This window comes from Perca fluviatilis, chromosome 16 (assembly GCF_010015445.1).
Source record: "Perca fluviatilis chromosome 16, GENO_Pfluv_1.0, whole genome shotgun sequence".
Lineage (NCBI taxonomy): Eukaryota > Metazoa > Chordata > Actinopteri > Perciformes > Percidae > Perca > Perca fluviatilis.
In genome coordinates this window covers 35051325-35118214 of record NC_053127.1, presented here as the reverse complement: position 1 = coordinate 35118214, position 66890 = coordinate 35051325, and the positions used below count along the sequence as shown (strand labels likewise).

Sequence of the window (66890 nt, the reverse complement as noted above, 5' to 3'; positions counted from 1 at the left end):
GTTGCTATGACGACCAGCCACGCTGAGGCGGTACTAAAATCTGCAATGGAAAACGGACGCACAGCGCGTCGAGGCCATACTGTCTATGGTCGAGGCGAGTAGAGTCGAGGCGAGTCGAGTAGGTACCATGTAATGGAAAAACGCGCTTCTCTCTGATGCTCCGAAAACAGACGTTAGAGGGAACTGAAACATTGCCGCACAGGATGATAGTCAACACTAGACTCGACAGCAGGTAACGTTAGCCTACCGTTAGCTAGCAGCTGGAGTAAACACAGTTACAATGCTGACAGCTAAACGGTGTAAAAGTGTGTATGTATTTCACTGGAGAGGATTTAACACCAGACTGTAGCTGCCGTTGTCTGAAAAACACAGACTCAGCCTGAAATAAGTTATTGTTATAAGGGACTGTTCGTTATTTATTTATGGGGCCACCGGAGAAGTTTTGGGACCTTTAGTCAAAATAGACATGACCCTCCCCTCGCCAGTAATAATTAGGGCCCGAGCGCCGACAGCGGCGAAGGCCCTATTGAAACTGAAGGAATTATTGTTTCTTTCTTTCTTTCTTTTTTTCTTTTCCCGTCAAATGAATTGCCTTTTTTAGGGGCGTAGACTCACGAAACTTGGTACACATATGTAACATGTCAAGATGTACAAAAAAATTCATTAGAGGCATCCCCTAAACCCAACAGGAAGTCCGCCATTTTGATTTCAAAGTTCGAAATTAGTGTGATTTTGGCCATTTCCACGTGTCGTACTTTAACGAACTCCTCCTAGAGATTTCATCCGATCAACTTCAAACTCGGTCTGTGCCATCTTAAGATGTGAAAGATGAAAAGTTGTTAAAAGAAAAACTTTTCGTCATAGGGCGTGGCCGTGACGGGGCAGCCATTTTGTGCGTTTCGCCGCCGAAACAGGAAGTGGGTGTAACTCGAGTGTACGTTGTCCGATTACCTCGAAACTTTTCACGATTCATAAGAGTCCAACCCTGAGGACAAAACATGGCCGATATTTACTTAAAGTCATAGCGCCCCCTAGTAGCAACAGGAAGTAGGCCTAAAAGTCAAGGTGCTATACTTTAACGAACTCCTCCTAGAGATTTCATCCGATGGACTTCAAACTTGGTCTGTACCATCCCAACACCTTAGCGATGAAAAGTTATTAAAAGAAAAACTTTTCTTCAGACGGTGTGGGCGTGGCGATGCGGCCATTTTGAGTGTTTAGCAATGAACAAAGACGTTGTTGTAACTTGAGTGTACGTTGTCGTATCTGCCCGAAATTTCTCACAATTGACAAGGGTCCAGGCCTGAGGACACCTACAGGCCAAAATTGACTTTTGGTCATAGCGCCCCCCGCTGGCAACAGGAAATGCGCCTTATATGACAAACGTCATCCGATTTACATGAAACTCAGAATGTGTGGTCTACATGTGATATTGAGCCGCCCCCTATAATATGGCCACGCCCACTTACTCAGGCACCGCCCCCTTTCATAACATTTGAACCGTTTAAGGTAGAGTCTTGTGTGAGGTGTCATTGAACTCAGCAGAGAATTAATTCTTCATTGGTGATGGTTTGACCCGCCCCCTAAGCTTTAGCCACGCCCCCTTTCATAACTAATGACCCATTTGATGTAGACCTTTGTGTGCGGTATCATTGAACTCAGCAGAGACTTCCTTCTTCATTGGTGATGGTTTGGCCTGGCCCCTTTTGCTTAAGCCACGCCCCTTTCATAAATGGTGACCCGTTTATGGTAGAGTCTTATGTGCGTTATCAATGAACTCAGCAGAGACTTCCTTATTCATTGGTCATAGTTTGGCCCGCCCCCTATTCTTAAGCCACGCCCCCTTTCATAAATGCTGAATCATCTAAGGTAGAGTCTTATGTGAGGTATCAATGAACTCAGCAGAGACTTCCTTTTTTATTGGTAAAGGTTTGGCCCGCCCCCTATACCTTGTCTACGCCTCCTTTCACAGCTAATGAACCGTATGACGTAGAGTCTTGTGTGAGGTATCGTTGAACTCGGCAGGGAGTTCCCTGCCGACGTGACGGCGGTGACGTGTCTGAGTGCTGCGCAAATGCACGGTCGCAAGGAGTGGCGTCCGCCAGCAACCCCGACACGTGCAGAGGTGCGATGGCCCGTCCATCTCTGCTCGCAGCTTTAATTATTCTTTATGATTATTCCACTCATTTTTTAAACAATGCAATTATCCGTTTCAGGCACTAGGGGGGCAGTGCTCCCCGTGCCCCACAGCCAAACTCATGCGCATTTGGACAGACAGGATACCCGCTACTTTCAGCCAATCAGCATAAAGGAAAACAAACGAGCCAGAGAGGACGGTTAACGTGAAGGTCCCAAGCCCCCAGGAGGAGCGCTAAGTCTATATGCCAACATGGGCTTAGCGGATAACGGTGGTACTGCACCCCATGGCCCAGAAAGACTTTTCACATAGACATTACATGGCGAAAGACAACACAGTCTCACTCCCTACTCGTCAAATGTATGACGCATGGTCAAGAACCCTGGCGTCAAGTTTCAACGAAAGAGGTGTACCCTTGACGTTATTTTTCGATGAGGGGGTCCGTCAGATAGACATTCATGTTATTCCCTCCCCGTCAAATACCGACGAAAGAAAAAACAAAATCTGTGACAGTTATTATTGGTATTTTTAGCCCAATAACCGCTGTTTTAATCAACATTATTCAGGAGATATTATCATGGTTTATATGTATTTCTTTTAATGTTATTATTTCGGTCTATTTCGGCCAGGGAAGCTGGGTTGCTTTTTTGTTTATTTATATTTTTTAAACTATAACGCTACATCTATCAACATTTATTTAGCTGTTATGCATTTCTTTATTTTAATAATATTACTTCGGTCGTATTACCGGTGAAATATTACAGTATATGCTGTAATACAGAACATTACGATATGATCCGAGCTTGACGCATTCAAAGCCGATGTCCCCCAATGCAATGCGGCCATTCATTTCAAAGAATCGGGCAGCGATCAGCGGGTCTTTAACGCCAGGATCGCTTCAATATACATCTATACAGTCAGTGATTGTGTCACCAGCAACAACACGTTGCTCAGTTTTGTTCCAGTAAGTTATGCACCATAATAACGTTTAAACGAATCCGCGGAAAACTCCGGAAGTGACGTAGTACGTCCCGCTCAGCGGATAAGATGATAAAAATATATAATATTCGTAATATTGATGTTTTTTTCTAACGTTGCATTTGAGGAGTTAAACAATAAAGACAGCAATAATAATAAAATACAGTTTCATGAATTTGTCTCATGTAATGTGTGCTCGGCCGGCCGGCCACGTTTAAACGAATCCGCGGAAGTGACGTAGTACGTCCCGCTCAACTGATATGAAGATAAAAATATATAATATTCGTAATATTGATGTTTTTTTCTAACGTTGCATTTGAGGAGTTACACAATAAAGACAGCAATAATAATAAAATACAGTTTCATGTGTTTGTCTCATGTAAAGTGTGCTCGGCCGGCCGGCGGGCGGCCTCAATCTGAAATGGAATCAAGCCATCTCACGGCAGACAGACAGAAACACAGGAGCCGAACGAGTCCCCCCACCCACCCCGGAAGAACTACTAGTGCTCAAGCTTTGTAACAGCTTCTGTGGCGTTTCTTATGGGAGTTGTAGTTTTAAAGTATATTGTTATATTTCTCATAATTAGAAGTTGGCAGTGTATAATTTCGGATACACCCAGGTTTTTTTTGGGATGGAGAACACACTGGTGTCATCCGATTTTAAAAATCGAATCGTTAAATAGGTGAAAATAGCTTATTACCATATTTGATAGTGCTTAGGCCTACAGTGGGTAAACTTTGGTGACCATATCTACATGATAGCAAAGGGCCAGAACTTTTAGAACAGCTGGTCTTATGTGTGTAGCCCCTTCTGTTGCTAAATGACAAGCCTTCAAACATGTGCTGGGTTCAATGTATCCTCTTCAGACTGACATATGTTACTGTCCAGGTTGAGACCTTTCCAACGATGTGTTTGCTATAGTTCTACGACAACGTTTACATTTTTACACATCATGGAGACCACTTTGCAGGCGATACTTTATTGTTCAGAGGGATATTTGCCTTGAGTTGAAATGCTTCACAAATAACACTTGGCATATTGTTTTATCATACAGCTGACATATTACAATAAAAAAACAACATGAACAAAGTGATATGTAGTCAGACTGAAGCACATCACACAGCCAATCTTGCTCATCTTTCACAAATAGTGACAAGAGCAACACACAACCCTATATGCATCATATCATGAAGCTATTGCACAACACCTGCAGCCTCAAGCAACATTATTTAAAGTTTTAATTGAGGTAGGTCCACATTAGGCCTATAGTTTAGAAATGTTAAGTTTACCCATATCTTCTGCCAGAGGATAAGAGCTCATACTTGGCATGGAGAATAAAGATAGAGCAGACCATATGTGCTTGCCTGGAGGGACGGGTTTCTATTCCTCTCCACAACCTTCATGACAGTCAATATGCTCTGTAATGCAGCCTTGTATTACATAAACCATCTGATTCACTGTAGGTGTCTGCTCTAAATGATAAGACACACTTTCAAGACGGTCCTTCCAGCCAAAGGTGTTGTCCATATGAACACCACGGTGCCTGGAGCAGAGCCGATGGATTGGTTCATCATTTCTGACCTCTGATATCCTCTGACCCAGTGGTTCCCAACCTTATATAAAATATTTGCACATATTAAACAAATTATGATAATATACTAGAATATATAATGTATACAAAAGTCTGTATGAAATATATTTTGTTGTATGGTCGTTTTTCCTGCCCATCACGGCATCACTATTTTATGAATGAAACATGGCGGAGAAATTTAATAGTGCTGATAACTCCTCTGTATCAAAAAAGAAAGTAAGGCTTTATGTCGAGAGTCACCTCAACTTTGTTTTCGGGGGGGGGGGGGATCAGCTTCTTTTCTTAGACATGAGTAGGGGGGACGCCAAGGAAAAAAGGTTGAGAACACTGCTCTGACCCATGTCATGACCCTTTTCTCAGCTAAGGTAGAAGTGTGCCAAAAATGCCAAAACACGTTGTATATGTACACATACCCAAACAAAGCTATATACATCTTACTCTGTGAATAAAAACCTCGGCAACAATCTGCTTATCCTTTTAATTTCCTGAAAATGCTTCCTAAAACTAGTCCCTTCTTAATTTTGAAAAGGTAGTCTCAGTAAAGGCTATGGCTACAAGCTGTAACCACGGTGATTGATATGAGGATCATCTTCTGAATATAATAATTAATATGTTAGGCCTACCATAAATTGATAATTCAAAAAAAGTCATTTATTTAAAACAACTAATAATGCAGTGTGATTTTAAATCAAACTAAGTTCCACACATAAATATAGGTACTCATGTCTTTCCCCTTTAGTCTTTGCTATTAATATTCATCAACTGCTAAATTTGAAAATTGCGTTTTTAAATAACTATGCATAGAAAATAAAATAAAAAATGCTTCTCTTTATAGTTTATTGTTTTTCACAACAGTACAAGTCATAACAAATGCAAATTAGTCAAACAAGCCATTAGGCTGTATTTCTAAACACTCAACTGTAGGTTTTTTATATAGTATAAGGCAAATCAAAGTGCTAAACATCAAACACCATTTTTTCATTATTAGTATTTTATTGTGTAAATTCTCACGTACAATGTGAAACATTCTTTCACAGATGAGGTGTGGAATTACTATGTCACTTCTGCGGATTTGTTTAAACTTTATTGGGGAAAATAAAGTATTGCCTACAAAGTGGTCTCCATGATGTGTAAAAATTAAAACGTCACATCGTTGGAAAGGTCTCAACCTGGAGAGTAACATGTCAGTCTGAAGAGGATACATTACTCCTGCTTTGAAATATTGACCTCTGAACCTTGAACCCAGCACATGTTTGAAGGCTTGTCATTTAGCAACAGAAGGGGCTACACACATAAGACCAGCTGTTCTAAAAGTTCTGGACCTCATCTATCATGTAGATATGGTCACCAAAGTTTACCCACTGTAGGCCTAAGCACTATCAAATATGGTAATAAGCTATTTTCACCTATTTAACGATTCGATTTTTAAAATCTGATGACACCAGTGTGTTCTCCATCCCAAAAAAACCCTGGGTGTATCCGAAATTATACACTGCCAACTTCTAATTATGAGAAATATAACAATATACTTTAAAACTACAACTCCCATAAGAAACGCCACAGAAGCTGTTACAAAGCTTGAGCACTTGTAGTTCTTCCGGGGTGGGTGGGGGGACTCGTTCGGCTCCTGTGTTTCTGTCTGTCTGCCGTGAGATGGCTTGATTCCATTTCAGATTGAGGCCGCCCGCCGGCCGGCCGAGCACACTTTACATGAGACAAACACATGAAACTGTATTTTATTATTATTGCTGTCTTTATTGTGTAACTCCTCAAATGCAACGTTAGAAAAAAACATCAATATTACGATTTTTTTATATTTTTATCTTCATATCTGTTGAGCGGGACGTACTACGTCACTTCCGCGGATTCGTTTAAACGTGGCCGGCCGGCCGAGCACACATTACATGAGACAAATTCATTAAACTGTATTTTATTATTATTGCTGTCTTTATTGTTTAACTCCTCAAATGCAACGTTAGAAAAAAACATCAATATTACGAATATTATATATTTTTATCATCTTATCCGCTGAGCGGGACGTACTACGTCACTTCCGGAGTTTTCCGCGGATTCGTTTAAACGTTATTATGGTTCATAACTTACTGGAACAAAACTGAGCAACGTGTTGTTGCTGGTGACACAATCACTGACTGTATAGATGTATATTGAAGCGATCCTGGCGTTAAAGACCCGCTGATCGCTGCCCGATTCTTTGAAATGAATGGCCGCATTGCATTGGGGGACATCGGCTTTGAATGCGTCCAGCTCGGGTCATATCGTAATGTTCTGTATTACAGCATATACTGTAATATTTCACCGGTAATGCGACCGAAGTAATATTATTAAAATAAAGAAATGCATACTATGATAACAGCTAAATAAATGTTGATAGATGTAGCGTTATAGTTTAAAAAATATAAATAAACAAAAAAGCAACCCAGCTTCCCTGGCCGAAATAGACCGAAATAATAACATTAAAAGAAATACATATAAACCATGATAATATCTCCTGAATAATGTTGATTAAAACAGCGGTTATTGGGCTAAAAATACCAATAATAACTGTCACAGATTTTGTTTTTGTCTTCGGTTATTTGAGGGGAGGGAATAACATGAATGTCTATCTGACGGACCCCCATCGAAAAATAACGTCAAGGGTACACCTCTTTCGTTGAAACTTGACGCCAGGGTTCTTGACCATGCGTCATACATTTGACGAGTAGGGAGTGAGACTGTGTTGCGAAAGAAATGTCTGTATTTCAGCGGATAATTAGTTTCGGGGTATATCAACCTACCAGCCCGAACACTGAAAGGGTCCTTGTTTAAAACGTTACGTTTTTAACATTTTTAACATTCACTAGAAGCGAATACAGAATTATTAAATTTGAAATGATGAACGCGCATAATGGACGTGAGCAGACCCACGGGACTGCGCACGCGTCCTCTCATGACTGTTCTCCGAGCTCATGTAGCTAGCTGTAATAATGGATATAGCTAATGGTTGTAATTCACCATGTGTCTATTTATAATAACGTCCATGGTATTATCTTATGAAGTTATGATACATCCGAGGGATGTATGTATGTTGTAAAGCCTGTTATGTGGATGTAACGTCATTAACGTTTCCCAAACTGGCGGGGCTATCGGCTAGCTAGCTAGTTGCTAACATCAGGGTTAGCTAGCATGGCTGTATTAAGATCAGGCCTACATAACGTTACTACAGACATAGTGATTACATGGCCTTGGTTCTCTCTTATGATTCATCCGAGGGCTGTATGCTGTAAAGCTTGTAGCGTGGATGAGAGATGAAGCCATGGATGAGCTCTGTTAACGAAACTGCAGGCTAACTGCTAGCGCTAGCTAATAGCTAGCTAGCTAGTAGCACGACATAATGATTAAATCTCCTTTGTTGTCTAGCTAAATACATCTATCGTTTATTTTGTTAAGCATGTAAACGATCGGGAACAAAGAAAACACAATGTTTAAAGGTATTGTGGAGGATTTTCCCGAATTTTAGAAAAGAACCGCCTTCTGTACTTTTTGAAAAAATGCACATGCGCAACACTCTGCCTGCTCCAGAGAGGGAACGCCTATTAAACGTGTGCACGAGAGTGCACTGTTTACAAGTTGCTGTCGGCATGGCTCATACAAGCCTACTTTCCAAAAGAAGATTTGCACTTTTTCACAAATTGAGATGTTTACCGTGTGTGCGCGGTGCGTGACTTGTGCCAGGGCTAGCATCGCTAATCATAGCTTACATCAACTTTTACTAGCAGAGATTTTAAATGGATTTCTCCAAATAGCATGCCAAACTTTACCTGTGGAGTAGAAAATTCACGACTGAGGAATCAGTGGGAAGCCCAACCTGTGCTTTTAGCGCACGCCAGCGTGTGAAATATTCTCTCAAAAGCTTCAATGCTTTAATGTATGGCTGAAACCGTAGCTCAAGCTCACCACACATATACACCTGAAAGCTAGGAACGTGCACGTACGACGGCCTTACGTAAACATAGCACCAGAATGATTGACAACCAGGAGGACCAATAGTCTTGATGATCCACCCGGAAAAAGAAAATCCTCCACTATACCTTTAACGTTAGTGAATATTTTAGACAATGAAAACGGCGAGTTCATGAGTTCGCCACTTGTAAGAGCCACAAGAGATAAGCTCATGAACGAGCATGTTGCTACCGGTTGCTACGACAACACAAACAAATTGTTGCTAGTGCGCGTGTCCACCGTGACGTCATGGACCAAGAATGCGGAAATGCCGAGCTCCATGTTGTCTTAATGCGCTTTTGAGCACTCTCATTGGAACGTACGGTGCTTCCCGCCGAACACTGTATCAAAGCCGGTCTATGGAAAGCCGTTCCACTCCCTATCCAGCCCCATTGTACCGATTTTGTTTGCAGTTCCACCAGAGTTCCACTGGGGGTGATCGCGGTCCAGTGCAGAATGAATGGGACCCTATGGAGCTAGACGGCTAAATGTGTCTCTTTCGCCTGATTGTCGTTGAGAAACCTCAGATTTGATTGTAGTTTTTGCAAGTTCAACATGGGTTATAGGTCCAAAGTTGAATGAACGAGTACTTATGTCCTTTTGATTTCTTACAGGGGGAGTCGTTGTTGCCCATAACACTCTAGCATTCTGCTAATGAATGCTGATTGGTCAGCGAAGGACTGATTACGATCGGAGATCCCGCTTGACGGCATCCGAAGCAGAGCCTGAATGTCAGAGTGAATATTTCGGCGTGGTCTTTAAAACATTAGCAAACCTCTTTCTAGCACGTGTATTGACCAGGAGAGCCGAACCTGTTAGCTGTGTTGTCGATGCCTCGAGAGAAAAAAGGACTCAGAGCTTGCCGTGAAGCAGTATCTCTGGCCGTATATGTGTATGACGTCATTGATGAATGGTGTTAGATTTCTTTAAAGTCTTTTTTTTGTTCTAAAAAGCCTTTTAAAATGTCAATGACATCCACGGAGACGCTGCTCACGCTGCATGGTCGGGTTACCTCAGGTACAATGTCAACGTAAGTTTATGATTTTCTGTTTTGCATTTGTGATAATATATATACATATACCGCGTGCATTTTGATAGTTTGGTTCTGCTTGCTTGATGCAAAATTACGTTATGTTACTGTTTTAATCAGGGTTATTTCTGTACAGTAAGGTTTAACTTTTAGCTAGCTAGCTGAAGTTACTAGATTAGAAAAAAAATCGCATCAAAAATGTGGAGGAAAGCGCCGTTGTTAATTTCACTTTAAGATGCCAAAGAGAGAAATAGCTTATTGAAAAGTAGAGTAGAGGAAATTAAGTTAAATTTGCCGCGTTTCTGCAGAAAAAGTGATCCCGTCAGGTTAACGTTAGCCGGTGATGATAAGCTCATAAGTTTATTTCAGTGGCTTAGTTACCTTATTTTAAACGTACAAAAATGAATGTAAAACATACTGGCCTGTGTGTATACTGACTGTGAAAAAAACGGTCAGGCCGTTCTTACTGAATACAGCACAGCAAGTAAATGATCCAAGCTAGTTGTACCAGACAGACACAGTGCAAATGGCAGCCTACTGCTATGCCATGTATACCAGCTGTGTACAGGTCCTTTACTTAAGTAAAAGTACTAACACCACACTGTAAAAATACTCCACTACAAGTAAAAGTCCTCAATTGAAAACCTTACTTAGTTTTAGGTGATTATACACTAATGAAAACCTAGTTATGAATATTATTTTCCATTTCTGCCAGTAGATCCTCCTAAACCCTTGGTATATTTAACTTGATTGAATATTGAATAGAAAGCCTCTCATGCAAGTCCAGTCTTGTCAGTTAAGTTATTTCTGCTCATACACATATAAGTTAATCTGTATTTTGTTGTTAAGTCTTATAAATATATGTTTCAATTTACAGGAAGCAGAACAGTTCAGCATTGAGTTGTGGTGTCACGTCAGGTCCAGGATATGCTGCTGGAGGAGCCACTGCAGTGTAAAGAAGTGACTGGTCTACGGTACAACATTCATCTCATTTAGGCAAGTAGAAATCTATGTATGCATGACATAATGTGGTTTTTCCCTATTCTTGATATTTTAAAAATCATTGTTTTAATATCACAAATTGTGTCTGTTAATTTACAGAGGGACCCAATTCTTAGGACGAGCCAATTAAGTGGACAGTTGAGGCAAGACAGATTGACAGGTTTCAACGTTTGTGTCATAAGGGAGAATAGTAGGCCTCCTTTGTTATGAGATGGTCATGCAAAAATTGCAACTTTAGAACATCAACACGTTTAGAGCTCTTAAAGCATTATCGATTGAAATATCTATGCACTGGTCAGTCATTACCCTGCTTATACTCAGATTGTCCTTGTTCATTTAAAGGTTGGGGTGCACTTCGCACACATTTGTCTAGAGATCATACACAAACTGAACATTTAGGGCAAATTGTTTAATTTTCATGTCTTGTATGTAATTCAAATAGGTTCCACACAGTAGGAAGCACAATCCTCATTGCCTTGACGATTTTAAACATACAGTATTTCAGACGCATTCAAGTCAAGCAACAGAACATAGTACTTGGTTGGTAGATGAAAGTTAAGTTACTTCTGATGAAACATTTGTCAAAGAGGGTGAAGATTTAGTTCAAGTCATCGTTGATCAGCTTGGTTCCTTATTGCTTAAATTAGACTGCATCTTCAACGTACCTAATAGATGTATAGATGAAATTGTAGAGGAGCTTCAATTTATTACTTGTTCAGTATCTGCACCCATTTTTAAAACCATTGTCCATAACACATTAGAAAACCATAACTGCACTGTTGAAGAATCTGTGATCACAGATTTGGTAGTTACACACATTTGCAAGTTAAATCTTCTGAGTGCAGCCTTATGTGAAGAAGGTCCTCTTGGCACAGCATACCATAGAAATAGGTACTTAAAGGAACAATTCTCTGTTGTTGAGCCGTTAGAGTATATACTTGATGTGAAAGAGGGGAAGACGTTCCAGTATGTAACAATTTTGCAATCTTTGTCACAAATTCTGAAAAATGGGGACATTCAGGAGAAAGTGTTAAAGACTGCAAGACAGTGTGGATCTTTATGTCAGTATGCTAGTTTTCGTGATGGTTCCCACTTCAAGGAAAACAACTTTCTCTCTGGAGAGGAGTTAAGACTTTCACTTCTACTTTATTCGGATTATTTCGAAATATGTAATCCTTTAGGAACCTCTCGTAAAAAGCACAAGGTAACAGGTATCTACTGGGTGTTGGCTGATATTCCATCTGTATTAAGGTCTACGTTATCATCAATTTACTTAGCTGTTTTGTGTAAGGCAGATGATGTGAAGAAATTTATGGAGTTATATTACTATCATAAGTCAAGAGCGCATTATTTCAATTTGAGAGCATTTCTCAGTGATATTACGTTCAGATTTCTTGCTCTCACACTCAAATAGTCACTGCTCGTGCTTGGATATGCTCTGCTTGCACTCAAACTTTCTGCTTGGACTCAGATATGTTGTTGTTTGGACAGATTTCCTGCTCTCAGCTTTGAACCTTCTCCTCGCACTCAGGCTGATTCTGCTCACTTGCAAAGTTTCTGCTCTCAGATTTGGATTTTTTTGTGTTATAACCATTGCTCTGGATGGAGACCAGTGAAGGCTATTAGAAGCACTTTTCCGGTGATCTCTTGCTTTACTGCGCAGCCTCCAACTGACAGAGACAACGTAAATGTGACGTGAGCAACGTGTCTGAAAGTTGGAAGTCTTCTAGTACCTGTGCCGAGAGAAATCTCAATCATTCCCAATCTTACAGAGACGGAGAGTGTAGGTATGTGAGGAGATAACATAGACACAGGCTAATTACTGATCACTAACATGCTAGTTAACATTAGTGATTAAACCTAAACCGCTAATGTAAGTCGAAACTGCCTGCGAGCTTCTCCTGTACTATACGGTAATTCCTCTACTGTGCGACAGTAAGTCACTTGGTTATGACACAATCGTTAGCCTATTTTTACAAAAACGTCTGCTACGGAGCCATAACGTGAGGTACAAGGTAATGGAGCCTTTTATACATTGTCGTGTTTCTTTAGAACTAAACAATGGACAAATAGTCTTTAAACATATCTGATGTAAAGTTATTCGCTGTCAAAGTGGCGCCAAAATGTATGCTAGTCAGTGGAATGCTAACGGGAGGTGATCTCTTTGTAGCGTCAAAATGGCGCCATAGGAGGTTTGAGTTCTCAAACGGAGCTTACCCCCTTGGTTATAACCCTGTCAAAAGTCAACAACCAATAGAATGCCAGCTGTAGTGTTGACCAATGAAATGATCCCAAACCCCATTGAGGGTGCATTCGCTTTACTTTAGAATGTTTGTTGAGGGCGGCTGCACTGTAACCTGACTGTAACTAATATATATCTTAAATTATATATTATATACTAATTTATATATCCCCACGCCGTTTATAGCTTTATTATAAGTATATGTCAACAATGTGCACATTGTTGACATATACTTAGGGTGCAGTGATGGGTGCAGTCGACCATTCTGTGCATGCACAGAATGGTTGACTGCACCCATCAGGAAACGGGAGAAAGCTTTAAAGTGGGACGTATGAAGTTATGTCCACAACTACGAGGGTGAGTAACATAACTTAAGCACCTAGCTAGCTAGCTGTCTAGCATATGGCGCTAGCATATAGCCTAGCTTGATGTCCAGAAACAAATAGATGTTCTTTATTGTATAGCTAGCTAGATTGAACGACATATGACGGACAGTATGTGTATTTGTGATGACCCCACTTTGTATTTTTTCCTCGTTTGGTTAACCATGTTCCTGGGATTTGGCTAATTTCATGTTAGAGCCAGTAGTAAAACCTAAACTGTAATATAACTGAAAGAACACAAGAAACTGGATTGTTTGTGTCAGTTTTTGAATCACTGTTGTGTGTTTTTCATCAGAATTTAGTCTTCATTTCTTCATATAACATTAGTTTGAAAATGGATTCATAGCAGTCTGTATAAAATGTTGTAATGTTAAGTTCAATTTTATCACTATAATAAAAACAGATCTAGAAATGATATGGTTTCTTATTTGCTCCTTTAATAGCAGTTATTTGTTTAATTAATACAAAGCAAACTGAACTGAAAAAACAAGTATTTTGTTTTACTTTCTTTTCATCCAGGTGGGACTGAGGGGCTTGACCCCTGTTGATCTGTGTGTGTCATATCACCAAACCATGGTAGCTAGAATTCACCCTGCTACTCCAGATCTACCTGCTGTACGGCTGGCTATAGACTACAACCATCTGCTCCAGATCTACCTACTGTATGACTGGCTACAGACTACAACCATCTGCAAGTTTTGTTTGTAGTGAAGATCCTCAACAGCTGCACTTAAAGTCTCTTGGGTTCATATGGGACTTGGTTGTTCTCCATACTGCATCAAACACTATATTATTTGTTTGTGTTGTTATATTCGTACAGACAACAGTAAGTATCATTACTTAGTCACAGTGTATATTATTCTGGTGTACACTGTTGACTTAACTCCATGCTATTGACTATACTTTAGCTTGCCACCTCATAACTTTACCTTAATTGCTCTTGTACAGTTAATTTATCTTCTACTAGTTGTATATACCTCCTATTTAATTGAATTATTCTTAATTTGTGTTGCCATACCTGAATCACCCCTCTTGTGAACACTAGGCTTATCTTATCTTTATTCATAACCCTGCTCACAAACTCACCTGAACCTGGGTCATCTGTTTGCCAATATCAATGTTCCTGCTGAATTACTCATTGTTTTGACAAGGTAAATTAAAGCTATTTACCAAGTGTCAGCTCTGGTAAATTTAATTGTACTTTTTTTTTAATAAATGTTATGGAACATGAAAAAACAATTTGCCTTGATCAGGGTTTTAATTTGTTGCAAATGTGAACATGGTTTTAATAATCTGTATCGCTCTGAAAAACTACAATGATTTAAGAAATATCAGTGATACTTATCAACATTTATTGAATTGATTGAATATATGGGCAGACATTACAGGCACCTATTCATGTCAACAAAGAAAACAATAAGTTGTTCTCTCTTTTATCACTTTGATTATACGCTGATGGTGCAGAAAAGGGTGAAGTCCTTGTAGATCTCTGGCACTTTGAGGACAGACCGATCCAGGAACTCTCCACTGTTGTCTTTGTATAGTATGCTCCTATTAAAGACAGATTCATAGACATCAACACGTAATATATTAGGTGTACATAGCTTGCTTTAACATCATTACTATCTTACCTTACCTTCTCTGATTTGGTTTTGTGGACATCATTAATTTTCTCTCCCAGGCCTGGTTGTGCACCCTGTGAATTTAAGCAAGAAACATAAATGATAAGTGTATGTAACATGATTTTACTATTATATTGTTATTTTTTTTACAATTACATTATTATCAGACTTGCCAACCTTCTTGGTTTGTGCTACTGCTGCCTGTCCTCTGCACACAGGTGAGTAATGTTCTGACTGGCACAGGTCCATGCACATAGTGCAGCTGTGATGCAGCTCAACAGGGGTACTTCAGTCACACCTGGAAGAAGAGAAACAAACCAAGAAAATACTTGTTCTTTCTGCTCAGTTTGCTTTGTATTAATTAAAAAACATTTAAGTTGCAAATAAAGCATATCATTTCTAGATGTGTTTTATTAGTGGTGAAATTGTACTTAACAGACTGGGTCTGTGTACTTTTTCGTTCATTCGATTTTCATTTCATAAACAGGTATTAAAAAACAAATGGTTATTTGATTTTCGTTTTAAATCATGGGAATCAGACCTCCGGTGCTGGGTCTAATATTCTAATATTAGCTGCTGCAGCTAGCTAGCAGCTAGCTACCAGCCCTGTGAGCTTGGTCCCCGCGGTTCGCTCCCCGGTGCTGACTGACTCTGGTTAAGCGTTAGAATGTCCTGGCTGCAGTTGAGGGAAACTGTAGTCTATAACTTCCTGAGCGACATTTTCTACAATAAAGAACATCTATTTGTTTCTGGACATCAAGCTAGGCCATATGCTAGCCAGCTAGCTAGCTAGGTGCTTAAGTTATGTTACTCACCCTCGTAGTTGTGGACAAAACTTCATACGTCCCACTTCAAAGCTTTCTCCCGTTTCCAGATGGGTGCAGGTGAAAGTGCGTCGACCATTCTGTGCACATTGTTGACATATACTTATAATACAGCTATAAACGGCGCGGGGATATATAAACTTGGTTACATTCAGGCATAGTAGGTTACAGTGCAGCCGCCCTCAACAGACGTTCTAAAGTAAAGTGAACGCACCCTCAACGGGGTTGGGATCATTTCATTGGTCAACACTACAGCTGGCATTCTATTGGTTGTTGACTTTTGACAGGGTTATAACACCAAAAAATCCAAGCGCGCAGGAGAAATCCGAGAGCAGAAACTTTGCAAGTGAGCAGAATCAGCCTGAGTGCGAGGAGAAGGTTCAAAGCTGAGAGCAGGAAATCTGTCCAAACAACAACATATCTGAGTCCAAGCAGAAAGTTTGAGTGCAAGCAGAGCAAATCCAAGCACGAGCAGTGACTATTTGAGTTTGAGAGCAAGAAATCTGAACGTAATATCAGTGAGAAATGCTCTCAAATTGAAATGATGCGCTCTTGACTTATGATAGTAATATAACTCCATAGAAATTTGGCTATCCTTGAGTGCTCGAGCAATTATTAAGTTATTTGAAAAGCTTTGAAGAAGATGGTCTTTTTGTGCCCTGTTTGGGAAGAGTCATAAAGGGAACTGTATTTTCTGTGATTGCTGATAACCTTAGTGCCCACTCAGTTGGGAAAGTTTCAGTGGGTCGTACATTTGCAGATTTTGTGTTGGAGAACGGTCCCAGTTTCAGGAACTTGAAGTCAGGACAGGAGCATTCCCTGGTAGAACAAAACAACAACACCAGTTGGACGTTGAAGCAGCACTGGCTAGTAACACCCATAGCCATGGAGTTAAAAGGCTTTGTGCAATTACTCAAAGATTAAATAATTTTCATGTGACAACAGGTTACCCACCTGATGTACTGCATGATTTACTTGAGGGTATTGTACCTGTAGAATTAGTATTGTCTTTAGAAATCTTGATAAAGAAAAAAATATTTCTCTCTTGAAGGGCTCAATACAATTATCAAACAGTTCCCAGGACAAATTGTCCTCAAGGTGTACCACCGAGCTTTGCCTCTCGTAAAACCATTGGTGGTAACGCACATGAGAATTGGTGCTTACTGAGGCTGCTTCCACTTATGATTGGCCCCAAAGTACAGGAAGAGGAAGAGGTATGGCAGTTGTTGATGACACCTAAAGATGTTGTTGAGTTGGTTATGTCACCTACCCCACACATGTAGGATTCACGTAGGGTACAGATTTGATCATTGGCAAATTATCAAATATGTTTTATCAATATTAATAAAGTTATGAATATGGTTATTAATAACTTTATCAAATCGACAAACAATCAAAACGGGGCACCACCCTGCAAGTCAGGGACCAATAATCAAACTGTGGAACAGTCTCATTTCTGTAAAAATCCTTTAAAGGGAATTAAAGGAAGGGGTGATTTCGAGCGCGGACCCGTTCGACCAGCAATTATCACAACAAATACACAAATAATCACCAGCAACTGCTAATTAAGTATAATCAAATTTATTAACGTCACAATTATCAGTAGCCAACCAATAATCCTTAAATAATAAAACGTATATACCTTTTTCAGTATCACAACCCAAAACAAAGCAAAAAACAAAACAGCATGTGTTGTGGACACGTCTGTGTGTGTGTGTGTGTGTGTGCAGGGGCGCCGCCAGGAATTTTGGGCCCCATGACAAAAAATCTAATTGGGCCCCCTCTGCGCAGCCGTTGTCACCACATCTCTAGGACCTAACTGTCCCATCAAAAGCTTTACAGAACTCTAATTAAAGGCTTGCAACTGTCTTGCTGCTTGTAGTTCAATACTAGTACTAGCACAATATTTGCTGCTGGTGATTTGTACATGCATGCAAGCAGGGGTTGAATTGGAATTTGTTATGTGGGGGGGGCTCTCCTTAGGGGGGTCCGGGAGTATGCACCCCCAGGAAAAAAAATTGAAAAATAAACTGTTAAATGGCACTTTCTGGAGAGTTTTGTGCAAAGAAATAGAAATAGAGTCTTACATGATATGTGGAAAACTGCAAGGTTAAGAGTCTATATTTTGCATTGTTGTAGTATCAACAGGTATTAGGGCATTAGGGACAAAATAGACATGCCATTTCAAACATCTTTCATTTATTGTCAGAAATATCATGTTTTCAAAAGCATCACTTTCATTATATTTTTTGTGACATATTTAGACTGCAAGCAGGCACATCCGGACACGAGCAGGCTTATGTGCCGGGGCTGAGCCCCGGAGAGCCCCGGCCCAATTTAACCCCTGCATGCAAGTCTAGTATGTAGTTCACTATTTGATGCAAGATTGCCATATACTAATAAATAACACTAACACTACAGAACATTGACCCAAATGACCTAGTTCTGTATCACCACCACTTGATTACATACATTAGATACGATAGATTTTTTTGTGTTTGTGTGTGTGTGTGTGTGTGTGTGTGTGTGTGTGTGTGTGTGTGTGTGCGTGTGTGTGTGTGTGTGTGTGTGTGCAAGCTTCTCAAATAACTTGTCTTTCATGATGGGAATAATAAAGTCTGTATCTATAGATGTCATTCCATAATTCAATCTAAATGAACGTATCAAACTGGATTATTTTAATATTGTCTGTATCTTACATGCAGGCTCAGGTAAGCTACTCACTGTTTCCAACTGTCCAGCATCCAGTACAGACAGTAGGTTGTTGTTTTTTTTATTTTATTTCATAATGATCATTATGTGATAAAATAATTGTTATTCATGTGTTAGAATTTTTGTCATTAACAAATATTTCATTTTCTTTTTTTGTAATGGTAAAAAGAGCAAGAGAGACAGAGAAATCCCCACAGAATCCCTGCAATGATGCTAACTGGCATGTCATTGAACACAATGTTGCTCACCTTCTTCACTGGGACAGGGAGGGGCACAGTTAGGGGGAGACTGGGGTGCTGCTGAGTCATCTGTTAGTGAGTCTGCTAAAAGGGGCAGGGACAATGATTGAATATGAATATCTTGCTAAACGTTTCCCTGCACTTATTAAATGGTGATTAAATGTAGGCTAACACTAGTCTGTAGCTAGCTAGCTTATTTCACTATGGACATTAAGCCAACAGGTTAATACCACTCACAGACTAGAGGATACCCACCTTTCTTGGTCAAAAACTGTGTTACAGTTTGACACCCTTTCCTTTGTTTTTCCTCTCTTTTCTCTCTTTCCTTTTTTGAAAACCAGATTTTGATTTACGTTACTTGGCAACATTGTGGTCACTGTAGTTCTGGCGCATCTACTGACTGCAACTAAACACCGTCGCTGAGTGCGCTAAGGCAGGACCAAACCATTTCATGCAGATACAGGGGGGTGGTCGGTCAATATGGTTTACTTTTTGGTCAATGGGAATATTTGACTTTTACTGCCAAAAACAAGTAAAACAAAGAGATCATTAATTATATTATTATATTTGAAATATATATACTTGAATGATGATGGTTTAATAATTTTATATTAGTTTTTACTTATTTTTTGGGGCCCCTGTCAGTCATGGGCCCTTGGAATTGTCCTAACTTTTCCCCCCTATACGGCGCCCCTGTGTGTGTGTGTGTGTGTGTGTGTGTGTGTGTGTGTGTGTGTGTGTGTGTGTGTGTGTGTGTGTGTCAGTGAGTGAAAGAGGAGGGGCGGTGTCGAAGTGTAGTTCTAACACAAAACAACTCCCAAAATGGCTACTCCTGTGAGCTGCACAAAACTATTTAGCCTCAAGAGGGCGGTAGTGGTGCTGGGTGCACGAGGAGGGGGTTGAACAGGTCGAGGGTGGGGTTGCTAGGCAACCCCACGTGTTAAGCTAGCAGCGTTAGCTCGGGAGCTACGTGGCTAGCTTGTGTCCGTGTGTGTGTTAGTAAAAGGAACAGAATAAAGGAGGAAAACAAAAGAGACACTCTGATCTTAGTTATCGATAACGGCCAGCTCAGTGGCTAACAGCTGATTTCCGCGATTGTCTCGCAGACAGTAACTAAACTCTGTGAAAGGAGTGGTTTAGCAGGTAGCACTTACGGTTTTTAACCAGCTAGCTACTTAACACAACAAAATCAAACAGTATAGTGATCCATTTATACATTCACAGAAAACAGATTAATAATCACGTATAGACCAGTACATAATTAAAATCACAGATCACATTAATGGCAACAAGTGGTAGCGAACCCTTTGCTCATTAATAAAACACACTACTTATCTCTGCCCAGACGTCAGCCTTTTTACGGTGTGTTCAGTCCGTTTGTTGCTGTCCATAGATTTCCACAGAAATATAACAGAACGGGTCCCTGGCGCTCGTCAGCGGCCACGGAGAAACTTCCCTCCAAAAAGGCAGCAAGGGGCAAGTTTAGTCGACTTTGAGAAGAAAAACTCCGTTTCCTTCTCACTGCAGATATGAAAACACTGGTGCGTTTTCAAGGATCCACCGAAATTAAATCCACTTTCCCCAGAAAATGGAAGTTCAGCACAAGCGCTTGCGTGCCTCCTGTCAGCAATGTGAGTTGCAAGTGAAGACAACAGGATTTTGGGTGATCAGGCTTATTTATAGGTCAAGACTCCATGCTGTGTTTATGGTCCCGCTGACCCAATAGGAAGACTCAAAACTCTTGAAAGTGTCGAGACTACAATCTTGTAGTTCTTTGACTTCCTGCCAGTTGTGAGGCTTGTCCCTTCTGGCTGGGACTTTAGCATAGAGGTGTGAATTAACCAGGCTTTGGGGTTTACATACAGGCCACGATTCCTTTGTCTCTCTGGTCAGCTCAATCTGAGGCCTTTTTGGTTAAATCAGGTTTAACCAGCTTCTTGGTCCCCAACACACAGATGAAAGCATTGGTCACCTAGAGAGCCTGATCGCTGAGCATAGACATAGATTTTGCAGTGTTTTTCCACAAGGGAAATTGATTCCAAAACACCATTTTGAAGAGCATTATCCGCAGCTCATTAAAGCATTTGGCCCACTAGTGTCCTTATGGACGATGAGGTTTGAAGCTAAGCACAGCTTCTTTAAGAAGATTGTGAGACAGACTAACTGCTTCCGTAACATTTTGAAGTCTATGGCAAAAAAACACCAGTCCATGATCGCTTACCATCTCCATGGTTCATGTGTCAAAAAAACCTGCTGTCTCTGTATCAAAGATGTCAAGAGTTCCATTAGAGGTTGTAAATGAGAACATACAGGAATTTCTATCACAGAAACTTCCTGAAGAGACAGTTGTTCATTTGACAAACCAGGCAGAGTTTCAGGGAACCAGTTACAGTATTGGCATGATGTTGGTATATGGCTCCACTGGTGGGTTGCCTGACTTTGCTGAAATATTGCAAATGATCGTTGTACGTGACAGCTTGGTGTTTACAGTGAAATTGCAAAGTGCATGGTACTATGAGCATTTTAGATGTTTCAAGTTGGAGTCCACAAGCATAGTGAAAGTAATTGAGCAGTCACAACTCACTGATATATACCCATTGAGTACCTATGCAATGGAAGGCGATTGAATGGTTTCTCTTAAACACCACATCTGCTTGTCAAACTAGGTAAAGTATCACTTAAAACTTTGAAATCAATTTGTGCCGTATTGTTATTAACACTGTCAGGATTTATTTGTGTATTTATTACAGATTTAAACCTTTTAAAAACAATATTTATTGTATACTTTTTCTGATCTGTCTAGAGCATGCATTCATTATTGGCACTTTTAAACTTAGAAAATATATTGTTTGCTATTATTGAATCATGTCTTTGTTCTTTGTTTTGTCTTGCAGTTCTGCTTGCCCAAGGTTGTGATGATGTCTGCACCCACTCAACTGCATGTTATTATTGAAGAGACTAAAGTTCACAAGTTGACACTACTAGATGGAATCCCTAGCACAGTAGATGAACTTTTGGCAGCTGCACAGGATCATTTTCAACTCCAAGGGAGTCCTTAACTCCATGTACATGGACAAAGATTTTGATAACCAATTCTTCACTCTAACATCAACAGATGTAGTTAAGGACAAAGACACAATCAAACTAGTTAAAACAGAAGAACCTTCTGTTTTTCTTACATTGACTCCCATCAATGAGGTTGCTGCGTCCCCCCCTCCAGTGTCACTGGATTTGTCTTTCCAGGATGACAGCATCATTTTACCACAGCCCTCAGAGTATCGATCAGAACCAACTAATTTTGTGGTACCCACTTTTCATTATAATATTGAAATGCTCCTTCAAGCAGGAAATAAGGCTTATGAAAGTGATGGCTCGCTTCTTCAGAATCCAAGCATGAACTCTAACATACTCAAGAAACTTGCTGAAGCAATATTCCACTACACTGCCTATCCTACTGGTCTTCACATACTGGCAGTTGTAGAAGCTCTGATAAAAAAGCATCCATGCCTAAGGGAGCCCGGAACCTCATTCTCAGGCTTGTACGGGTGGCAGCAGCGTCTTAAATACAAGATGGCTAATTACCGTTCTAAAATGAGAAGGCTTGATGTACCTTGCCCTGAGCTTGATATCAACTCCTTGAAAAGGAAATCCCCTGGTGAAAAAAATCCTGCCAAAAATTGCAAGAGACCAAAGAGAGCAGAGGTGAACTACCTTCCTCCACATCCAAGTGGAGAAACGAACAACAGTCTGGAGATGGAGAGACAGGAGCTTCTTAAGGAAGTGAAAAAGAAGAACAACACTAAGGTGATTCAAGAAAAAATGGCAAAAACATTCTCCTGTCGAAGGCTTGAGGTAGTGAGTGGGAGTCCTGCTGCTGGCGACTTTCAACAGAGATGGCCTGCTTTGTTTTGTGAAGCTGAGGTAAGTGAATCTATAAACCCTCAAAGATGTTACTTGCTCCACTAGACAATAACAATAATTTGTTTTAATAAAAGATATTATGGACTACTATTCCTGACTGACACATGAACATAAATAAACTTGAAATGCACTTCTCTCAGAGTTAAATGTAGACAAATAGTGTTCCTCTTGATCATTGCGCTAGTATTTGGCCCATTACTTGATGTTGTACTTGTGAATCTTTTGTCAATTTAGATAAAGGAGGAATTCAGGAGGATTACTACAATTTCCCTGGAGCAAACCTTCATGTACAAACTCGACAACTTCACACCAAAACTTATTGCCCTGATGAAGGCCAAGGGAGGAGTCGTGGGGACCAAGCTGAGGCCATTCTTGGACAAACTGAGTCAGGTGTGTTTGGTAAAAATTGTGCGTTTTCTCTGCTCTGTCTCCCTTTTTTTTACGTCGCTTCCCAATATGAATGCACGCACAGCACAAATCCTCACACTCAATGATAGCTACATTTCTTAACATCATCTGCCTTATACAAAACTACAGAAATTGATAATGTACACCTTAATAGACAGAACATCAGCCAACACCCAGTAGAAACATGTTACCTTGTGCTTCTCACATATGTCAAAATCATCCGAGTAAAGTAGAATTGAAAGTCTGAACTCACACTTGGTAGTTTCTATGCCCCTGCACACTCCATCTTTCCACACATGCTATGTGTACTTAAATGACAGCTTCTTCCTTGCAGATGCATGCTGTCATTTGACAATTCATTGTGTATGAATAATGGTTAATTATTAATACAATATTAATCTGTTCACAGAACCAAAGCATCGAGATGAGACTTGAAGCTATTATCCGCAGCCTCATACTCTACCTTGGTGAGAAAGAAGAGGAACTTTTTGAAGATTGCCTGGTAAAGCATGATTTTTATTTTTTCTGTAAATGTTTCCTGTAATGACAACGATTAAAATTGTAATGTGTTATCATTCAAGTGCAAGCTAAAGTAAGTGAGAAAAGGTGCAGAGGCACACAATTTATGTTGTCATTGTAATGATTAGATACAAGTAGATTTTCGGGGGCTACCATCTGTGCAGTGCAGCCATCTTGTGTCTGTGTGTTCTACAAATGTTTTGCTAATATTGGCTCACTGTAAAATAGATTTAACTAAATGTAACATAATCTGAGCTCTCCTTAATGATGTTCCTTTTTAGCGTCTTCATCCCCAGATAATGAAGTCACTTTTTGTTTCTCAATGGGATTGTCTTAATTTGTTTGTATGCAGGAGGACAACCGCAGTGATGCCACTCAGCACATCCTCAAGATCCTGGTGGTCCATGGTGATGATGGAGAGCACCCAGTGGATGTGTCCATCATGCTTGAAGGCAAGAAGATGCTGCCAGGATGTGCCGCTAAAGCTTGTACGCTGCTAATGGGGCTCATTTATGCCCTCAACCTTGCTTATCCCCCAACACTGCGCTACACTTTTGAGGTATTTCAGAAACTGTTCCTGGAACTGGATGGGATTAAGCTGTCTCCAAAAGTACAAGCCTTAAAGTTAAAGCTGCTGTCTTAAATGCTGTACAGTTCAACTTGTCCCTGGTCAACTATTTGTGGGAAGTTGAAGTCTTGCACAGCAGTTTAATAATCCGTCAGGAAACGAACCATATCAGACCCCAGGCACCAGGAACTGCGGCCATCCTTAAGTCTCCTAACGTTACCGGTGTTCGTGCCAGAAATCTCTAGCTGCCTACAGTTAAATTTAGACGACCAAAGGTGAGTGTCCTGTGGTGACGATAGCTAAGTTTAAGTACCAAAACAACTAAGATTACAAAAAAGTGATGGGGGCGATCATTCCGGGCAGCTGGGAGATCTTCTGCACAACAACGGCCATCGGACGTCTCTGCCGCCCCGGAGATTCTGCCAGCCATTCCCACCCACACCCATGAAGTAACATTAAAGGTCCCATGACGTGGTGCTCTTTGGATGCTTTTATACAGGCCTTAGTGGTCCCCTAATACTGTATCTGATGGCTCTTTTATATATTTGCTCGTTTGAAAGCCATGATGTCTCTCTCTCATGGGCGGGCCAAATTCTCTAAAGTCCATGCTAAGGTCTCCGGCCGAATAGTTCACCAGACTATACTTCAGACGTGTAATAATAAAGCCAGTCTGTCATACTGTGACAGGACACAAACCTCCAAGGTAAACAACAGATTCATTTAATTAAACACTGTATAATCTCATCATATCATATCTAGTTTTAGGATTATATTTGAATGGCTCTAGTTCCTTTGTTTGAACTTAGTAAATAAATGGATTACAATGGTAGTATCAGTCTACTACTGTTATAAGTTATGTTAATTAATAACAAGCAGCTTTTAATACAAGTAAATTAATACGCTTAACAGAAAAATGTTTTAATGTGGACAGTTTTATTTGACAAGAAAGGTTTGTTCAAATAAATAATTTATTTAACACATCAACACATTTATTTTTTAAATAAATAATAAATGCCTTATTTAGTTGTTTTTTAAAATAATTATAACATAACAAGGTAAACCAGTGAATACTTTAAAAAAAGCAAGAAAAAAGAACCAGCAATACAACAACAAAACAAAATAGTGTGAACTTGGCAAGGTCAGGTCTATAAATAACTATTAAATATTTTCTGTAATTAAGTGAAAATTCATTCTTAAGTTCAATACATTATGTTTTAAAATTGCAATATGTTAGCCATAGAGCCCTTGGCAGCAGCCATAAGGGGGGAGACTAACTTCCCCAGGCGTTGCGGTAGGAGGGGTAGGGCACAAACTTATGTTTTATGTTGATGATATACTTTTTGTGTCTGAACCCAGTAGATCAATACCCTATCTACTCAGGATCATTGACTCTTTCTTTAAAAATGTTCAAGTTATAGGGTAAATTGGTCAAAGTCAGAAGTGTTGCCTTTAACAGCTCAATGTCCCGTTACAGCCTTAACAATCAGGTGCGTTTCAGTGGCCCAAGCAAGGTATCGTATATCTTGGTATGTTATTCCCTCCCCAGTTAAAAGACCTTGTTAAAGTTAATTTGGATCCATTATTGAATAAAATCTCTTGTGATGTTAACAGATGGGAGACTCTCAATCTCTCAATAGAGGTCAATGTTATAAAAATGGTTTGTGTTCTCAAGCTGAATTACCTTATCCAATCTCTTCCTCTTCCTTTCTAATTTAAGGCATATGGCCCACTGGTCACGTCCTCCTGGGAGAGCCCCACCCTGGTATTGTATTGAGCAATCTGTTCTTGCCTCATCATCGCCGTTACAAAGCCTGTATGTCAAACTGTATGGTGAGGCAAAAACACATCCGATAATCTCTCTTAAAAGTTGTGCGGACTAAAGTGGCTTGGCTGTTTGAATTGGATCCATATCTAAATACTTAACCAAGTATTTGGCGAAATCCAAAGTTATGTATTGTTAGATCTACCCTTTTTTGTGGGATTGGTTGGAAAAGGGAGTTGTTACACTGGAGGATCTGTATCACAGTGACATATTGTAATCATTTGAGCATGTGGTACAGCAATTTGGAATCCCTAGGTCTCAAGTTTTAGATATTTGCAACTTCTCCATCTGTTGGTGGGGATTTTTGGATCCAGTTATTCAGCCCCGAAGGCACCAGAATGTTTAGATAAGGTGTTGAAATATGGAAAAGGTCATGAGGCTTCTGGGTATTATTCTATGCTTATGCAGAACCTAGGGGATGGAGCCTGGTCAGCCCTCAAGAAGACTTGGGAAAGGGATCTGAATATTACACTGGATGATGAGGAGTGGGACAGAAACAGTAGGAATTTTAAAACTACGTCACGCGATGTGACTTCAAGATTATACATTGCTTCTATTGGACTCCTTCCAGATTGTTTAGACTTGGTATGAAAGACACACAAAATAGTTGGAAATGTAAGACAAAGGACGGCCAATTACTTCATGTCCTATGTTCCTGTCATAAGGTCCAGGAAATTTGGACTGGGATACATAATCTATGTTGGATTGCAGGGACCCAGGTTCCATTCAGCCCAAGATTATTTGTCAGTCCTAAACAGGATGGATAAGCACATAAGAAGCTGAGTCCAAACTAGTAATGATAGCTGTCAATCCAAGAGTGGGCTTGTGAGATAGCTAGGGTGGCTGCGTTTAACAAAATGTCATACAAATGGTTTGCCAGGTTGGATGTCTGCACTAGAAAATGGGGAAAGTACCTGAGCCTTCTGCAGGGCGCCTAAGAAGCTTTGTACTGGGGAGAGACATGTTTAATGGCTCATTTAAACATGTTTATTTGCTTAATAGTTAATTGTTTTTTTTGTTATTTTGTCTGCATATTGTAGTTACTGTGTCATCTTTTCTTGATTTTTGTTTGGGTGGGTGGTAATGATAAAAGGGCGGATATGTTCATGCTGTAAAATGTATTTTTTGTAAGTTGTTTGTAAAATAAAATGCAATATGCAAACTACAAATAATGCACTCACTCTTAAAGTTATTTAAGTAAACTATCAAATCTTATTTTGTTAACCAATAAATGAAGCTTGAAGCTATAGCATAATTTCAGTCAGGAACACTATCCTGTTGCAAGGTTTTATCTTTTGTGCATCCTGTCATTCACTCCTCTCATGCACTCCTCCCATGCATGCTTACTTACCGACACACCTACATTGTTAGCCTATCATTCTGCTGCTGCATCTGTTTAAATATGATTCTCTCCATGCCTTTAGTACGTTTATGCTGCTGTTATGAGCATGCTGTGTTCACGGCTGTTCAGTTATTTCAATATGTTGTCTCTGTTGTTGGCATCGCCAGTCTTAACAGGTTCATCAGCCTCTTCAGCCAATCAGCCTCATCAGAATCATCAGCCACAACCTCCACCAGTGTCTGGACTCCATGGGGGGATTCATCTCACTGCTGCTTAGGGCAGACGCCCCTCATTACAATTGTTCCTGTAGAATCTTTCTGCAACTTTCTGCCAAGACATTATTATCACATATCATTCGTTATAATAAACATTCATCATTACTTCATATACTTGTCTCTCCTGATTGAAATATATGACATATGCAAACAAACATGGTGCAATACAGGCAAGGCACTTTCAAGACACACAAGCCTCACACATTTTGCACTCTGATCTGCAGAAATACCTTAACATTTTGAGTTACTGTATTACTTTTTGTTAGTGCTCATCATGGTTTAACAAAGTGTCAAAAGAGTAGTTTGAATTCACTTAAGCAACTCTACTATAGAATAAAACATCTGGCTGGTAAATTTCAATTTTTCAGCTATCTGGACTTCCAAAAAGAAACAATTTGCAGACAATGAAATACATACTTGCTAAACTAAAAAAATAAAAAGTAAAAATGTTAAGTTGTTATCTTTGGATTACAAGTGATTAAGACAAATACTTGTTTAAGAAAAGTAGAAATACTGTATTTCAAATGTATGCCAGGAACATTAACATTTGTAATGACAGTGACATAGACCTGTCTTTCAGACTTGCTTGCAGCAGGGACAGCAAGGGCAGCAGCATCGATAGCAAAAATGCCGGAGTTGACAAAGGAGTCCGCTGGATGTCTCTGGAGCTGCATCAGTTTCTTCTACCTTCATCTTCTCTTGATACATTTTAGCAGAAGTCTGTTGTTTTACATGCATTGTTCCATCCCTTGTGGTTATATCGACCTTGAATGTTTGATTAGCTTTATCAATACTTGTCAGTGTACACAGTTTTTCTTTCTCACTAAGCATCTGAACTTGAAGTTGTTGGATCTCTCTGTATTTTTTATCCAGTGTTATGCTGTCTCTCTCGCAGTCAATTTGGGATGTCATGTCCTTACTTAGTCCTTGTTTCAGCTTATTCTCCAGTAGTTCCTTTTCTTTCTGTAACCATGTTCTCTTAACAAACTGATTGATCACCTTTAGTCTTTTCTCTATGTTGTTTTTCATCTCATGGCTCATGCACTTCATCTGATTGATCTCCTTCCGCTCCATTTTAGTATCCTTCCAGATCTTTCGCAAACAATCTCTTCTTGACATTTTCTCGTCTGTAAAATCATCTGGCTCAGGAGCCAACTTGAACATCTTCTGTTTATTTTTCCCTTCATCTTCCGCCACCATCAGCAGCAGACCTCCCCCCTTAGTTTTCAAGTATTTAGGTTTTCTTTCAAGATCATGTATATCTCCCTCTAACTTCCACTGATGTTCAAATTCTTCCGTCTGGATCATGGCATCTGACTGGAAGACACCCTTCTCACATTCAAACTCTTTAGGTTTATTAAAATACTGTTCATCAACATCTTGCTCCTGAAGCCATTCCTTTACAACCTCACTTTGTACCGCTTTGTCAAGCATTATTGTCACCATATGTTTCTTCTCTTTTTGCATCAGGTCATAATAACCAGTGACCTTATTTTTCTGTTTATCAAGTTCATCACACTTATGTTCCAATACTGAGTTCGATTGGAGCATGTCTTTATATTTCTGTCCAAATTTGTCCATATTCTTTCTAAAGTCCTCATGTCTCCTTTGATTCAACTCTTTGAGTTTTGCGCTGAGACTTACCATGAAGTTCATTAACCTGGTGAGCCGGACCTTTGTAATTTTCAGCTCGGACAGTTCTCCTTCCATCCTCTTATTTTCATTTAAAAACCTTTCTCTCTCACTTTCAGTAGTTGTCTTTATTTGATACAATTGTTGTTTTTCTTGGTTTATCTTATCAAACTGACTGTCTGCATGTTCTTTCTGCTTTTGTAGCTCAGTCTTTGTGATTTCCAGTTTGTCTTTTCCCTCTTCTATATCTTGTATCACTTGTTCTAATATGTCACTTTGTTTCAGAATGTCAGACCTCATCAGCTCCAAGTCCAGTTTCTCCTTGTTCATCATTTCACTCTTTCTATCCAGATCCTCTCTGTCTTGCTTCTGCTCTGCCTTTAGTTCTATAAGATGTGTCTTTTCCAACTCAGCCTCTTGTCTGTGTTGATTGGCCATTTCTTGTCTCTGCATGACAATTTCTGACATCGTACTCTTCAAACCTTCTCTTTCTCTTTGTAATATCTCAGTGTAAGATGACATATTTTCCTTCAGTTTATCCAGAGCCTCATGCTTTTGCCCCAAAACACTCAACAGTTTTAATAAGTCTTCATTGTTTTGCTCCAGTCTCATGATTTTGTTTTTCACGTCTTCACTCATCCTTTCATCAAGCTGTTGCAGCTTTTCCCTCAGATATTCTAGGGATTTCAATTCATTCAAGAGTTGATCTTCTCTCATTTTCACCTCAGACCTTTCTCCTTCCATTCTGTCCTTTTCTTTCTCGAACATTCGTCTTTCCATGTCAGTACTAATCTTCATCTCATTGAGTTGTTCCCTCTCTCCACTAATGCGTGGTCGTGGCGGCGCTTCAACCTCTTCTTTCTTCCTCGCAAGATCCTTCCTCAAAAGTTCCAGTTCCTTTCTTTCTACCAGTAAACTAATTCTTTTTGTTTTTGTGGTTTCCATTTTTTGTATTTGTCTTTTGTGCTCTTCTTCCTTGAGTTGTTGTTGTTGTTGTTTTAAGGTAATCCTGTTCATGCCTTTGTTAAGTTTGTCTCTTTCCGTTGAGAGCGGGGTCAGAGGTCGATTATATGTTGGTTTTCTGTCTGTTGATCTCATCAAACTGACTGTCTGCATGTTCTTTCTGCTTTTGTAGCTCAGTCTTTGTGATTTCCAGTTTGTCTTTTCCTCTTCTATATCTTGTATCACTTGTTCTAATATGTCACTTTGTTTCAGAATGTCAGACCTCATCAGCTCCAAGTCCAGTTTCTCTTTGTTCATCATCTCACTCTTTCTATCCAGATCCTCTCTGTCTTGCTTCTGCTCTGCCTTTAGTTCTATAAGATGTGTCTTTTCCAACTCAGCATCTTGTCTCTGTAGATTGGCCATTTCTTGTCTCTGCATGACAATTTCTGACAGCGTACTCTTCAAACCTCTTTCTCTTTGTAATGTCTCAGTGTAAGATGACATATTTTCCTTCAGTTTATCCAGAGCCTCTATGCTTTGCCGCCCCAAAACACTCAACAGTTTTAATAAGTCTTCATTGTTTTGCTCCAGTCTCATGATTTTGTTTTTCCGTCTTCACTCATCCTTTCATCCAGCTGTTGCAGCTTTTCCCTCAGATATTCTAGGGATTTCAATTCATTCAAGAGTTGAGCTTCTCTCATTTTCACCTCAGACCTTTCTCCTTCCATTCTGTCCTTTTCTTTTTCGAGGCATTCGTCTGTCATTGTCAGTACTAATCTTCATCTCATTGAGTTGTTCCCTCTCTCCACTAATGGTGATCGTGGCAGCTTCAACCTCTTCTTTCTTCCTGTTGAGATCCTTCCTCAAAAGTTCCAGTTCTTCTCTTTCTACCAGTAAACTGTTCTTACTGGTTTCCAGTTCTTGTGTTTGTCTTTTGAACTCTTCTTCCTTGAGTTGTTGTTGTTCTTGTTTTAAGGTAATCCTGTTCATGACATTGTCAAGTTTGTCTCTTTCTGTCTGAAGCTGAAGGGTCAGATCTTTAATGTTGGTTTTCTGTCTGTTGATCTCATCAAACTGACTGTCTGCATGTTCTTTCTGCTTTTGTAGCTCAGTCTTTGTGATTTCCAGTTTGTCTTTTTCCTCTTCTATATCTTGTATCACTTGTTCTAATATGTCACTTTGTTTCAGAATGTCAGACCTCATCAGCTCCAAGTCCAGTTTCTCTTTGTTCATCATCTCACTCTTTCTATCCAGATCCTTTCTGTCTTGCATCTGCTCTGCCTTTAGTTCTATAAGATGTGTCTTTTCCAACTCAGCATCTTGTCTCTGTAGATTGGCCATTTCTTGTCCCTGCATGACAATTTCTGACAGCGTACTCTTCAACCTTCTCTTTCTCTTTGTAATGTCTCAGTGTAAGATGACATATTTTCCTTCAGTTTATCCAGAGCCTCATGCTTTTGCCCCAAAACACTCAACAGTTTTAATAAGTCTTCATTGTTTTGCTCCAGTCTCATGATTTTGTTTTTCACGTCTTCACTCATCCTTTCATCCAGCTGTTGCAGCTTTTCCCTCAGATATTCTAGGGATTTCAATTCATTCAAGAGTTGAGCTTCTCTCATTTTCACCTCAGACCTTTCTCCTTCCATTCTGTCCTTTTCTTTCTCGAGCATTCGTCTGTCATTGTCAGTACTAATCTTCATCTCATTGAGTTGTTCCCTCTCTCCACTAATGGTGATCGTGGCAGCTTCAACCTCTTCTTTCTTCCTGTTGAGATCCTTCCTCAAAAGTTCCAGTTCTTCTCTTTCTACCAGTAAACTGTTCTTACTGGTTTCCAGTTCTTGTGTTTGTCTTTTGAACTCTTCTTCCTTGAGTTGTTGTTGTTCTTGTTTTAAGGTAATCCTGTTCATGACATTGTCAAGTTTGTCTCTTTCTGTCTGAAGCTGAAGGGTCAGATCTTTAATGTTGGTTTTCTGTCTGTTGATCTCATCAAACTGACTGTCTGCATGTTCTTTCTGCTTTTGTAGCTCAGTCTTTGTGATTTCCAGTTTGTCTTTTTCCTCTTCTATATCTTGTATCACTTGTTCTAATATGTCACTTTGTTTCAGAATGTCAGACCTCATCAGCTCCAAGTCCAGTTTCTCTTTGTTCATCATCTCACTCTTTCTATCCAGATCCTCTCTGTCTTGCATCTGCTCTGCCTTTAGTTCTATAAGATGTGTCTTTTCCAACTCAGCATCTTGTCTCTGTAGATTGGCCATTTCTTGTCTCTGCATGACAATTTCTGACATCGTACTCTTCAAACCTTCTCTTTCTCTTTGTAATATCTCAGTGTAAGATGACATATTTTCCTTCAGTTTATCCAGAGCCTCATGCTTTTGCCCCAAAACACTCAACAGTTTTAATAAGTCTTCATTGTTTTGCTCCAGTCTCATGATTTTGTTTTTCACGTCTTCACTCATCCTTTCATCCAGCTGTTGCAGCTTTTCCCTCAGATATTCTAGGGATTTCAATTCATTCAAGAGTTGAGCTTCTCTCATTTTCACCTCAGACCTTTCTCCTTCCATTCTGTCCTTTTCATTCTCGAGCATTCGTCTGTCATTGTCAGTACTAATCTTCATCTCATTGAGTTGTTCCCTCTCTCCACTAATGGTGATCGTGGCAGCTTCAACCTCTTCTTTCTTCCTGTTGAGATCCTTCCTCAAAAGTTCCAGTTCTTCTCTTTCTACCAGTAAACTGTTCTTACTGGTTTCCAGTTCTTGTGTTTGTCTTTTGAACTCTTCTTCCTTGAGTTGTTGTTGTTCTTGTTTTAAGGTAATCCTGTTCATGACATTGTCAAGTTTGTCTCTTTCTGTCTGAAGCTGAAGGGTCAGATCTTTAATGTTGGTTTTCTGTCTGTTGATCTCATCAAACTGACTGTCTGCATGTTCTTTCTGCTTTTGTAGCTCAGTCTTTGTGATTTCCAGTTTGTCTTTTTCCTCTTCTATATCTTGTATCACTTGTTCTAATATGTCACTTTGTTTCAGAATGTCAGACCTCATCAGCTCCAAGTCCAGTTTCTCTTTGTTCATCATCTCACTCTTTCTATCCAGATCCTCTCTGTCTTGCATCTGCTCTGCCTTTAGTTCTATAAGATGTGTCTTTTCCAACTCAGCATCTTGTCTCTGTAGATTGGCCATTTCTTGTCTCTGCATGACAATTTCTGACAGCGTACTCTTCAAACCTCTTTCTCTTTGTAATGTCTCAGTGTAAGATGACATATTTTCCTTCAGTTTATCCAGAGCCTCATGCTTTTGCCCCAAAACACTCAACAGTTTTAATAAGTCTTCATTGTTTTGCTCCAGTCTCATGATTTTGTTTTTCACGTCTTCACTCATCCTTTCATCCAGCTGTTGCAGCTTTTCCCTCAGATATTCTAGGGATTTCAATTCATTCAAGAGTTGAGCTTCTCTCATTTTCACCTCAGACCTTTCTCCTTCCATTCTGTCCTTTTCGTTCTCGAGCATTCGTCTGTCATTGTCAGTACTAATCTTCATCTCATTGAGTTGTTCCCTCTCCACCCACTACGTATGGTGGCGGCTTCAACCTCTTCTTTCTTCCTGTTGAGATCCTTCCTCAAAAGTTCCAGTTCTTCTCTTTCTACCAGTAAACTGTTCTTACTGGTTTCCAGTTCTTGTGTTTGTCTTTTGAACTCTTCTTCCTTGAGTTGTTGTTGTTGTTGTTTTAAGGTAATCCTGTTCATGACATTGTCAAGTTTGTCTCTTTCTGTCTGAAGCTGAAGGGTCAGATCTTTAATGTTGGTTTTCTGTCTGTTGATCTCATCAAACTGACTGTCTGCATGTTCTTTCTGCTTTTGTAGCTCAGTCTTTGTGATTTCCAGTTTGTCTTTTTCCTCTTCTATATCTTGTATCACTTGTTCTAATATGTCACTTTGTTTCAGAATGTCAGACCTCATCAGCTCCAAGTCCAGTTTCTCTTTGTTCATCATCTCACTCTTTCTATCCAGATCCTCTCTGTCTTGCATCTGCTCTGCCTTTAGTTCTATAAGATGTGTCTTTTCCAACTCAGCATCTTGTCTCTGTAGATTGGCCATTTCTTGTCTCTGCATGACAATTTCTGACATCGTACTCTTCAAACATTCTCTTTCTCTGTAATATCTCAGTGTAAGATGACATATTTTCCTTCAGTTTATCCAGAGCCTAATGCTTTTGCCCCAAAACACTCAACAGTTTTAATAAGTCTTCATTGTTTTGCTCCAGTCTCATGATTTTGTTTTTCACGTCTTCACTCATCCTTTCATCCAGCTGTTGCAGCTTTTCCCTCAGATATTCTAGGGATTTCAATTCATTCAAGAGTTGAGCTTCTCTCATTTTCACCTCAGACCTTTCTCCTTCCATTCTGTCCTTTTCTTTCTCGAGCATTCGTCTGTCATTGTCAGTACTAATCTTCATCTCATTGAGTTGTTCCCTCTCTCCACTAATGGTGATCGGGGCAGCTTCAACCTCTTCTTTCTTCCTGTTGAGATCCTTCCTCAAAAGTTCCAGTTCTTCTCTTTCTACCAGTAAACTGTTCTTACTGGTTTCCAGTTCTTGTGTTTGTCTTTTGAACTCTTCTTCCTTGAGTTGTTGTTGTTCTTGTTTTACGGTAATCCTGTTTGCGACATTGTCAAGTTTGTCTCTTTCTGTCTGAAGCTGAAGGGTCAGATCTTTAATGTTGGTTTTCTGTCTGTTGATCTCATCAAACTGACTGTCTGCATGTTCTTTCTGCTTTTGTAGCTCAGTCTTTGTGATTTCCAGTTTGTCTTTTTCTTCTTCTATATCTTGTATCACTTGTTCTAATATGTCACTTTGTTTCAGAATGTCAGACCTCATCAGCTCCAAATCCAGTTTCTCTTTGTTCATCATCTCACTCTTTCTATCCAGATCCTCTCTGTCTTGCTTCTGCTCTGCCTTTAGTTCTATAAGATGTGCTTTTCCAACTCAGCATCTTGTCTCTGTCGATTGGCCATTTCTTGTCTCTGCATGACAATTTCTGACATCGTACTCTTCAAACATTCTCTTTCTCTTTGTAATGTCTCAGTGTAAGATGACATATTTTCCTTCAGTTTATCCAGAGCCTCATGCTTTTGCCCCAAAACACTCAACAGTTTTAATAAGTCTTCATTGTTTTGCTCCAGTCTCATGATTTTGGTTTTCACGTCTTCACTCATCCTTTCATCCAGCTGTTGCAGCTTTTCCCTCAGATATTCTAGGGATTTCAATTCATTCAAGAGTTGAGCTTCTCTCATTTTCACCTCAGACCTTTCTCTTTCCATTCTGTCCTTTTCGTTTCTCGAGCATTCGTCTGTCATTGTCAGTACTAATCTTCATCTCATTGAGTTGTTCCCTCTCTCCACTAATGGTGATCGTGGCAGCTTCAACCTCTTCTTTCTTCCTGTTGAGATCCTTCCTCAAAAGTTCCAGTTCTTCTCTTTCTACCAGTAAACTGTTCTTACTGGTTTCCAGTTCTTGTGTTTGTCTTTTGAACTCTTCTTCCTTGAGTTGTTGTTGTTCTTGTTTTAAGGTAATCCTGTTCATGACATTGTCAAGTTTGTCTCTTTCTGTCTGAAGCTGAAGGGTCAGATCTTTAATGTTGGTTTTCTGTCTGTTGATCTCATCAAACTGACTGTCTGCATGTTCTTTCTGCTTTTGTAGCTCAGTCTTTGTGATTTCCAGTTTGTCTTTTTCCTCTTCTATATCTTGTATCACTTGTTCTAATATGTCACTTTGTTTCAGAATGTCAGACCTCATCAGCTCCAAGTCCAGTTTCTCCTTGTTCATCATCTCACTCTTTCTATCCAGATCCTCTCTGTCTTGCTTCTGCTCTGCCTTTAGTTCTATCAGATGTGTCTTTTCCAACTCAGCATCTTGTCTCTGTAGATTGGCCATTTCTTGTCTCTGCATGACAATTTCTGACAGCGTACTCTTCAAACCTCTTTCTCTTTGTAATGTCTCAGTGTAAATGACATATTTTCCTTCAGTTTATCCAGAGCCTCATGCTTTTGCCCCAAAACACTCAACAGTTTTAATAAGTCTTCATTGTTTTGCTCCAGTCTCATTTTTTTGTTTTTCCGTCTTCACTCATCCTTTCATCCAGCTGTTGCAGCTTTTCCCTCAGATATTCTAGGGATTTCAATTCATTCAAGAGTTGATCTTCTCTCATTTTCACCTCAGACCTTTCTCCTTCCATTCTGTCCTTTTCTTTCTCGAGCATTCGTCTGTCATTGTCAGTACTAATCTTCATCTCATTGAGTTGTTCCCTCTCTCCACTAATGGTGATCGTGGCAGCTTCAACCTCTTCTTTCTTCCTGTTGAGATCCTTCCTCAAAGTTCCAGTTCTTCTCTTTCTACCAGTAAACTGTTCTTACTGGTTTCCAGTTCTTGTGTTTGTCTTTTGAACTCTTCTTCCTTGAGTTGTTGTTGTTCTTGTTTTAAGGTAATCCTGTTCATGACATTGTCAAGTTTGTCTCTTTCTGTCTGAAGCTGAAGGGTCAGATCTTTAATGTTGGTTTTCTGTCTGTTGATCTCATCAAACTGACTGTCTGCATGTTCTTTCTGCTTTTGTAGCTCAGTCTTTGTGATTTCCAGTTTGTCTTTTTCCTCTTCTATATCTTGTATCACTTGTTCTAATATGTCACTTTGTTTCAGAATGTCAGACCTCATCAGCTCCAAGTCCAGTTTCTCTTTGTTCATCATCTCACTCTTTCTATCCAGATCCTCTCTGTCTTGCTTCTGCTCTGCCTTTAGTTCTATATAAGATGTGTCTTTTCCAACTCAGCATCTTGTCTCTGTCGATTGGCCATTTCTTGTCTCTGCATGACAATTTCTGACATCGTACTCTTCAAACTTCTCTTTCTCTTTGTAATGTCTCAGTGTAAGATGACATATTTTCCTTCAGTTTATCCAGAGCCTCATGCTTTTGCCCCAAAACACTAAACAGTTTTAATAAGTCTTCATTGTTTTGCTCCAGTCTCATGATTTTTGTTTTTACGTCTTCACTCATCCTTTCATCCAGCTGTTGCAGCTTTTCCCTCAGATATTCTAGGGATTTCAATTCATTCAAGAGTTGAGCTTCTCTCATTTTCACCTCAGACCTTTCTCCTTCCATTCTGTCCTTTTCTTTCTCGAGCATTCGTCTGTCATTGTCGTACTAATCTTCATCTCATTGAGTTGTTCCCTCTCTCCACTAATGGTGATCGTGGCAGCTTCAACCTCTTCTTTCTTCCTGTTGAGATCCTTCCTCAAAGTTCCAGTTCTTCTCTTTCTACCAGTAAACTGTTCTTACTGGTTTCCAGTTCTTGTGTTTGTCTTTTGAACTCTTCTTCCTTGAGTTGTTGTTGTTCTTGTTTTAAGGTAATCCTGTTCATGACATTGTCAAGTTTGTCTCTTTCTGTCTGAAGCTGAAGGGTCAGATCTTTAATGTTGATTTTCTGTCTGTTGATCTCATCAAACTGACTGTCTGCATGTTCTTTCTGCTTTTGTAGCTCAGTCTTTGTGATTTCCAGTTTGTCTTTTTCCTCTTCTATATCTTGTATCACTTGTTCTAATATGTCACTTTGTTTCAGAATGTCAGACCTCATCAGCTCCAAGTCCAGTTTCTCTTTGTTCATCATCTCACTCTTTCTATCCAGATCCTCTCTGTCTTGCTTCTGCTCTGCCTTTAGTTCTATAAGATGTGTCTTTTCCAACTCAGCATCTTGTCTCTGTCGATTGGCCATTTCTTGTCTCTGCATGACAATTTCTGACATCGTACTCTTCAAACCTTCTCTTTCTCTTTGTAATATCTCAGTGTAAGATGACATATTTTCCTTCAGTTTATCCAGAGCCTCATGCTTTTGCCCCAAAACACTCAACAGTTTTAATAAGTCTTCATTGTTTTGCTCCAGTCTCATGATTTTGTTTTTCACGTCTTCACTCATCCTTTCATCCAGCTGTTGCAGCTTTTCCCTCAGATATTCTAGGGATTTCAATTCATTCAAGAGTTGAGCTTCTCTCATTTTCACCTCAGACCTTTCTCTTTCCATTCTGTCCTTTTCATTCTCGAGCATTCGTCTGTCATTGTCAGTACTAATCTTCATCTCATTGAGTTGTTCCCTCTCTCCACTAATGGTGATCGTGGCAGCTTCAACCTCTTCTTTCTTCCTGTTGAGATCCTTCCTCAAAAGTTCCAGTTCTTCTCTTTCTACCAGTAAACTGTTCTTACTGGTTTCCAGTTCTTGTGTTTGTCTTTTGAACTCTTCTTCCTTGAGTTGTTGTTGTTCTTGTTTTAAGGTAATCCTGTTCATGACATTGTCAAGTTTGTCTCTTTCTGTCTGAAGCTGAAGGGTCAGATCTTTAATGTTGATTTTCTGTCTGTTGATCTCATCAAACTGACTGTCTGCATGTTCTTTCTGCTTTTGTAGCTCAGTCTTTGTGATTTCCAGTTTGTCTTTTTCCTCTTCTATATCTTGTATCACTTGTTCTAATATGTCACTTTGTTTCAGAATGTCAGACCTCATCAGCTCCAAGTCCAGTTTCTCTTTGTTCATCATCTCACTCTTTCTATCCAGATCCTCTCTGTCTTGCTTCTGCTCTGCCTTTAGTTCTATAAGATGTGTCTTTTCCAACTCAGCATCTTGTCTCTGTCGATTGGCCATTTCTTGTCTCTGCATGACAATTTCTGACATCGTACTCTTCAAACATTCTCTTTCTCTTTGTAATATCTCAGTGTAAGATGACATATTTTCCTTCAGTTTATCCAGAGCCTCATGCTTTTGCCCCAAAACACTCAACAGTTTTAATAAGTCTTCATTGTTTTGCTCCAGTCTCATGATTTTGTTTTTCACGTCTTCACTCATCCTTTCATCCAGCTGTTGCAGCTTTTCCCTCAGATATTCTAGGGATTTCAATTCATTCAAGAGTTGAGCTTCTCTCATTTTCACCTCAGACCTTTCTCCTTCCATTCTGTCCTTTTCTTTCTCGAGCATTCGTCTGTCATTGTCAGTACTAATCTTCATCTCATTGAGTTGTTCCCTCTCTCCACTAATGGTGATCGTGGGCGCTTCAACCTCTTCTTTCTTCCTGTTGAGATCCTTCCTCAAAAGTTCCAGTTCTTCTCTTTCTACCAGTAAACTGTTCTTACTGGTTTCCAGTTCTTGTGTTTGTCTTTTGAACTCTTCTTCCTTGAGTTGTTGTTGTTCTTGTTTTAAGGTAATCCTGTTCATGACATTGTCAAGTTTGTCTCTTTCTGTCGAAGCTGAAGGGTCAGATCTTTAATGTTGGTTTTCTGTCTGTTGATCTCATCAAACTGACTGTCTGCATGTTCTTTCTGCTTTTGTAGCTCAGTCTTTGTGATTTCCAGTTTGTCTTTTTCCTCTTCTATATCTTGTATCACTTGTTCTAATATGTCACTTTGTTTCAGAATGTCAGACCTCATCAGCTCCAAGTCCAGTTTCTCTTTGTTCATCATCTCACTCTTTCTATCCAGATCCTCTCTGTCTTGCTTCTGCTCTGCCTTTAGTTCTATAAGATGTGTCTTTTCCAACTCAGCATCTTGTCTCTGTCGATTGGCCATTTCTTGTCTCTGCATGACAATTTCTGACATCGTACTCTTCAAACATTCTCTTTCTCTTTGTAATATCTCAGTGTAAGATGACATATTTTCCTTCAGTTTATCCAGAGCCTCATGCTTTGCCCCCCCCAAAACACTCAACAGTTTTAATAAGTCTTCATTGTTTTGCTCCAGTCTCATGATTTTGTTTTTCACGTCTTCACTCATCCTTTCATCCAGCTGTTGCAGCTTTTCCCTCAGATATTCTAGGGATTTCAATTCATTCAAGAGTTGAGCTTCTCTCATTTTCACCTCAGACCTTTCTCCTTCCATTCTGTCCTTTTCATTCTCGAGCATTCGTCTGTCATTGTCAGTACTAATCTTCATCTCATTGAGTTGTTCCCTCTCTCCACTAATGGTGATCGTGGCAGCTTCAACCTCTTCTTTCTTCCTGTTGAGATCCTTCCTCAAAAGTTCCAGTTCTTCTCTTTCTACCAGTAAACTGTTCTTACTGGTTTCCAGTTCTTGTGTTTGTCTTTTGAACTCTTCTTCCTTGAGTTGTTGTTGTTCTTGTTTTAAGGTAATCCTGTTCATGACATTGTCAAGTTTGTCTCTTTCTGTCTGAAGCTGAAGGGTCAGATCTTTAATGTTGGTTTTCTGTCTGTTGATCTCATCAAACTGACTGTCTGCATGTTCTTTCTGCTTTTGTAGCTCAGTCTTTGTGATTTCCAGTTTGTCTTTTTCCTCTTCTATATCTTGTATCACTTGTTCTAATATGTCACTTTGTTTCAGAATGTCAGACCTCATCAGCTCCAAGTCCAGTTTCTCTTTGTTCATCATCTCACTCTTTCTATCCAGATCCTCTCTGTCTTGCTTCTGCTCTGCCTTTAGTTCTATAAGATGTGTCTTTTCCAACTCAGCATCTTGTCTCTGTCGATTGGCCATTTCTTGTCTCTGCATGACAATTTCTGACATCGTACTCTTCAAACATTCTCTTTCTCTTTGTAATATCTCAGTGTAAGATGACATATTTTCCTTCAGTTTATCCAGAGCCTCATGCTTTTGCCCCAAAACACTCAACAGTTTTAATAAGTCTTCATTGTTTTGCTCCAGTCTCATGATTTTGTTTTTCACGTCTTCACTCATCCTTTCATCCAGCTGTTGCAGCTTTTCCCTCAGATATTCTAGGGATTTCAATTCATTCAAGAGTTGAGCTTCTCTCATTTTCACCTCAGACCTTTCTCTTTCCATTCTGTCCTTTTCATTCTCGAGCATTCGTCTGTCATTGTCAGTACTAATCTTCATCTCATTGAGTTGTTCCCTCTCTCCACTAATGGTGATCGTGGCAGCTTCAACCTCTTCTTTCTTCCTGTTGAGATCCTTCCTCAAAAGTTCCAGTTCTTCTCTTTCTACCAGTAAACTGTTCTTACTGGTTTCCAGTTCTTGTGTTTGTCTTTTGAACTCTTCTTCCTTGAGTTGTTGTTGTTCTTGTTTTAAGGTAATCCTGTTCATGACATTGTCAAGTTTGTCTCTTTCTGTCTGAAGCTGAAGGGTCAGATCTTTAATGTTGATTTTCTGTCTGTTGATCTCATCAAACTGACTGTCTGCATGTTCTTTCTGCTTTTGTAGCTCAGTCTTTGTGATTTCCAGTTTGTCTTTTTCCTCTTCTATATCTTGTATCACTTGTTCTAATATGTCACTTTGTTTCAGAATGTCAGACCTCATCAGCTCCAAGTCCAGTTTCTCTTTGTTCATCATCTCACTCTTTCTATCCAGATCCTCTCTGTCTTGCTTCTGCTCTGCCTTTAGTTCTATAAGATGTGTCTTTTCCAACTCAGCATCTTGTCTCTGTCGATTGGCCATTTCTTGTCTCTGCATGACAATTTCTGACATCGTACTCTTCAAACATTCTCTTTCTCTTTGTAATATCTCAGTGTAAGATGACATATTTTCCTTCAGTTTATCCAGAGCCTCATGCTTTTGCCCCAAAACACTCAACAGTTTTAATAAGTCTTCATTGTTTTGCTCCAGTCTCATGATTTTGTTTTTCACGTCTTCACTCATCCTTTCATCCAACTGTTGCAGCTTTTCCCTCAGATATTCTAGGGATTTCAATTCATTCAAGAGTTGAGCTTCTCTCATTTTCACCTCAGACCTTTCTCCTTCCATTCTGTCCTTTTCTTTCTCGAGCATTCGTCTGTCATTGTCAGTACTAATCTTCATCTCATTGAGTTGTTCCCTCTCTCCACTAATGGTGATCGTGGCAGCTTCAACCTCTTCTTTCTTCCTGTTGAGATCCTTCCTCAAAAGTTCCAGTTCTTCTCTTTCTACCAGTAAACTGTTCTTACTGGTTTCCAGTTCTTGTGTTTGTCTTTTGAACTCTTCTTCCTTGAGTTGTTGTTGTTCTTGTTTTAAGGTAATCCTGTTCATGACATTGTCAAGTTTGTCTCTTTCTGTCTGAAGCTGAAGGGTCAGATCTTTAATGTTGGTTTTCTGTCTGTTGATCTCATCAAACTGACTGTCTGCATGTTCTTTCTGCTTTTGTAGCTCAGTCTTTGTGATTTCCAGTTTGTCTTTTTCCTCTTCTATATCTTGTATCACTTGTTCTAATATGTCACTTTGTTTCAGAATGTCAGACCTCATCAGCTCCAAGTCCAGTTTCTCCTTGTTCATCATCTCACTCTTTCTATCCAGATCCTCTCTGTCTTGCTTCTGCTCTGCCTTTAGTTCTATAAGATGTGTCTTTTCCAACTCAGCCTCTTGTCTGTGTCGATTGGCCATTTCTTGTCTCTGCATGACAATTTCTGACATCGTACTCTTCAAACCTTCTCTTTCTCTTTGTAATATCTCAGTGTAAGATGACATATTTTCCTTCAGTTTATCCAGAGCCTCATGCTTTTGCCCCAAAACACTCAACAGTTTTAATAAGTCTTCATTGTTTTGCTCCAGTCTCATGATTTTGTTTTTCACGTCTTCACTCATCCTTTCATCCAGCTGTTGCAGCTTTTCCCTCAGATATTCTAGGGATTTCAATTCATTCAAGAGTTGAGCTTCTCTCATTTTCAGCTCAGACCTTTCTCTTTCCATTCTGTCCTTTTCATTCTCGAGCATTCGTCTGTCATTGTCAGTACTAATCTTCATCTCATTGAGTTGTTCCCTCTCTCCACTAATGGTGATCGTGGCAGCTTCAACCTCTTCTTTCTTCCTGTTGAGATCCTTCCTCAAAAGTTCCAGTTCTTCTCTTTCTACCAGTAAACTGTTCTTACTGGTTTCCAGTTCTTGTGTTTGTCTTTTGAACTCTTCTTCCTTGAGTTGTTGTTGTTCTTGTTTTAAGGTAATCCTGTTCATGACATTGTCAAGTTTGTCTCTTTCTGTCTGAAGCTGAAGGGTCAGATCTTTAATGTTGATTTTCTGTCTGTTGATCTCATCAAACTGACTGTCTGCATGTTCTTTCTGCTTTTGTAGCTCAGTCTTTGTGATTTCCAGTTTGTCTTTTTTTTTTTCTATATCTTGTATCACTTGTTCTAATATGTCACTTTGTTTCAGAATGTCAGACCTCATCAGCTCCAAGTCCAGTTTCTCTTTGTTCATCATCTCACTCTTTCTATCCAGATCCTTTCTGTCTTGCTTCTGCTCTGCCTTTAGTTCTATAAGATGTGTCTTTTCCAACTCAGCATCTTGTCTCTGTCGATTGGCCATTTCTTGTCTCTGCATGACAATTTCTGACATCGTACTCTTCAAACATTCTCTTTCTCTTTGTAATATCTCAGTGTAAGATGACATATTTTCCTTCAGTTTATCCAGAGCCTCATGCTTTTGCCCCAAAACACTCAACAGTTTTAATAAGTCTTCATTGTTTTGCTCCAGTCTCATGATTTTGTTTTTCACGTCTTCACTCATCCTTTCATCCAACTGTTGCAGCTTTTCCCTCAGATATTCTAGGGATTTCAATTCATTCAAGAGTTGATCTTCTCTCATTTTCACCTCAGACCTTTCTCCTTCCATTCTGTCCTTTTCTTTCTCGAGCATTCGTCTGTCATTGTCAGTACTAATCTTCATCTCATTGAGTTGTTCCCTCTCTCCACTAATGGTGATCGTGGCAGCTTCAACCTCTTCTTTCTTCCTGTTGAGATCCTTCCTCAAAAGTTCCAGTTCTTCTCTTTCTACCAGTAAACTGTTCTTACTGGTTTCCACTTCTTGTGTTTGTCTTTTGAACTCTTCTTCCTTGAGTTGTTGTTGTTCTTGTTTTAAGGTAATCCTGTTCATGACATTGTCAAGTTTGTCTCTTTCTGTCTGAAGCTGAAGGGTCAGATCTTTAATGTTGGTTTTCTGTCTGTTGATCTCATCAAACTGACTGTCTGCATGTTCATTCTGCTTTTTTAGCTCAGTCTTTGTGATTTCCAGTTTGTCTTTTTCCTCTTCTATATCTTGTATCACTTGTTCTAATATGTCACTTTGTTTCAGAATGTCAGACCTCATCAGCTCCAAGTCCAGTTTCTCCTTGTTCATCATCTCACTCTTTCTATCCAGATCCTCTCTGTCTTGCTTCTGCTCTGCCTTTAGTTCTATAAGATGTGTCTTTTCCAAGTCAGCCTCTTGTCTGTGTCGATTGGCCATTTCTTGTCTCTGCATGACAATTTCTGACATCGTACTCTTCAAACCTTCTCTTTCTCTTTGTAATATCTCAGTGTAAGATGACATATTTTCCTTCAGTTTATCCAGAGCCTCATGCTTTTGCCCCAAAACACTCAACAGTTTTAATAAGTCTTCATTGTTTTGCTCCAGTCTCATGATTTTGTTTTTCACGTCTTCACTCATCCTTTCATCCAGCTGTTGCAGCTTTTCCCTCAGATATTCTAGGGATTTCAATTCATTCAAGAGTTGAGCTTCTCTCATTTTCAGCTCAGACCTTTTCTCTTTCCATTCTGTCCTTTTCATTCTCGAAAGCCCTAGTTCGTCATTGTCAGTACTAATCTTCATCTCATTGAGTTGTTCCCTCTCTCCACTAATGGTGATCGGTGGCAGCTTCAACCTCTTCTTTCTTCCTGTTGAGATCCTTCCTCAAAAGTTCCAGTTCTTCTCTTTCTACCAGTAAACTGTTCTTACTGGTTTCCAGTTCTTGTGTTTGTCTTTTGAACTCTTCTTCCTTGAGTTGTTGTTGTTCTTGTTTTAAGGTAAACCTGTTCATGACATTGTCAAGTTTGTCTCTTTCTGTCTGAAGCTGAAGGGTCAGATCTTTAATGTTGGTTTTCTGTCTGTTGATCTCATCAAACTGACTGTCTGTACGTTCATTCTGCTTTTGTAGCTCAGTCTTTGTGATTTCCAGTTTGTCTTTTTCCTCTTCTATATCTTGTATCACTTGTTCTAATATGTCACTTTGTTTCAGAATGTCAGACCTCATCAGCTCCAAGTCCAGTTTCTCCTTGTTCATCATCTCACTCTTTCTATCCAGATCCTCTCTGTCTTGCTTCTGCTCTGCCTTTAGTTCTATAAGATGTGTCTTTTCCAAGTCAGCCTCTTGTCTGTGTCGATTGGCCATTTCTTGTCTCTGCATGACAATTTCTGACATCGTACTCTTCAAACCTTCTCTTTCTCTTTGTAATATCTCAGTGTAAGATGACATATTTTCCTTCAGTTTATCCAGAGCCTCATGCTTTTGCCCCAAAACACTCAACAGTTTTAATAAGTCTTCATTGTTTTGCTCCAGTCTCATGATTTTGTTTTTCACGTCTTCACTCATCCTTTCATCCAGCTGTTGCAGCTTTTCCCTCAGATATTCTAGGGATTTCAATTCATTCAAGAGTTGAGCTTCTCTCATTTTCACCTCAGACCTTTCTCCTTCCATTCTGTCCTTTTTTTTCTCGAGCATTCGTCTGTCATTGTCAGTACTAATCTTCATCTCATTGAGTTGTTCCCTCTCTCCACTAATGGTGATCGTGGCAGCTTCAACCTCTTCTTTCTTCCTGTTGAGATCCTTCCTCAAAAGTTCCAGTTCTTCTCTTTCTACCAGTAAACTGTTCTTACTGGTTTCCAGTTCTTGTGTTTGTCTTTTGAACTCTTCTTCCTTGAGTTGTTGTTGTTGTTTTAAGTTAATCATGTTCATGACATTGTCAAGTTTGTCTCTTTCTGTCTGAAGCTGAAGGGTCAGATCTTTAATGTTGGTTTTCTGTCTGTTGATCTCATCAAACTGACTGTCTGCATGTTCTTTCTGCTTTTGTAGCTCAGTCTTTGTGATTTCCAGTTTGTCTTTTTCCTCTTCTATATCTTGTATCACTTGTTCTAATATGTCACGTTGTTTCAGAATGTCAGACCTCATCAGCTCCAAGTCCAGTTTCTCCTTGTTCATCATCTCACTCTTTCTATCCAGATCCTCTCTGTCTTGCTTCAGCTCTGACTTCAGTTTGTAGAGATCTTGTTTGTCCAACTGAAACTTCTGCTTCCATTGATTTTCCATGTCTTCTCTCTGGATGACAATGTCTGACAGTATACCTATCAGACTTTTCTTTTGTCTCTCTAACAGATCACTGTATCCAGCCAGGTTCTCTCTCTGCACATCTAGAGCTGTGAGCTTTTCTTCCAATACAGTGTACAGCATTAGTACGTCTTGATCGTTTTGTTGTAATCTTTCCATTTTGTTTTTCACATCTTCACTCATCTTTTCAGTTAGTTGTTGTAGTTTTTCCCTCAGAGTTTTTAGTGATTTCATTTCATTCAAGAGTTGATCTTCTCTCATTTTCAGCTCAGACCTTTCTCCTTCCGTTCTGTCCTTTTCTTTCTCGAGCATTCGTCTGTCATTGTCAGTACTAATCTTCATCTCATTGAGTTGTTCCCTCTCTCCAATGATGGTGTTCATGGTAGCTTCAACCTCTTCTTTCTTCCTGTTGAGATCCTTCCTCAAAAGTTCCAGTTCTTCTCTTTCTACCAGTAAACTGTTCTTACTGGTTTCCAGTTCTTGTGTTTGTCTTTTGAACTCTTCTTCCTTGAGTTGTTGTTGTTCTTGTTTTAAGGTAATCATCTTCATGACATTGTCAAGTTTGTCTCTTTCTGTCTGAAGCTGAAGGGTCAGATCTTTAATGTTGGTTTTCTGTCTGTTGATCTCATCAAACTGACTGTCTGCATGTTCTTTCTGCTTTTGTAGCTCAGTCTTTGTGATTTCCAGTTTGTCTTTTTCCTCTTCTATATCTTGTATCACTTGTTCTAACATGTCACTTTGTTTCAGAATGTCAGACCTCATCAGCTCCAAGTCCAGTTTCTCTTTGCTCATCTCCCTCCCTCTCTTTTCATTGACCACATCAGACATTCTTTTCATACCTTCTACTTTTAAGACCACAGTGTTCTTTGCACTTTGTTCTTTATTTTGTTCCAGTTCTGCTCTTTTAGCCTGCTCAATCTGTTTAAAATGCAGCATGTCATTGTCTTCTTCTTTATGTTCGATTTCTTCTAGCTCTTGAATTTCTTCATGGGCATCATTTTTCATTTTGACAGATTTAAATTCATGTTTGTTTCTCAACTCAATTGGATCTGGAATGTTTATGACTATTGCCATCCTGGACTGTTTCATTACATCTTTGCTCCTGTCATTTTTTCTTTGCATCTTCAATTTCATGATCTCCAGTTCATCCCTCTCTCTGTTAATTGTCTCAAGTCGGTGGTCGAGCTCTTTCTTTCTCTTTTGTGTCTCCCTCTTGAGGATGTCTTTTTCACTTTTGACCTCAGCCCACATCTTTTTACCTTCCTGCTCTTTGCGAATGCCTTTTCTGATCAGCTGTTGATTTTCTCTTTTGCTGATCTCCAACTCAGTCTTCAACACTTGCATCTCTCTTCTTTCTCTTTTAACATATTCTAGTCTGATTTCAAGCTCCTTTTTTTGTTTTTGGATATCGTCCCGAATGTGGACCATTTCATCCATCTCTGCTTTTGCTTGTATTGTCATTTTTTCAAAGTCTGTCTTTAGCTGATATTTTATGCGGCTCATGTTACCTCTTACAGTGCTGTTCTGAGCTTTTAATGCTTTGAGCCCTTCTTTTTGTTTCCCTAAATGAAGATTTACATTTTCCAGAATTCCAATTTCCCTCCTAATTATTTCCAAGTGTATATACATCTTTTGTCTCCAGTTTTGAAGGTCAATAATGGTATCTGTGAATTTTGAGCTTTGGTTTATTATTTCAACTTTCTCCTTGATGCTCTTCACCTCTTGCTGTTCCAAGCTTTTTTTTTCATGCTCTCTGTTTACTTGGAGAAGAGTAGTCTGGTCTTTAATTCTCTGCTTTTCCTCAGCCAGCTCCTCCTCCTGCCGTTGCAGTTTTATCCTCAACATGTCTGACTCATCCCTCTCTCTCAAGGTTTCTTCCAGTCTTTGGTCTAATTCTCTTCTTCTCTTTTTAGTCTTTCTCCTCAGTACCTCCTTTTCTCTTTGTATGTCATTCATCTTTATTTCACATTCCTCCTTTTTCCGCCTGCTTTTTCTAAATATCTGTTCACTTTCTTTTTTCTTTATTTCCAGCTGTGACTTCAGCAGCTCCATTTCTCTTATTTGTCTTTTGGTCATTTGCATTTTGTCATTAAGCTCCTGTTTCTGTTTTTCTACTCTCTCTCTTAAATGGTTCATCTCATGTATTTCTGCCTCAGCTTTTTGTCTTTCTATTCCCACATTCTCCCTCTCGACTAGAATCTGTTGTTTCAGAATATCAATCTCTTCTCTTTCAATCTTTTGTTTTACTTGCTCACTTAAGGCATTTTGAAGTTGTTCAATTTCACAGTTTTTCTGATCCAAACTGTCCATTGTCAGTTTTATATCCTTCTCCAGTGTCTCCTTTTCTGATCTGAGTCTTAAGATTTCATTTTCCATTTCCTCCATTTCTTTGCCCATTCTGTTCTTTGTCATTTTGTCCTGTTCTGTATCTGTTTCCGCTCTGTCAGTTTTCTTTATGTCTCCCTTCTCTCTTTCAGTACTTTCCAAGGTAGATTCTCTATCCTTTGTCTGCATGTTTTCAGTGATACATTTTTTAAGGTCTGCTCTTTCCTGCGATATTAAAGGATGGATGTTTTCAAGTTCTTGTTTTGTATCATGAATCTTATAGTTCAGGTCTTCCAACTGTCTCCATTTTTCTTCGGCCTCCTTCAAAATAACCTCTATGTTTAGCTTACTTTTCTGTCTAGTCTTAGCAGCAATTTTCTCAGCAGTGCTCTTAACTTTTGCCAATTTCTCAAATGTCTGCTCATTCACTTCAGTTTGTCTCCGCATTTTCATTTTTAAAATGTCGAATTCATCTCTCTCTCTCAAAATTTTATCAAACCTCTGATCCAGTTGTTTTCTCTGCTTTTTCACTGCAGTTCTCATTAATTTCATGTTGCTCATTTCTTCTTTCAGATGCATATCACGTTTCCTCATTTCAGTTGTTACCAGTTTCAAAAGCTCTTGGAATTGTTTCATGTCTTGTAGCAATCCTTCAGTTTCACTGTCTTTATCCTTATGATCCTTGTTGATATTCATTTCTTCAGTTTGGTTTTCAAGTTGTAGGTTTACTATTTTTATAATTTCTTGTGTTCTATAAATCTCTTCCCTGAGTCTTTGTATATGAGCACTTCCTGTGTCCATTTTATCAGAACCTCCATCTATCTCCTCAGTTTGTGTCTGTATATTATCTCCTGACTCCTGACCTTGTTTTTGCTTCTGAACATCATTAATACCGTCTTGTTTCACCTTATTTCCAATCTCCTGGTTTAGTATGTTCACTTCATATTTAACTACTTCATGTTTAAAAACATTGGTGCTTTCCCAGACTGTAATTTGTAACCCATTTTCAGTCTCTGGTTTCTGGCTCTGTAGGTCATTTATTTCCATAATGAGCCTTTTGATCTCTTGATCTTTTTCCTCCATGTTCCCCATAGCATATTTTATTTGCTCCCGTATCTTCTCCTCTCTCTCCTTGAGTTTGGACATCTGCTTTTCCACTTCTTCCACTTCTCTTACATTAATCACTAATTCTGTCTGATCATCATCCATTGATGTTTCTTCATGAATTTCTGTCTGCATCTGTAGGAAAACATTGTGCTTTTCCTTCATGTCCACTGCAAAAACATTGAGTTCTTCTCTCTGTTTATGCTCTGAATGCATATGCTCCTGATCTTTTATTTCTTCCCTTTGACGCTGGTCTTCTAATGTTATAGATTGTTGCAAAGACATGGACTCATTTGTACTTTCATCTTCTACTCCTTCTTTGTCTGTCTGTTTGTCTGTGGTCTGAATTTCAAATGTTTGATCTTCGAGAGGGTCTCGGTCGGTTTCTTTGCGTGGTTCGTGAAGGTTAGACGTTTTTCCTAAAAAAGTCTTTTTGATTGCAGATTCAGTCATTATCCATTTGCTGACCTGAGTTTTCATGGAAGTCATCTTATCCTTCACCAAAAAATATAAAAAGTAATTGTAATTAGTTAGTAAAAGTTAGGTCAACAATCCAAATAACTCCCCAATGTCAGTTTTGTGACATTCTTTTTCATCATTGGTTATAATAATAGTAGAGTACTTCCTTAAATAAAAATTATGGAAAGGCAACTTAACATGTTTCTCTAATGGTTGTGGTTAGGGATCTTTCCGAATCTTATTTTTTTAGTATTAATATTTACAAAGAACACGTAAGAAGTCAAAAAGAGACTTAATGTATATTTGTGAATGGGTCTAGTTCAGATGCACGATGTAATGAAATTAAACAATTTTGAGAGCTACTTTTAAGCCGGCTGTGCTCAAAATGCTTTTCATATTATTTTGAAACCAAATCCTCATAGTGTGGGGAAATAATAATACTATAAGGGTCGGACAAAGTTGAGTCATATTAATATTAATATGAGTAATATTAAAGGAACACGCCGACTTATTGGGAATTTAGCTTATTCACCATAACCCCCAGAGTAAGACAAGTCCATACATACCCTTCTCATCTCTGTGCGTGCTGTAAAGCTGTCTGACGGCTCCAGCCATCAGCCCATCACAGAACAGGCAGGTGAATGGTTCCAGTAATCCTACTGCTCTGAATAAGTGACAAGAAAATACATGTTCTCTTATTTACATCTTGTGATTTGTAGAGTCAGCGGCAGCGTAAAAATACAACATAGATACAGCCATCTCCTAACCGTAAACAAACCGGGAACTATATTCACAGGCGGAAGAATATAGTACTTGGGCGGAGTGATATGCTCGCAGCAAGCCTGTCTGAGAATATAGTTCCCGGTTTGTTTACGGATAGAAGATGGCTGTGTCTCATGTTACGTTGTTTTTTGTACACGCTGTGACTCTACAAATCACAACATGGAAATAGGAACATGTTGGAGTTATTTTGTCACTTTTGTCACAATTCGGAGCAGTAGGCTAGTAGGAACCAGTTACCTGCAGGATCTGTGCTGGGCTAAGCTAATGCTGGAGCCGTCAGACAGCGTTACAGCACGCACGGAGATGAGAAGGGTATGTATGGACTTGTCTAACTCTGGGGGTTACGGTGAATAAGCTAAATTCCCAATAAGTCAGCGTGTTCCTTTAATATATTTCAAAGGATAGGAACGTGTTTTGATATTCTTTTTTTGTACTCTTAACCAATCCCATGTGCAGACTCAAATCAACAACAAATTAAGTGAGCCCCACTGGGTGACGTGTTCCTTTATTACCATGAATGTAAGAACCACTGACATAAGAAACTATATATGCAAGGTGTTTTTTAAAGATGTACATCTTCAGCAGGAACCAATGGGCTTGGGGCTGAAAGCCACAGATAGAGTAGGGAAGTCAAACAGTATTGAGAGACAGAATAACATATTGTTGATTTAGCTCTTTTCATGGAATTTATCTACAATAACAGTGTAATTTATATAGAATATATTTAGAGAGACTATATCTAGCCAAAAAATCAAAATCATGCAGTATCCCAGATTTTCCTTTTGCACCATTGTCTTAAATCAAGCTAGCTAAGCCCATATTGACTCTTATATTATCCCTGATTGACATATGCTTACTGTAGTCAAAGTTGCTTTAATCTTAGAACTAAATTACTGCATTACTTAAAACTTGAAAAGCTGAGCTCTACACACAATCCTAAAAGGCCTTTACAGCTGCACATAAAATTAAAGCCTCCTCCAAAATGTGTTGTACTTATTGGCACTTCACTTGGATGTTTAAGTTTTATTAAGTTTAAGTTTTATTAAGTTTAAGTTTTATTAAGTTTTATTGTGCAGTTTGACAGTAGGGGGGCTGTTTTGAACTTGGAGTAGGAGATATGTTTTTTTCCAACCTAAACCCTAGTTTCCCATGTTTTGTGTCTAAGTGACTAATGGGAACAACAATCTTTGAAACTGGTCCAGTATTAAGCGGGACAGCAGCGAAACAAGCTACAATGTAAGTTATCGGGCAATTGTGCACCTTCAATTTACGTCTGCAAAAAGTGCTTGTTTTGCCACTGACATGCTCAGATTATTGTGTCTGTGTATAAGGGTCTGGCAACATTATGGAAAGGATCCCTACAGAGATAGACCTTTTTGTTAAAGGTCCCATTGTATGAAAATTTCACTTTATGAGGTTTTTTAACATTAATATGCATTCCCCCAGCCTGCCTATGGCTAGAAATGGCGATATTGTGACATTGTGGGACTGGCCTAGTGGCTGTAATTCTGCACCAAGGCTGAATTTCGGGAAAGAGACTTCAGATAAAGTATTAGGGGACCACTAAGGTCTATATAAAAGCATCCAAAGAGCACCATGTCATGGGACCTTTAAAGAGTAAGATCCTTTTTGTTTTACATGAAACATCCTCAGAATCGTTATCACCAAACCCACCAGACTCCATTTAGATAAACAGTTTTAGTATGTCTAGAGCCAGCTTATTTCCACACGTAAATAGGTGAATTATGGGTTTACTGTATTTCAACTAAACCAGAGTGGTGATTGTTGGAACAACAAGACGAACCACGACGGCTTTTATTAGTTTTATTTTGTTTCCGTCAACTTTGAATGAAGTGTATTTTACAATTATAAAATTACTGTTTTCTTTATTTTTTATTATACAGTATTTATTTTGTTTATTTGGTGATAGCAAATCTGGGGATGTTTTGATGTACTCTCACTCTTTAAAAAAAAGGTTGACCTCTGTAGGAAACCTTTCCATAATGTTAGACACTTAGAATAATAATCTGAGCATGTCAGTGGTAAAACAAGAACTTTTAGTGGGCGTAAATTGAAGGTGCGCAAATACCCAATAACTTACATTGTAGCTTGTTTTCGCCTCTGCCGTCTTGCTTTAATACTGGACCAAAAAAAAAAAAATACAGACAAAATTGTGACTGGGCTTGGGCTGGTGTAAACATCTCCAAACCGGTTTAATATCAAGCAAAAAAATCGGACTGAATCGGTATAACAAACTTGTCTCAGCCACTCCCAAGAGAGACTGATGAGAGAGCCCACAATGAGTGTAGCGACATAGCAGTGGTAATGCACCTCTAAGCCATGACTCTTTACCTGAAGTAAGCTTGAACAACCACTTTGGTTAGGTGTTTTCACTTTGCCTCGTCTTTTTCAGCTCATTTCTCTTATCAGTTTATAATCCGAAATGTTTCCATATCAACGGTCCAGTTTTAATTTTCTTTGAGACTTACTCTGCCCAAGATAATTCTTCTCACCCCAAAAAACAAATTAACTTACTAACAAACAGAACATGCGCTGTTCCCCCTCCCACCATTACTGAAATGTGATCTTCAATGCTGGCCCACTCAGCAGTGAAGTGCTGTCAGAAGTTCATAAACAAACGTAACTTTATGTTAATCACGTTGACATATTGCTTATTACCAGTGTTAAGCAAGCTGAAGTTACATGAAGGTAACATTACTCCACATTAAATTATGCTATACACTGAAACTAATGTTAGCCCCCAAATAAATGAAGCAACCTAAGCTAAAGCAATGTGGCAAAAGTAGTTTACTACATCAGAGCTATTAGCTCGGGGAAATGTAGCTTGTCTGGACGCTACTGCACTAACGTTACTTAATAAATAAAAGAGCTAAACTACTGAAAAGCTATTTGATTTAAAAAACTGCAACTCACTGCTTGCAATACAAGTTAGATTTAGCACTTTGACAGCGTCGGCACCGGTTACTAATGTAGGCTACTTTTTTATTTGCCAGAAGGTGTCATAGTGACAAATGCCAGTTCCGCAAATCAAACCGGTTTAGCCTTGTACACTGACCCACTGAAAATATTAGTCCTACAATTTAGGAAAAAAAAGATATATTGGCAGAGTGTATCAATGAGTGGTGACAAAATATTAGTCCTACAATTTAGGAAAAAAAAGATATATTGGCAGAGTGTATCAATGATCTATGCAGTGCAATCAGTGGAATTACCACTTCAGTGGAATGTTTAATTATGGTGATTTTTATTCTTCTGCTGAGTCAAATATCAACTGTGAATGAATGAGTGGTTTATTATAGAGTGTCAGGATGTGACCAGACAAGGACAACAAAATTACGAAATTATCTGTCTTCTTTGAAATGATTATGATGGTATAAAACAATTCTGGGGAAACCTGGTGAATACCTGGACCCTAGAACTGACACAGCTAAAAATAAAGCCATTTGTAGTGGCTATTCCATTTCAAAATGATAGCCACTGCCCCAGCAATAGAAGAGTGGTTTTAACGCACCTTTGTTCCTTTGTTGTTGATCCAGGAATGCGATCGTTGTTTGAAAATAATAATTAAACACAAATATCCTACCTATAATAAATCTTTATTATCCTACCAAAACGTTGTAGGCTAATATTGCATGTGTGTGAATCAGAGAAAATAAACAATACTGATGGTTTCTTAAATGATATCAAATAAGATGAAACAGGATGACTAGATGTGGTTAAAAAACTGTGTTTGGGCTCAACTAAAGCTAAGACTTCTAAAAAAAAAGAAAAACTCCACCCATATTTCCAACTTCCCTTTATCAATTATACCATACCCACAATTGCTATGGTGTTTCCGATTTGCCAATCGGTGGCCAAGCTGTCAATCAAAATCAGTGGATCATCACTATAACCAAAATATGGGAAGTCTTAAAATAATATCTATTGTTCTTTAAATATAAACAAAAACTGTTGTTTTGGCTCCTACACCATTGTTAAGTATATTAAATACAACTGTGCTTTTCTGCTACGACTAGCTTAAATGTGGAAACATTTAAGCTAGTCTATTACTGGTCCAAGATGAGAAAATGAGAAAAAATATTTACTTACCATATACTTTTTGACCTCTTCCTTTTTCTGATCCATATTCGTTTGGGCTTTGACCATCTCCTCCCTGGTGTTGTCCATCTTTCGGATTTCTTCTACTTGCATCACTCTCTTCACGTCAGTGTTCACTTTATTCTTAGTGTTTGAGTCCATGTTGTCTTTCTCAAACAGGGTTTCTTCATGTTGTACCTGCTGAAGTCTTAGCTTCTGCTTATCAAATCTGTCCTCCATGTTCACCTCCAGCCTCTGCTCTGACCTCTGCTCCTCAGTCTTGTCTTGTCTTTCCTTCACATCTGGTTTAGAATGGTCAGTCTCTTCCGTCATCTTGCTGATCTCTTCCTTTTTTCTCCTGCTCATTCTTATCATTTTTACTAGATCCTTTTTCTTTAGTTCAATCTCAGTGTTCATTATTTCAATCTCTCTTATCTCTTTCTTTGTTCTTTGTAACTTGTCATCCAGTTCCTGTATTTGCCTTTCAGTACTTTCCCTTACACACTTTAGTGAATTCATTTCTGCTTTAGCTAACTGCCTGTCTCTCTCTATGTTTTTTCTCTCACTCTGTATTTTAGTTTTGATTTTTTGAATCTCATCTCTTTCAGATTGGACCTCGGCTAACTTTTTCTCTATGTTCTGTTTTTCCCTCTGCATATCAGCATTCACCTCTGTTTCCCACTCTGTTGTCTTCATGCTTACATCTGTGTTTTCTCTTTGATTTTGAGAGTCAGAGCTAATATTTTCCACTCTGCCTCTTTTTGTCTTTAGCTCCTGCTTCCCTCTCACAGTCATTTCCATTTGTTGTTCACTGTCTTCTAGCACATCCCAAAGTTTCACCATCTCTTCCTGGATTCTGCTGAGTTTGATCTTAACAGTGTCAAATGTGTCTTTATGTTCTTTCTGCATTTCTATGCTTTCCATCTCTGGGGCAGCAGCTTTCTGCTTTTTAATAGCTCTTTGAATATTTACATTCATAATATGTTTGATGTGCTCAATTTGATCTCTATGTTGTGAAATGTCTTTTTTATTTCTCTGTAACTCTTGATTTATGTCTGCCATATTTTTCTCCATTTGTTCCTTTGCCTGCTTTGCTTCAAATACTATTTTCTTATTTTTGTTAATTAGACTCAGCAGACTGTCAGCCTTCAGCCTTTCCGTTATCTCCTGCTTTCTCTTTATTTGGTCCATGGGTTGTTTGTGTTTCTTACTTTCTTGTGATTTTGTCAATTCCATCTTGTGTCGCTCATTGATGAGCTCATTACGTCTTCTTTCCAGAGTTTCCCTCTCTTGGTATATTTCAGTCCGCATTTTCAGAAGTTGCATTTTTTCTTGAGCGGCTTCATTTTTATTCTGCTCAAGTATCTCAGTAACATTTTCTATCTGTGATCTCAGTCTTTTTATTAATAAGCACTGCTCATGTTTTTCAGCTGTGAGTCTGTTAATGTCTTCCTGTTTCTGCTCTGTATTTGTCTTCAGGTAATCAATTTCATTTCTCTCTCTTTGTGTTCTTTCCCAAAGTTGTTCAATCTCCCCCATTACTTGACATGTTAATTGTCTTTGTCTTTTAATAGTCTCCCTTATGTTGACTTTCATTTGTTTGTCTTGCTTTCTGTTTTCCATGGTCCACTTCTGTTCTGTTTGGGTCATCCTGCTGTTCTGTTGTCTTTGCTCTGTTGGTCAAGAAAATGTACAGAATATCACTTGTCACTCCACACTGCAATGTTCATATTGTGTTAAACCAGGCAAGAAAAAAAACTCCATTTTGACCACAAATGAGATAATGAAACAAGTACAGAGCCAATTTGAAAAAAGCACATTTCCAGCATGTTTATCCTCTTTAGTTGAAGCTACCTGGCAGAATTTCATAAAAAGGGCTACTCTTCAACCGTGCCTCTTCTGACATTACTATAAATAGGCCTACCTACCTAACCCTCTCATAGGCGTAATTTACAGGGGGATAATCAAACATATCTTTATATATAAATCAAATAATCAAAACCATTTTGGCCATTTTATCTCCCCAAAAATATTATCATGATGATGAATGTAAAATATTAACTGTTATAAAAGATGATAAGTGGTTGGCCTTCTCGATTAAATGTAATTAACAAGCAAAGAAACAAAAATTTCGCCAAAATGAAAGGTAGTCAATGGAATGCTAATGGCAGGTGATGGCTTATTAGCATCAAAATGGCTCCATAGGAGGTATGTTTTGCGTGGCTCGCTTACCCCCTTGGTTTTTCACATTGACATATATAAAATGGACCAACAGAGCCCGTTGTTCTGGACGGAGACCAGTGAAGGATATCAGAAGCACTTTTCCGGTGATCACTAGCTTTACTGCGCAGCCTCCAACTGAGAGAGACAACGTAAATGTGACGTGAGCAACCTGTTGTAAGTCTTCTGGTAGCTGTGCCAAGAGAAAACTCAATCATTCCCAATCTTACAGAGACAGAGAGCGTAGGTATATGTAAGGAGATAACATGGGCACAGGCTAATTATTGCTAACTAAAATGCTAGTTAACATTAGTAATTAAACTTAAACAGCTAATGTAAGTCCAAACTGCCTGCGATTGTGTTATGACACAATCATTAGCCTATTTTTACAAAAGCGTCTGCTACGGAGCCATAACGTGAGGTACAAGGTAATGGAGCCTTTTATACATTGTCGTGTTTCTTTAGAAATGAACAATGGACAAATAGAGTCTTTAAACGCTTCAGATGTATAAAGTTATTCGCTGTCAAAGTGACGTCAAAATGAATGGCAGTCAATGGGATGCTAACGGCGGGTGATCACTTGTTAGCATCAAAATGGCGCCATAGGAGATACGCATTCCAGACGCTCGCTTACCCCCTTGGATTTTCAAGCACACAGTACGGCAGGTGACACGTGAGCGCTTGTGAGTGCATTCAGTAGGCCTACGCAGAGAAGTGTAAAAGACCGGTCCAAATTCTGCGCTTCTTTTCCTGGAACTCGTATTTCTTTCAGAGGACTTAAATAAATCCATACTCTTAGATCTAATATTGATGTCTTTTGTCCATATTTTATTCATTTTTGGTCATTTTATTGTGATGCTAAAGCAGTTTTAGCTTTCCAATGATGCTTTTGAAAGTTTTTGACCAATCATAGGAGTTTCTTTCAGGGCCCATGAAATAAAGTCGGAAAAATAGATATTTGACCGACCCACAATGCTGCAATATTTTTTTTTTACAGAATAGTATGGAATTAAATGCAGTTAAATAATAGTATGACTATCAAATGGCTGAAGATCAATTTTACTAATACTGGAACAACAGATTTGATTCATTACAAATGTGGTGCAAAATCAATGATTAATGCTATTCAACTGAACATGTTGATTTGCTATGGCTCTTAAAATTAATGTGAAAAAGCCTATTTGGGCATTAATGTTCTGGGACGTCCCTACATAGTTGAAGTCAACTTCCGTGTTTTTAGTACAGTTGGTTTTTCCAACTGATGCAAACCTTGGGCATGGATGTGTTCCGACTTATCAAACGATCAGGACTTTTTTATATTTTATACTTTGAATTGTCACTTGTATTTCCTTCACATAAATAAAGCTTCTTTTTAATTTGCCAGAAGGTGACATAGTGACAAATGCCAGTTCAACCGATTAGCATAAAATTCAACCAGTTTAGCCTCTACACCTTACTGGAGCGGTGAAACCTGAAATCGGCCCAATTCTACCACTGACATGGTTTTAAAGCTATTGTTATCCAGTTTTTGATCTCCAAACATCTTAAAATGCACATATTTAGATCAGAAAAATCTAAATCTTTCTGGGGGCTTGCTGAAACACTTCTGAGATACAGTCCAAGGGTTTATTAATTTAAATTAATTAATGTATCATTGAGGGGAACAGGTACCACATGCACATTTAAACAGTTATTTCCCCAAAAAAAGACGTAAAAGAGGAGGGAAGAGTAAATTATGCCTACGTGTGTTGGCTCAGCAGAGATAACATTAAATGAGAAAAGTTGATCTACAGGAGAATAAATATTCAAAAGCAATAAAGAATGCCTGAAAGCCTTACTGCATTATATTCCATTATGTTTTTATATTTTCAATTGTCACCTGTTTTCCTTTACATAAATACATTTCCACCATAAATTGACGCAGAAAAGGGTAAAACTAGGTGCTTAACAATTAGTGAATTAATAGAAATTGTTTAATGCTCAAGATCCCCCACATGTGACCCCCTGATGATGAAACAAAACTTATACCTTAGGGTTGCCAGGCCAGCTGTGATTAGGCCAAATGATTTTGCCATATCCCCAGCGGGGGTTGAGCTGGCAACCATTGGGCTACTTAAGCACTTGTCTAACATCTGTGCTACTAACCACCCAAGTGCCCAACAATTTTTATTACCAGCCCACCCTGATGAAGCAGGCTAGAACCGGCCCTGGACACACAGACCACTTGGGACATCCGGCTCGGTTTCAATTTCTTTAACTCTCCTGTTTTCCTCGGGTCAAATTTGACCCATTTTCAAAAAGTTTCTATGTCAGAAATTTGTGGGAAATTGTCAAAAAAATAACGTGGATGGTTCCATACGACGCTCTTCACAAGTAAAATAAATGATCAGCTGACTACTTTCATTGAAGTTGGGTGTTTTGGGTGTTTTATTCAATTTTATAGCATTTGAAATTTTTTTTTTATAAAAGAACGTTGAAAAAAGCTTCAAAAACCAACAAAACCATAAAACCAGAAAAACATCAGAAAAAGTAACAAAAACGTCGGGAAAAGTAACAAAAAGGTCAAAAGTGACAAAAACATTGAGAAAAGCAACAAAAGTGTTGCAAAAACATTGAATAAAAAGTTTCAATTTTAAATTTTGACAACAGACAACACAATGGTCAAACTTGAGTGGTGTCCTTGAGATTTTGAGTCTAATTTGTAAAGTTAATTTTAATGACTTGGCGGTTTATATGTTTAAATTGAAGTCAGTGAGCCTGAGGACATTTTAAAAGATCCATTATTGATAGCTAAAGTTAAAATGCTTATATTATGAAAAAGATTTCTGGGATTTGGGGTGTTATTTTGTGTCTCTGGTGCTTCCACACGCATACAAACTTTGAAAAAAATCCATCCATGCTTTTCTGAGTGAGATACGGTTTCTGAATGTGTCCTGCCTTCAGTCTCCGGGTGAGCTGGTCAAAATTGGCATGGCTTTCTACGTCACAAGCTGAAACGAGCTGGCTAACCGCAACCGTTAGCATGCTACCTTGTTCTCAATAGCAAAGCACTGCTACAACACACACAAGTTCACCATAATCTACAAAAGAACTACTTACATGTGCACCCTCATTTAGAATAAGTCTCCCAGCTAATCCTGCCTTGTAACTGACCGAAGTTGGAGAAACAACCTTTCTTTTACTGTCTATGGAGCTAGCTGACATGGTCTACATCTGAGCTACTGAGCATGTGCGAGTGCAATCAAAGATAGTACAGAAGAAGAAGATGAAAAGAGGTCTCACTCTGTAGCTAAAACAGAAACCAGATGAAAAGAGGAGCTGCAGCAGTGAGAGAGAGCTGTGCAGTACAACAAAAACATGGTGTTTTTTGAAAATTAAACCATGTAAACCTATTCTGGTACTACCTTAAAATACAATTATGAACCTTAAAATACAATTATGAACCTTAAAATACAATTATGAACCTTAAAATACAATTATGAACCTGAAAATGAGCATAATATGGGCACCACCTTACGTTTACTAGGCTAGAGACTGGATGCAGGTAGTAGGATCTACAATTTAAGTAAGTACACCTGGCATCATATTGGTTGGGGGACTTTGACATGGTTGTAACACAAGAAATCTGAGAGCGCATGAGAAATCCAAGAGGAAAAGATTTGCAAGCGCACAAAAGTGTCAACAGAAGAGTCAAGCATCCAGCTCCAGATTTTAACAAAATCTGCATTATTGTGCCATGCCTGAAATGCACTTCAGTAGCATTTTCTTTATGCAAAAAATTGCATTTTCTAATACAAATCTGTGAATGTAAAAACATCTTTTGTGATATCTTAAATTTCCAGAGTTGTTTTCCCAGAAAAGTACATACCCTTTTATCCAAACATTTGGTTGTGCCATCTCCAATACATTTCCTATCTGTTATTAGATATCCAGAGCCCAAATCACACTCATTTACAGTGCCAGGGCTGCCTGAATGGTCTGCCTGTGTCTGCTTGCAATACACACACTCTACATACAAGGTACTGCTTGTATCAGGTTAGGGTTATGTATTAGCTGAGTGGCAGACAACTTCTTTGGAAAAGCCCAGCTGTAAGCATTCATGCTAAACAATCGGGATGACGCTAGCTTGAAGCGATGCGGAGATATCTAACATTATATAACATTATTTAAGAATTCATAATTATGGATTTATTGTACAAAGACTCCAGGCTGGATTACAAAACTTCTGGAAGGTCTAAAATCGCACAGAAGATCTTGTTGTTGATTACGGAGGATATATTTATTCATAATTCAAATTGAGTTAAGTCCAAAGAGAAAACGAAGCAAGATCAAATGAAAAATATTATTATTTTACTACGCTACTAGAAAAAATCATGCCATAATTGAATTTAAAAAAGAAAAAGGAAACTATTTAGTCCCAAGTCAATATGTACCTAGGAAATCGTCCAGTCTTAATGTGCATTGCTATTTTTACTTGTTGTGAATACGCAGGCCACAAGAAGTAATTAGGTTTTGTTTTTGTTGTTAGGTCACTTTTACTCACGACATGCTAACGGCAACAAAGGATTCCATTCATTACGCTAAGTTAAGCTAGCGGCGACGGCGCCGGACTAAGACAATGCATGCACTGAGACAAAAATGCGTTTGCCCACCTATATAAATATAGAGGAGAAAGTGAATAACCCTATTTCAACAAACGGTGGCGTATTCCTTTAACATTTGACTTTTTGATTTAACATTTGGCTTTTCCCATTTCGATTTAACATTTTTTTTTTCGATTTAACATTTGGCTTTTCCCATTTACATTTAACATTTGGCTTTTCGATTTAACATTTTTGGCTTTTCCCATTTTGATTTAACATTTTGGCTTTTCCCATTTTGATTTAACATTTTGGCTTTTCCACTGACAGATGTCAAAAGTGGAGGAATGGACCAAAGGCCGGTGGGAGGGTCTGAAACAAAAGGGGTGCAGAGGCACCTTATGGACAGCAGGGGGAGCTGATTGCTGGGAAACAGTTGAGGAGCATTTGGCTGCAGCTTTGCTACCAGGCTGGCTTGGCCTCTTGTTTCACTTTAGATGATAGAAACTGATGATGTAGGCTAAACACAAATGGCATTTCATGCAACAACAGTGAAGTTTTCATGCAGTTACTGTAATTGGGCCCGTGTACTTTTTCGTTCATTTGATTTCCGATTTTGAAACGATATCCAAATTTGAAAAATGGGTCATTTTAAACCTTGTTAATATTGATGACAATGTGTTCAAATGGAAAACGAGCCATATTTCAGGAAATACACTTATCCATGATTCTATTGAGAGACTTCCAGCGGGGTCTGTGAGCATCACTGGCCGGCCGGCAAGCAAGCAATCCCGAAAATTTAAAAAAATAAAAAAGCAATCGATTCTAGAATCTAGATTGGGAGTAGTAGCAGCAGCCAACAACTGGAAACTTTTTACAGTTTTCGTCTGCTATTTCACCACTAAATTCACTTTTGAGACTTTTTTATGCGAGAGTTCTAATATGGGCAGTTTTACAAAAATTGATGGCCAATTGCACATTTTCTCTTCAATGTTGACTCGAAAAGCTCCAGACGTCACAGTCCGAAATGAGCTGGCTAGCCACAACTGTTAGCTCGTTAGCATGCTAACGCTAGCATGCTACGTCATTCTCAATAGCAAAGCACTGCTACAACACACACAAGTTCACCACAATCTACAAAAGAACTACTTACATGTGCGCCCTCATTTAGAAGTCTCCCAGCTAATCCTGCCTTGTAACTGACCAAATTTGGAGAAAGAGGCTTTCTTTTACTGTCTCTAGAGTTAGCTAGCTGACATGCTCTACATCTGAGCTACTGAGCAAGTGCGAGTGCAATCAAAGATAGTACAGAAGAAGAAGATGAAAAGAGGTCTCACTCTGTAGCTAAAACAGAAACCAGGTGAAAAGAGGATCTGCAGCAGTGAGAGAGAGCTGTGCAGTACAACTAAAATATGGTGTTTTTTGAAAATTAAACCATGTAAACCTATTCTGGTACAACCTTAAAATACAGTTATGAACCTGAAAATGAGCCTAATATGGGCGCTTTAATATAATGTGTAAAGTGCTATGTGTGCAACAATAAACTGTTAAAACATAAATTATAGCATTACTAATTATTAATATGAATATTAATTACCATTTCATTGTTTCAGTAGCTGCTAACTTAAGTTTAGTGAGCTATTCATTTACTATTTATTAGTGATGGTTAAAAAAGTGTTACCCATACATTTTTTACAAGGTAGTGCAAAAAATTTTACATAAAGAAAATCAAATACAATAACATGTCATTTATTGTCCACCAAGCCCCCTTGGCCAGTTCCTTGAGAAAATAGATACACTCCTCTGACACTGGCCAGATGACTGCTCTTCACTTATTATTCAAAATGCAGTCAGATATGTTTTTATTTCTTCTTTCTCTGCTATCTTATAAATCTCTCTCTATCCCTCTCTATGCTGATTCACAGTGCTGGCAATCAGCTGGACCTTGTCTTCATCTGACACCGGTCAAACTGCAGAACTCACTCTTACCCCACCTCATGTTTCTGATCATTACTTTCTCTAACCCCCGCCCTCTGTCCACTCACAACTTACCCCAACCCACACTATCTTTACTCTTCTCAGTTCTCTCATCTCCCCTTTCTCTCTCTCTGCACACCATGTATCTCCATACACACCTTGGCTGTTTGCCTCATTTGCGTACTGAGAGATGTAGTGAGTGGCTGAGCTTAAGTGGAGGAAAATTGCATCACTCTCACCCCTCCCTCAACCTCTACTTGTTGTATCTTACCATATTTAATTTTACAACAGAATGCTGATCTTTACAACATATAAATGTATCCCTGTACCATTTTTTACAGGTTTTTCTTACCTAAGTCAGCTATAAGCTTGGGTTCCTCCTGTGAAAGTATCCGGTAGAAGCTAACTTTGAATTGTGGCGTTCCTTGTTCCACAACATGAAACAGCACCCTGATTTGTTCTTGTGGCGTCAGAGCTTTGGAGATGGTTGTTGGCTGCTGTGAGTTCCAGGTTTCTATGATGGCTCTGGTTGATCTAACCCCAGCAATAATCTGCTCCCTGAACTCCTCCAGGAAGGTTTCCACTACATTGTGAATTAGGTGGTTATTTATTAGAGAATTTAACAAGCAGAAATGTGTGCCATGGTTAGAAGTAATTTGACATTAGTGATACAGTACAGTCAAAAACTAAATGTTGAGGTTTTGGGCTGTTTTGCTTCCATAACATGTCATCTTTCAGATTAGTGGAAAACCTAAATCCAAAATATGCATTTAGGTGTTTATTTTACTACACTTTGTCTATTTCCATTTGTAGACTTCTCCTACATTCGCTAAAAGTTGCCATTAGATAATGCATCATTTGCATATATAAATCTAAAGATTTCAGAAAACTTGTAATACAAAAAAATACCCCATACACCTGTAGTATCTTGCAAAATGTAGGGAATTTCACAATGCTGAATTTAAAAAGATTTTTTTTTGTCAGACACTGAGCCAGAAATCTCAACTTAAGTAGCACCTACATAGCTCCAAACTTTGCTTCATTTCGTTTCATTCCTTTCTGTATTTTGAAGGATTTTACAGAGGAGTTTGTTAATTATTCAGGCCGGATTTTTGTACATGTTATACCTAAAAACGTGGCTCTTGACAGTAGCCTACTTTCTGATTTATAGAGTGATAAAAGAGATCCAAATTTCCTTCTGTAAAAACTTTGACTCTAATATATCAACAACATGAAACAAGAATTTTGAGCCTGGCTTAATCCAATATTCACATTTCAGTGCTGGCAATCAGCTGGACCTTGTCTTCATCTATCACAGTATAAATGATTAAGATAATGCATCATTTGCATATTTAAACATAGAATTTCAGAAAACTTGTAATACAATAGAATATTGTTAATTTATCAACTGGGGAAGTTCCATGGTGATATCTATTAGTTAAAATATTTTTTCGTATTGACCTGTGGTGTCTCCCCTTAACTGTGTTCTTTCTGTTTTTAACAGTAGGTTTTTTACTTAATAATACACACAAAAGGCTAAGACCTAATCTTTTGCTGATGCATCACCCAAAGACAACATGTTTTGCAGAACAATTGCGGTAGATTTAAACAGTGGCAGATTGTGGTCAAATTTAACAGCATGTTTACAATGCATAGTATAAGAATACATTCATGGTTATTTGCTGAGAAGCAAACAAAATAATTTTGAGGAAAAAATTAAACTTACCATGGTCTGTTGATTGATATGTATCCATATTACAAAACTGGTGTTCCCATGAGATCAGGCTGGAATGAAAGGCTAGGAATGATATAAAATTAGCAGAAAAAAACTCAATGTATTTGCAGATTTATATTATTTGTATTATTTTTTTCTTACTTCATCTTCCTTTTGTCTCGAGTTGTGTACAAAAACACAAACAAAGTAAATCATATTAGGCTTAAAGTCCTAGAAGTCATTTGAGTGCTGCACTTGTCTGCTTAGGTGTTAAACTCTACGGACATCTGTGGGGATGAGGCAGGCTTGCACTATTATCTTCAAAACATAGTATATCTCTTCCCTCCACACGTTCGTTGACTGAGTGTCAGATAGATGTGACACCCAATAAGTTGTGTATGATTGGATGGTAGGTGATATTTGGGTGGTGAAACATCTTGCTCTCTGAGACTGGTCTCAGCTGATAAGGGTGGTGTGACGTCAATGTTTGGCTTGGTGGGTTTCCCTCAGCTCTCCTGATGTTCATAAGCATTGAATAATCACATATGAACAGGCAGTGGCTCCCATACTCAAACATGTATTAAATATTCATACACACAGAAAGGATGTGCAACGTTTTGCTTTCCTGGAGGCATTATTTCTTCAACTTATAGCATGTGTAAATATGGTAGAAGATTACTGAAACGTATTCCATCAAACATTTGGCTAATATTAATATAATAATATTAACAGTCTTGGTTTTCAATGTAATTATTCATTAGAATTCCTAAAACAGGTGACTGTATGCATGGCATGAATAAAGGAGAATCTGGGAAATTGTGGGACGTGTAAAATTGGGCTGAATCTCACTTTTGTTCTATTTCATCCTTACTGACACTGAATATATTCCATATGGCGCTTGTAAAGGTCGAGTATTTATATCAACAAAGTCACCTGTGACCTCGGGGTGACCCTAGCCAAGGTATTACGTTCCGGTGTCACCCCGAGCTCATTCCTTTTTCATCTTCTCGCTATGCAGGTCGTCTGCCATCTGTGGCAGCATTAGCATTTGCTTTAAGTTGAAAACTGTGGATTATTGCTAAACTCGCCACTTGTAGCCTTGCGATTACAGTCGGAGCTGCGATTTTTTTTGCCCTCCAAAGGCCGCTGCTGAGCTGTCCCTTTTTAGGGAAGGGGACGGTATGTTTGCTGTTCGGCTTCTTACGAAGTTTCACTGTGGCTCAGCGCTTTCGCTGGGCTGTGTGACGTTTATGTCCTTAAATTGATAACGTGTTTTCGCTTCCCTCTCACGGCATGTACTGGCTATGGTTTTACTCTGCTATTTAAAGCTACAGGTTATGTACAGCACTATATGTGTTTTTGGTTTTGTCATCTCAGTGCTCTCAACTCTGACTGCCTTGAC

At 38.9% G+C, this 66890-nt stretch overlaps 6 protein-coding genes across 6 annotated transcripts; 1 reads left to right on the top strand and 5 right to left on the bottom strand.

Moving 5' to 3' along the window:
* Positions 1 to 21633: 21633 nt before the first annotated feature.
* LOC120543600 lies at positions 21634 to 24682 on the top strand. The gene is made up of 4 exons (XM_039776740.1): positions 21634 to 22681; positions 22916 to 23071; positions 23499 to 23591; positions 23961 to 24682. Exons 1-4 carry the CDS (start codon positions 21767 to 21769, stop codon positions 24249 to 24251), a joined length of 1455 nt encoding a protein of 484 aa, XP_039632674.1. The 5' UTR covers positions 21634 to 21766; the 3' UTR covers positions 24252 to 24682.
* A 1584-nt stretch (positions 24683 to 26266) lies between these two features.
* Positions 26267 to 30080, bottom strand: LOC120575608 (chromosome partition protein Smc-like). The gene is made up of 2 exons (XM_039826409.1): positions 28185 to 30080; positions 26267 to 27667 (listed from the first exon to the last, which is right to left on the bottom strand). The coding sequence occupies exon 1, from the start codon at positions 30043 to 30045 to the stop codon at positions 28192 to 28194; it is 1854 nt and encodes a 617-aa protein (XP_039682343.1). The 5' UTR covers positions 30046 to 30080; the 3' UTR covers positions 26267 to 27667; positions 28185 to 28191.
* Positions 30081 to 31032: 952 nt separating this feature from the next.
* Positions 31033 to 34320, bottom strand: LOC120575607 (trichohyalin-like). Its single transcript, XM_039826408.1, has 2 exons — positions 33776 to 34320; positions 31033 to 32861 (listed from the first exon to the last, which is right to left on the bottom strand). The coding sequence occupies exons 1-2, from the start codon at positions 34310 to 34312 to the stop codon at positions 31572 to 31574; spliced, it is 1827 nt and encodes a 608-aa protein (XP_039682342.1). The 5' UTR covers positions 34313 to 34320; the 3' UTR covers positions 31033 to 31571.
* Positions 34321 to 34388: 68 nt separating this feature from the next.
* On the bottom strand, positions 34389 to 35093 carry LOC120543613 (trichohyalin-like). The gene has a single exon (XM_039776754.1). The coding sequence runs from the start codon at positions 35091 to 35093 to the stop codon at positions 34389 to 34391; it is 705 nt and encodes a 234-aa protein (XP_039632688.1).
* A 4333-nt stretch (positions 35094 to 39426) lies between these two features.
* Positions 39427 to 44403, bottom strand: LOC120543612 (trichohyalin-like). Its single transcript, XM_039776752.1, has one exon. The coding sequence runs from the start codon at positions 44401 to 44403 to the stop codon at positions 39427 to 39429; it is 4977 nt and encodes a 1658-aa protein (XP_039632686.1).
* A 358-nt stretch (positions 44404 to 44761) lies between these two features.
* On the bottom strand, positions 44762 to 65773 carry LOC120543611 (trichohyalin-like). Its single transcript, XM_039776751.1, has 5 exons — positions 65651 to 65773; positions 65501 to 65559; positions 64127 to 64357; positions 55010 to 56670; positions 44762 to 50152 (listed from the first exon to the last, which is right to left on the bottom strand). Exons 1-5 carry the CDS (start codon positions 65653 to 65655, stop codon positions 44762 to 44764), a joined length of 7347 nt encoding a protein of 2448 aa, XP_039632685.1. The 5' UTR covers positions 65656 to 65773.
* Positions 65774 to 66890: the final 1117 nt, after the last annotated feature.

What these genes read in the sequence shown, in the direction of transcription:
- LOC120575608 (XM_039826409.1), bottom strand. Translation starts at nt 30,045, where the DNA reads ATGAAGATTAGTACTGACATGGAAAGACGAATGTTCGAGAAAGAAAAG.
- LOC120543600 (XM_039776740.1), top strand. Translation starts at nt 21,767, where the DNA reads ATGAACTTTTGGCAGCTGCACAGGATCATTTTCAACTCCAAGGGAGTC. An exon ending in CTTTGTTTTGTGAAGCTGAG is followed by an intron (nt 22,682 to 22,915) that starts GTAAGTGAATCT and finishes TTGTCAATTTAG; the next exon opens with ATAAAGGAGGAATTCAGGAG. An exon ending in TCTTGGACAAACTGAGTCAG is followed by an intron (nt 23,072 to 23,498) that starts GTGTGTTTGGTA and finishes ATCTGTTCACAG; the next exon opens with AACCAAAGCATCGAGATGAG.
- LOC120575607 (XM_039826408.1), bottom strand. Translation starts at nt 34,312, where the DNA reads ATGTCAGAAATTGTCATGCAGAGACAAGAAATGGCCAATCTACAGAGA. An exon ending in TCAACAGGAAGAAAGAAGAG is followed by an intron (nt 32,862 to 33,775) that starts GTTGAAGCCGCC and finishes AAGAAAGAAGAG; the next exon opens with GTTGAAGCTGCCACGATCAC.
- LOC120543611 (XM_039776751.1), bottom strand. An exon ending in CAAGCTTATAGCTGACTTAG is followed by an intron (nt 56,671 to 64,126) that starts GTAAGAAAAACC and finishes CTTGACCAACAG; the next exon opens with AGCAAAGACAACAGAACAGC. An exon ending in AAGAGGTCAAAAAGTATATG is followed by an intron (nt 50,153 to 55,009) that starts GTAAGTAAATAT and finishes TTTTTGGTGAAG; the next exon opens with GATAAGATGACTTCCATGAA.
- LOC120543613 (XM_039776754.1), bottom strand. Translation starts at nt 35,093, where the DNA reads ATGATGAACAAAGAGAAACTGGATTTGGAGCTGATGAGGTCTGACATT.
- LOC120543612 (XM_039776752.1), bottom strand. Translation starts at nt 44,403, where the DNA reads ATGTCAGAAATTGTCATGCAGAGACAAGAAATGGCCAATCGACACAGA.